General features: G+C 36.6%; 4 protein-coding genes across 8 annotated transcripts; 3 read left to right on the top strand and 1 right to left on the bottom strand.

Annotated features, from left to right (window-relative positions):
- Nucleotides 1-10,140: 10,140 nt before the first annotated feature.
- LOC111899786 (uncharacterized) lies at nt 10,141-12,849 on the top strand. 4 transcript variants are annotated; one of them, XM_042901126.2, is made up of 10 exons: nt 10,141-10,361; nt 10,719-10,811; nt 11,045-11,154; nt 11,249-11,317; nt 11,415-11,530; nt 11,806-11,860; nt 11,992-12,112; nt 12,291-12,338; nt 12,416-12,510; nt 12,612-12,849. In XM_042901126.2, exons 3-10 carry the CDS (start codon nt 11,053-11,055, stop codon nt 12,711-12,713), a joined length of 708 nt encoding a protein of 235 aa, XP_042757060.2. In that variant the 5' UTR covers nt 10,141-10,361; nt 10,719-10,811; nt 11,045-11,052; the 3' UTR covers nt 12,714-12,849. The 4 variants fall into 4 exon arrangements, with proteins under 4 accessions (XP_042757060.2, XP_023751405.2, XP_023751414.2 ...); XM_023895637.3 differs by having other exon boundaries at nt 10,143-10,361; nt 10,709-10,811; XM_052770402.1 differs by lacking the exon at nt 10,141-10,361 and adding an exon at nt 10,402-10,553 and having other exon boundaries at nt 10,709-10,811.
- Nucleotides 12,850-14,321: 1,472 nt separating this feature from the next.
- LOC111899799 (uncharacterized) lies at nt 14,322-17,168 on the top strand. The gene is made up of 6 exons (XM_023895657.3): nt 14,322-14,624; nt 14,733-14,865; nt 15,540-15,643; nt 15,725-15,896; nt 15,979-16,107; nt 16,315-17,168. The coding sequence occupies exons 1-6, from the start codon at nt 14,572-14,574 to the stop codon at nt 17,035-17,037; spliced, it is 1,314 nt and encodes a 437-aa protein (XP_023751425.1). The 5' UTR covers nt 14,322-14,571; the 3' UTR covers nt 17,038-17,168.
- Nucleotides 17,169-37,540: 20,372 nt separating this feature from the next.
- LOC111899807 (DExH-box ATP-dependent RNA helicase DExH11) lies at nt 37,541-46,909 on the top strand. Its single transcript, XM_023895669.3, has 23 exons — nt 37,541-37,940; nt 38,420-38,671; nt 38,887-39,144; nt 39,538-39,597; nt 39,903-39,981; nt 40,244-40,434; nt 40,520-40,627; nt 40,801-40,902; nt 41,148-41,348; nt 41,437-41,547; nt 42,104-42,171; nt 42,469-42,868; nt 43,142-43,297; nt 43,670-43,780; nt 44,090-44,143; nt 44,300-44,557; nt 44,635-44,744; nt 44,833-44,986; nt 45,096-45,561; nt 45,682-45,896; nt 46,007-46,245; nt 46,347-46,473; nt 46,572-46,909. Exons 1-23 carry the CDS (start codon nt 37,806-37,808, stop codon nt 46,782-46,784), a joined length of 4,068 nt encoding a protein of 1,355 aa, XP_023751437.1. The 5' UTR covers nt 37,541-37,805; the 3' UTR covers nt 46,785-46,909.
- Nucleotides 46,910-47,247: 338 nt separating this feature from the next.
- Nucleotides 47,248-51,129, bottom strand: LOC111899814 (cytosolic enolase 3). Of its 2 annotated transcripts, XM_023895682.3 has the most exons (13): nt 50,822-51,125; nt 50,498-50,652; nt 49,917-50,091; nt 49,345-49,416; nt 49,145-49,261; nt 48,939-49,019; nt 48,725-48,801; nt 48,540-48,643; nt 48,237-48,335; nt 48,054-48,139; nt 47,879-47,965; nt 47,575-47,772; nt 47,248-47,467 (listed from the first exon to the last, which is right to left on the bottom strand). In XM_023895682.3, the coding sequence occupies exons 1-13, from the start codon at nt 50,924-50,926 to the stop codon at nt 47,399-47,401; spliced, it is 1,425 nt and encodes a 474-aa protein (XP_023751450.1). In that variant the 5' UTR covers nt 50,927-51,125; the 3' UTR covers nt 47,248-47,398. The 2 variants fall into 2 exon arrangements, with proteins under 2 accessions (XP_023751450.1, XP_023751458.1); XM_023895690.3 differs by lacking the exon at nt 47,248-47,467 and having other exon boundaries at nt 47,643-47,777; nt 50,822-51,129.
- Between the last annotated feature and the right edge of the window lie 20,960 nt (nt 51,130-72,089).

Here is a 72,089-nt window from a genome sequence, read left to right as displayed (position 1 = left end):
AGTAGGATAAAAGCGATATATGTGGGCCCCTCAATGATTTAGTGATGACACCTAAGCGCTTGGCCAAGTCGGGACTAAGTTGATGTGTTCAATTGTAGTCTGTTGTCAGTCGTCAAAAATCGGAAGTCGGGAAACAATATAGAGAGGATGATTGCATGTCTTATGTCTATACGATATCTTGAGAATGGAGGAATATATGATCCCTTATCTAAAGGACATGTGTATCTGATAAGATCAGAGTTGACAGCGGCTTTTGAAAGCTACGATTGCTGATCAGGTTTTGAAGTTATGCAAAATAGTTATTAGACTTATCCAAGTGGGAGACTGTTGGATTAGTGTCTAAGTCCATAACTATTTTGGTATGTACTTGACCCGATTATGAGCATGGTCCTTTTGGGTTGCCTTCACCATAGCAATATGTAGGATGAATTAAGGAGAGAAAGGTTTAATTATGATTTATTAATATATTATAAGAATAATATATTAAAGGAGAAATCATATTGTTTAATTAATATTAGTCAAGAATTAATTAAGAATTAATTTAGAGACTAAAAGAGATTAATTAAATTAAGGGGACTGATATTGTAATTATAAGATAGTTGCAAAGTTGGGCTTAGGATCCATAAATGGACGAATTTTATATGGAGGACCACAAAAGAAATCGTCCAAGGGTCTTCTGGAATGGTCCATTGGACTGCTTAAGGCTTAAGCAATCAGATTAGGGTTTCCTGGTTGAAAACCCTAATAGCCTACATGTATATAAAGGACCCTTAAGCCCCAAAAACGTGGACAAGTCTTCCTTTAGGGTTTCCAGCCGTTTTTGGTGCCTCCCCTCTCTTCTCTTCTTCATCTTGTTGCTTAGTGGTGTTTGTGACTCCATTAGAGGTGCAACACTTGAGGCACTAAGCTTTCTAAAGCTAAGGATTGATTGTTATTGCTATATAACAATCAAAGGTCAGATCTAAACCCTATTTTATGTTAATATGATTAATTGTATGCTAGATCTAGGGTTTATAGCTTTAGATATTCAACTGCATGTTCATTAGACAAACTAGATCCAAAAGCTATTAGGATTTGCATGTACACCATAGGATTGATGTTTTGCTAGAAACTCATCAGTGGTATCAGAGCCTAGGTCGTTTTTCTATTGAATAGATGCATAATTGGACTGCCAAAGATCTGAAAATCAAAAATTTATGCTCACTGCCTGATGAACACGCCGAGTTGCTCTAAGAACTCGACGAGTTGCATGAACTCGACGAGTTCCAAAGAGGACTCGACGAGTTGGCTATTCTGTTGACGAGATTTTTGAATTTTTGGCCAGATTTTGATGGGGATAGTTACCAAAACTCGTTTTTATTGCCTAAAATCGATTTTTTATGTTTGGAATGTTTATCCTTATCAAAATTGATGGATTTGGTTAAATATGGATAATATAGGATTATTATTAGACAAATATTTGACCTAGTAAGTTTGAAAAGTTTCAATTTACACCCTGTAGGTTTAATAGTTTAAATTTGAACTTAAAAGGTTTTGTTTTTGAAATTTAAATAGTTAAACCTTAATGTTTTGAAAAGTTTCAAAAACTTGCCCTCAAGTTTTGGATTTTAAAGTTTAATTAAAAGTCTTAATTTGAAATTTTAAATTCTAAAACCCTAGTATTTTGAAAAGTTCAAATTACACCTTATGGTTTTGTTAATTAATTAAAGTGTATAATTAAACGTGAGTTAATAATTCCATAAACTTTTGGTTTACATTTAAATAAATTGAAAGTATAATTTATTGAATTAGACCACCTAGTATTTTAAAAGTGTAAAATACACCTTATACTATATATATATATATATATATATATATATATATATATATATATATATATATATATATATATATGTAACATTAAAAGTCTAATATTATATTTATATATATATATATATATATATATATATATATATATATATATATATATATATATGAGTAAACAGTCAGTCTTACCGTTAGTAGGCCTCATTCACGAAGCTGGTCTATAAGGGGTGTTTAAGGAAATTGCCTATAAAATGGCGATTGAATGGGTATCCACTCTTACCCACCGCACTCTTGACTAGTGGAGGGTCGTTAGCCGAACGGGTAGGATAGGACAGAAACCTTCCATTATAAGTATAATGAAGTACAAAGTAACTAAATGCTTCTACAAATTCCCAATTCATAGTTACTTTAGGCAAAATGTGAAACTGTATGCTAATCCATGGAATTACACTTCGTACCCTTGTCAAACATTAGTGGAGCGTGTGTGGTTAACCGGTACACTAATTTGGGGATGACATTGGTAGCGAAGGGTGATTCGATGTCTGTCATAAATCAATGGAGCGTGTGTGGTTAACTGACACATTGATTAGATGAGCAAGACGTTGAGTGCACCAAGTGATTCACATGGTTATTCACACCTTGTTTGTGATCCTCGGCATCCCAGTCGCAAACTTGAAGGGCATAATCGATATTTAAACATGCCATTGAAAAGTTCAATGAATCTCAAAAGATCTAGGAGTTTCAATTCATTTAAAACTTAAACTTCCTTTTCGTTTTTCATGGTGGAAATTGGTAAATCGTCATTTACCTACCTTCAAATATTTGGCGACTAGATTACGGCATCCCTCTTCTAGGTTGTAGAGTATTGTGTTGGATCCTAGCCTTGATGTTTCATTTGGGTGTTACATCAAGAATTCTAGTCAACTTAACTTGAATTTTCTCCCGTTTTGTAGACGTCTGGATCTAACAAGGTCTTCCCAAATCCTTTGGAACAAGCTTTCCATATGAAGATGACGTTCCGAGATACGATCAAGGAAATGAAGTCATGCTTCACTACCTCCACCTCCTCCAATTGTTCTCCCTAACCCACAAGTTCAAAGGCTTGAAAAATTCAAGCTCACTCAATCCATTTTGGCAGGTAAACACGAAGATGGGAAACCTGTGTGTGCACACATCTTAGAGATGAAGTCACACATTGATAGGTTAAGAGTGTTGGGTGTCGATATCTCAGAGATATTGGTTGTTGACTGGGTTCTTCAGTCACTTCCTAAATCATATAATGAGTTCTTTAGAGAGTACTATATGATGGATCACGACGTGACCCTCATTGATCTCACCTATTTGCTTATAGCTGCTAAGTCAGCAATGATTTGGCGTGCTGGTCAAGCAAATTTGTCTAGTGAATCAAACTCCCAAACTTCAATGGACGTTGGGAATATTGGAAGTCCATAAATGACTAAGCATGAGATTGTCCCATGTGCTGTGCCAAAAGAGTCCATTTGCTTTTATTGCCAAGAGAAGGGGTATTGGAGACGAAGCTGCCCTATTTACCTGAGAGATCTAAGTGATGGGAGAGTCAAGACGTATGGCTCTACTTCAAGTAAAATCCATTAACTAACTCTTTTAAGTTCCTATTCTAGATTCTTAATACATGATGTGATAAGATTACATTTTGATGTTTTGTACGATCAAAGAAAAGAGAGGAAGCTTAAGGGAAGAAGTGAGCTGAATCTAGTCATGAAGAAATGGATTTCGATCGCATTGCTTGAAGATTAGATTCTTGAGCTACTACTTGGAGTTAGAATAGATTGCTAAGAAATATGTAATAACATAGTTTTTCAATTGAATTGCATTGTAAGGACAAATTTTGTCTGCAATAAAATAAATCTTTTGATTTTATCTTATTTACTTATCCTTGCAATGGCGTGTATGAAAAATTGATGTTTGAAAGTTTCTATTGTTAGCAATAATGGATTTGATTCTTAATTATGTTATTTGTGGAAATGTGGAGAATTTACCAAATAGGGAGAGTTTCTCATCGCCCAAGTTTCAATTGGACAGAAACTTGGAATCATGAAACTTGGTTGCGTGATGAATGAAAAACTTTCATATTTGGAAATTAGACTAATTTTTTTGACAAAGTGTCAAGTGAAGGACTAGGAGATCGAGTACACTAGGTTGTGCGTTGATCAAGTCCACCACAAGATAGATAAGATATTCATCATGATTTACTAAAGTTTAGTAAATATGATTATACTTATAAGATTAAGTGTAACTTTGAGTTGATTGAGAATAAAGAAGGCTCAAGTAGGCAGAAAGATAAAAGTTTCTCTATTCTAAGAAGAAGGGAGAGTACCTTTATTGTGTTTTATGATAAAGTCTTCATGATTAACAACCATATCTCAATTGGTCCTCTAAGTAAGTCTTAGTACATTTGTATGTCTAAGAAGAGGAATCAGGAATTGTGGAAATGGTTAAATCAAGAAGTCAATCATACTTCATTCCAATATCGAATCTTAGAGTCATACTCCAAGATTGCGAGTTGAGTGACACGTCTTTAATAGGTTTATAACACTCAACAAATGTGGAATTTGGAAAAGTTTTCTTATTCTTGCACATTTGAAATTGGTAAGTTGTGTTGTCTTGGATAAGACAAAGACCAACTAGAACCGATGATGTGAAGTGTTTTGTCTTGATAAGAACTACACTAACTCTTGAATATTTGTTTTTTCTAGGAAAGGTTCCTGACAAGAGAATCATCTATGTCAAAAGGTCAGTGGGAGTTTTAATCATCTTGAAAAAGGTTTCGAGAACAAATCAAGAATAAACCTTATCAATCATCACTAGCACACGACTTGAGGTTTACAACCTATCGTGTTGACATTATTTTGTTTCTGTGCCATTCCAATTGAGCTAATTATGTATGTGAATTCTATGAGTTCTCATTTGAATGCATAAAGACAAAGCGCCTTGATCAATGGAAAGTACATTGATATGTAAGGATAAGTTGCTAAACTACTTGGAAGACATGGTGGGCACTCGTGTTACCATAAAGCAAGAAATCAAAATTAAGAAAGTTCGGTCCATATGAGTTTAGGTTTATTGCAAACTTTGGTTTTGGCAAATTCACATGGATAGGAACACATACACCATAAAATCTAAGTGTCATAAGATTCTCTTCTTCATGAAAATGACTGTGAGGAAATGCTTTCACTAAGAGAGATTTTAAGAAGATAGCAATTGTGAAAATTGTATTCTCAAATTCAATTATGGTTACGGCATCCCTTTCCATAGTTCAAATTGTGAGATTTGGCAATTAGTCTAAACATTTGGGACTTAGTAACATAAGTTCTGAATTTTTCTAGACACACATGTGAGCTTTCTAAGGCAAAGGTGTATAAAGTTAAGAAGCTTAGATAAAGGCTTATCGAAGCATCAGGTATTAGAAATATGAACTTCAGAAATTCAATAGGTATTGTTTTCTGGAAGTTCAGCTATTTTCTGAATACATGTCAAAGCTAGTGGGAGCATAAGTGTTATGCTTATATGATAATAATCATCATGATAGTGGGAGCATAAGTGTTATGCTTGTATGATTATTATGGCAAGTATTGCAAGTTAGCAATATTAATTATAGAAAAACAAAGATTCAATTTGCAAAGTTGCATGGGTTGAAAAGTTGTTTTTGCTATAATTAAGGGAGATAATATTATACTTCGTTTCAATATCTAAAGCTTAGATTGAGAAATTTTAATAAATTTAGTCAAAGGATACATAGTGTGTTCTTAAATTTCTATTATGATTACGACATCCCTCTTCATAGTTCGAATTGTGAGAATGTGACACATAAAATATTATGGCAGAAGATTGATAAAGTATCATATCTTTATGTAAGAACATTATGCATCGTGTCTCATATGCTTCGGGTATATGATAGATTGCAAATGCTATAATATTTGACCATTCCTAAATTTTCCAAATGCCTAGCGCGTTAAGAGGGAAAAAGGACTAGAATCGGTTTTGACTAAAATAATTAAACAACTATCAAATGACGATCCAAAGTTCGCTGAGGATTGGTCGCTTGTGAGTAGTTGGAAGTATGGTATTGGATGGACCACATCGACATTATTATGAATAGATAAGATTCTATTAAGAATGAGTTGTCATATGGCAAATATGGAAATGTTTCCATATTAGGAGTTGGATGTTGAGAGTCTATGTCTAGATTAGAAACTTTTATGCAAGAAGGATGTTCAAAGGAATGTACTTTGAATGTGAGACTTCGTGTCTATGGAATTGTCTTGTAACAATTTTTTATAAGAATACTTTGTAATTTCATTGGCCAAGTCTTGGTGACTTTTGTGCTATGACTTTGCGAAAGGATCGTTGCATAAAATGTTAGAATCTAGCATATTCTAGTAGTGGCAAGAACCTTGTGTTCTAACACTAATAATAAGGATTGGGAATTGTGAAATGAGCATCATTGGAAAATTTTTCAATTGATCTATTTCACAAAGTGGGAGACTATTGGATTAGTGTCTAAGTCCATAACTATTTTGGTATGTACTTGACCCGATTATGAGCATGGTTCTTTTGGGTTGCCTTCACCATAGCAATATGTCGGATGAATTAAGGAGAGAAAGGTTTAATTATGATTTATTAATATATTATAAGAATAATATATTAAAGGAGAAATCATATTGTTTAATTAATATTAGTCAAGAATTAATTAAGAATTAATTTAGTGACTAAAAGAGATTAATTAAATTAAGGGGACTGATATTGTAATTATAAGATAGTTGCAAAGTTGGGCTTAGGATCCATAAATGGACGAATTCTATATGGAGGACCATAAAGAAATCGTCCAAGGGCCTTCTGGAATGGTCTATTGGACTGCTTAAGGCTTAAGCAGTCAGATTAGGGTTTCCTGGTTGAAAACCCTAATAGCCTACATGTATATAAAGGACCCTTAAGCCCCAAAAACATGGACAAGTCTTCCTTTAGGGTTTCCAGCCGTTTTTGGTGCCTCCCCTCTCTTCTCTTCTTCATCTTGTTGCTTAGTGGTGTTTGTGACTCCATTAGAGGTGCAACACTTGAGGCACTAAGCTTTTTGAAGCTAAGGATTGATTGTTATTGCTATATAACAATCAAAGGTCAGATATAAACCCTATTCTATGTTAATATGATTAATTGTATGCTAGATCTAGGGTTTATAGCTTTGGATATTCAATCGCATGTTCATTAGACAAACTAGATCCAAAAGCTATTAGGGTTTGCATTTACACCATAGGATTGATGTTTTGCTATAAACCCATCAGTTACCTTCCAGTAAAAGTGGGTCGAAGGCACCAATGCGACCCACTAGTAGTTGATTATAGTAGAGATAATTGTCTAGTATGCCACTATCTGTTATGCTATAAGTGCTTCAAAAAGCCTTTTTCCTAGATCGCGGGTACACTTCCCACATGTGTATTTGGGAATGAGTGAAATTGGTTGGATTTCATCCCATCTCCCTCTCATCTTGGTATAATATGTTAAAACAAAAGCTTTGTCTTATCTTAGTCATATTAGAGTGTGTTTTAATTTATACTCTCATGGAGTGCTTTCTTTGTTGAATCTCTCTTCGAGATCGCCCCAAATCTCCTTTGTTGTGTTGGCGGGCTTTACAATGTTTTTGAAATCCTTTTCCATGGTTGTCATGCGCCACCTTTTAATGATTGCATCACTTTGTTGTCATGGCTTCAATTCCGATGAGTCAGGTTGAATAATGGATTTGTCGATAAATCTAACACAATTTTTGGCGAATAAGAAAGCCTTTATCTTTCTAGACCAGTAAGAATATTTGTTGTCGATGAGGCTTTCGTCAACACATATTTTTCTTGGATAATCATTGTGATGCATGTAATATGGTGAGTTTGGATCGGAAAATGGGTTGGCATTCGGAGTTTCGTTGCCGTCGAGATCAGTTACTACACTATCAACCATGAAAACTATTACAGATCAATTGACCCGCTCTGGTAGCATATAGAATTTGATGTTTAGGTTTAAACCGGAAGAATTATATTCTAGTAGTTAGAAAATAAAGTTCAACACCAACCTATAAAACCAAGACGAAGAGTCCAGTACCTTTTAGGTACATCTCTATCCCCCATCAAAGTTCATATTATTCATCTCAAAGCATGTAATAGCCTTTGAAAGAAAACCATAAGCAATAGAGGGGATCAAACCCCACCAATCGTCCATAAAAAGGCAGAAAAAGAAGAAGCAACTATTTAGGGTTTACGAGGGAGAAAGAGAGAGATGTCGCATATAGTTGCACGAGAGCGACTCCAGAGAAAGAAGAAGAAGCAAAGGAGTTGTGAAGAAAAAAACTGTTATAGAATATTATGACACTTCATGCTTAAAATTAGTGGTATTCACGTGTAATTAAATCAATGAAATGACCTCAAGCTTTTATGGTGGTGGTTGAGAATGTGTGTGTGTGTGTGTGTGTGAGAGAGAGAGAGAGAGACGACTAAAGAAAAGAAATGATTCAGATGTGAAGCTCTTTATCAACTCCAATTCAGAACATGTGGAGTAGTTGAATCTGGTCGCCATTCTCAAATGTATGCAACCATGTGAGTTAGAGTGAGATCGGAGAGACGTGGACAATTGAAGACGGAGGTATAGTCAACAGTGAAGTATCGATATAATTAGCCATTTTAAAGGGCTAAGATTTAAAGTATACAAGATACAAAGCTATGGTTTTCTTGACGGACTATGGTTAGTAATACTAATAAGAAAAAACATCATAAATGGTCCCTGTGGTTTCCCAAAATTTGAAGTTTAATCTCCGTGGTTTAAAAACATCATAGATGGTCCATATGCTTTCAAAACTTTTGACGATCGGTCCTTATTACTAACTCCGTTAAATTTTGTCCATTAACCGAAGGGCATTTTCGTCATTTCACTACCACAGGGACCATTTATGATGTTTTCTCTTATTCTATAAAAAAAATAAAAAAATATGCAAAGGGTCTCTCTCTCCTATTATATTCGTCACTCCCAACACAAACCTTTTCCCCCACCCACCTGCTCATTCTCTTTTCTCCCTCATCCATTACCATCGGCACCATGTCTCAGCAAGAACACCAACACCACCAATGTACAAAGGAAATCAGCAGACAAGAAGATGAAGACGAGAACCTGAAGTTATACTAAAGAAGAAGTGGATCCTATTCGTTCCAAGATGAGCTTCGATTCTTACGAGACCTTGAACCATCACCACCACCGGCACAAGGAGGAGGTTAGGGTTTCGTATCCCTCTAGAATGTGACGCCACAAATCCTTTGCGTTAACCTTCAGGATTCCACCGATAACCTAATCCAAGAGCAAATCGACAAAAAAGAGATTGATCCTTTACAAAGATTCCCAGGTAATAATCTCAAGATGTTCTTATTCGGGCACGATGTCGTGAAAGGTGCGTTAGGGAGGATTATTGATAACGTAAATGCTTGTGACGGGGTTGTAGTGTTTTTTATGTCGGATTTGCCTGTGGGATTTAGGATTGCTGGGGAGATCGACTCGGGATTGTAGGAAGATGGACCCTAATGGGCTTGTGGTTATTCGTCAGGCTGATACTGGTGGCTTTGGCTTGTTTTTTGAACCAGGAGGGTGACCCAGTGGTCGGCGACCTACTATATCCCCACTACCGCTGTTGGAGCCAGGAATGTGTTGCTTGTTGTCATTGTCGGAATCAGGATTGATTTCGAGGTGAAGGTCAGGGCGATGTTGCAGGTTTTGGAGGGAGAAAGGGGAATTAGAGCTCTAAGTCTAAATTGTTTGACATATTATAGATATAGATCAGAAGGAGGAAACAAAAAGGAGATAAAGAACAAGAAAGAGATGAAGAATAATAAAGTATGATGGTATTCGACGAAATTTATGTTTAAAAAACATAAAGATGGGGTATTTTGAGAGAGAGAGAGAGAGAGCCTTTGCATATTATTTTTTTTTTTTTATAGAATAAGAGAAAACATCATACATGGTCCCTCTGATAGTGAAATTACGAAAATGTCTTGCTGTTAACGGACAAATTTAACGGAGTTAGCAATGAGGACCGATTGTTACAAGGTTTTGAAAGCACAGGGACCATCTATGATGTTTTTAAACCACAGGGATTAAACTTCAGATTTTGAAAAACCACAGGACCATTTATAATGTTTTTTCTACTAATAGTTATAATTATAATTATAATTTATCCCAAAACTAACATACAAATATAAATAATAAATAAAAATAATCTTCATTTGTTACATAAAATTAAATTAAAATAAATTTTAGGAAAAAAAAAAGGCAGCGGAATTTAGCAAACACATGAAAACGCCAGGATGAGAAAACCTTTGCCTTGTAGCTGGTGAGGGTTGTTGGGGTCCCTTCGCCCAAACCCTTGAAGGCATAACTCCCCATCCCCTTCGATCCTCTGTTCCACCGCTTCCCTCTAGATGGCTCCGCCACCCGCACCTTCTCACGCCATCATCCTTCCCATGGAATCCCCGTTTCGTCTTCTTTAAGAGGTATTCGTATACCTGTATATGTTTTTATTCAATCAATCAATAATACATATCTATGTTTTCATTGATTCATATCTTATATGTGTATTGTTTCTATTTATGCCTCCTTAGTTTAATCTATTGTTGATATGGTTTTTGTTTGTTTTCTTGGATTACGATTTTGCATCTTCATGGACTGTATGGTTTATCATTTGGGTATTGTCTCATAATCTCATTATGTCTTTTCCCCTTTACTTCATCATTTCCTTTGTTCAAAAAAGGTCTAATTACCCTCTGATTGCTCTCTGGATCCCGCATTTGTAACTTTATTTCCTTTTTGATTAATATATTTGTTTCTAATTCCAAACCAGGTTGATGAAGATGACTACTATCATTGGAGACTCAAGAAAGGGAATATCTTGAAATTTTCGCATGATTCTATTGCCACAAAATCACAATTAGCTCAATGAATTAGTGAGTCAAAATTTTCTTATTGCTTTGTTGTAATTTAACGTTGAGTTAAATGCATATTTATGTAACAACATTAACCAAATGAGGACAAATTCCTGCATTAAGTGGAAACAAAAGTTTCCATCTTTTTAATATAACTGAGAGTCTGATACTAGATGATCAGACAAGGCGTAAAGGGTAATTTTGTCATATCAAAATTAAAGCTTTCTATTTTCTTTTCCATGTATTGAATTTAGCTGATGTCATGGTTGGATCACGAACTCTGATTGGAGGAATTTTTAGACGCTCAGGCCTCAAGCGCTTTGAAAGTAATAAATATTTGGATTACACTCTCACTCCTATACAGGTAATTCATAAAGTGTTGTTTGGATAAAATTATATTTGAGGACAAATTTGGAAAAAAGTTAGGAGATAACAAATTTTTATGCAACTTGTTTCAGAAGGAGCGTCTTCAAAAGCTTCAAGAAAGATTGAACATACCATTTGATGAAGAAAGCCTTGAACATCAAGTATATTTCAACACTGCTTTAGATTTTTGTTTATAATAATAAATAATCATTACTTTGGAAAATAGTTAACATAAATAATAATTTATGTTATCAACAGAAAGCTCTTATAGATTTGTGGTATTTAGCATATCCAGATGTTAAACTTCAAGGTTTGACCTCAGAGCAATGGAAGGATATGGGGTGGCAAGGAGTCAATCCTTCAACCGACTTTAGGTTCAATTGCACCTTTTTTTTTTAATTATTTGAATTTCTTGATAAATACAAATATCAATTTTGTTCATGATAACATATTAGTTATGAATGTATAAAAAAGATTTCAAATTGTTTGTTGGTATGATTACAAATAGACGGGTAAAAAGGTCATTTACTCAAACATTACATTCGGTCCAAAAAAAAGAAACAGACTATTCTAATTTTCATCACATCTTCTGTTTTTATACAAAATGTTTTTCTGATGGACTTATTTATTTATTTATTTATTTGCATAGGGGTTGCGGTTTTATTTCACTAGAGAATTTACTGTTTTTAGCTAAAAAATTTCCGGTAAAGTTTTCTTATATGCTGCAAATAATGATGTATCAGATTACTTTACTGTTTGTTGTATTTTTTAAGTTTTGTTTTATTTTCTATATATTGATCAATTACTAATTGATATACATATGTTCAAAATAAAGTCTGCTTTTCGTAGGTTATTATTTAAACAATCTGGTGAACGAGCAACATGGGAATACCCTTTTGCAGCTGCAGGCATCAATATATCGTATATGTTGATTCAAATGTTAGATTTATATTCAGGTTTTCAGTAATATTTATTTTATGAGATATTTATTATGTTATGTATTTAACATTAGCTAGGTTTACATCAGTAGTTTTTTTTTTTTTTTTTTTTTTTTTTTTTGGCTTAATCGCTACAGAAAATAGTTGAGTGATAAAGTAACTAATTAATTCATGGATAATAAATTTTGTTTGGCAGTTAAACCTAAATGCCTTCCTGGTGCTAATTTTCTAAGATTATTAGAAGGTAAAACTGCAACATATGAAGTTAAAAAGTAACCTACATTTTTACACATTATTTAACTTTTGATTGAAAATTAACAGATACTGAAGAAGCATTTGATATTTTATACTGTGTAACTTTTGCTTTGATGGATGCTCAATGGCTTGCAATGCGTGCATCATATATGGAATTCAAGGTAATCTCTTTCTTTATTATACAAATATGCACATTATGTATAGATTGAAAATGATTGATTTTTCTTATTTTTTATTTTGTACTAATGTAAATGGGTATCAGGAAATACTACAAATTACTCGAGCACAATTGGAGAGAGAACTATCATTGGAAGACATTTATCGAATACAAGATTTGCCAGCTTACAATATACTTGATAGTTAGGTCATCATCAGTTGCCTTTTCTAGAGATTGGGGAGTATAATACATGCTCTCTATTTTAGACCCTTTTCTCTTTTCTTTTTTTGTTGAGTTGTTTTTTTAGATAAATAAAAAATATATATATTCACAGCTTACAATATGAAGTCTATTAAGTAATTTTTTTTCGTTAAAAGACAATAACGAGCCTAGTCACCATAGTGGATGAATGTCTCATGGACAATGGACAATTTGACAAAACAACAAACAGTTGGTGTGCATTTTATCAACATCAAAAATTTTCACAAAATCATTCAAATTAAGCTCACACAAAACATCTTTTAACAAAAACTGGTATAAATTATCATAAACACCGGTTAAACATGGATAAAAGCACACGAAAAAAGACGATTAGGATGAAAAAAGAGAATCAACTATCTCACCTACTTTTATTTATCTTGGGATTCAGTATGCGATGATGTGGAAAATTACGTTCAGCATCATTACATTAGGGATGCGTGAGTGATTAGCTTTCTTCTTATTTCTTAATCTCATTGGCGTGCGTCAAATGGGAGTCGCAGTTTGGTCACCTGCTATTTCCATTTTTTTTCTCCTTGCGCATGATATTGGTGGCCTAAAACTAAAATTGTGACTTTCAATAACAAAGGAATTGATAAGAAAAAGTAGGTGTTTGTATGTGTGTCAGTGCGTGTGGTTTAAGGTTTGTGAAGCTTTTGTGTCGTCATTTTCAAGCACCAATAAGCACAAAGACACAATCATGCCTGAAAAGTATACGGGAAGTTATTTCAAGTCTTGTTTAGTATTTCAATATAAGTCAAGTTGTAATTTACGATTCATATTTGTTAAATTAATGTCTCCAAGTTGATTTTTTTTTTGTTTATTATCTTTTGTCACATCACCCGTTAAATAATTAAAAGATATGAATCCTAAAATAAACTATAAAAATATAATTTATAAACAAAAAATTACCTCAAAATATGACCTACCCGTCTTATCTGATTTAATCAAAAATATGGATTGTCTTGTTAAAAAATCATTTTTTTTAAATTATTGTCATTTGTCAAACATGCGCTTAAGGCTTAAGATACAAAACATAATATCTTATTATATTAATAAATATTAAATTAGGCATTACACATTTTTTGGTTCTTATATTATAAAGGGTAAATATTATAAGATTCATAGCGTCTATTTGTTACAATTTATCATAATTAGAGTTATTCAAAATCATATATACCAAAAAAAAAAAATGCAAAATGGATACCCAATATTTTGGCATAATATCATATACCAAAATTTATATATTATATTAACTTTTATATAATCCAAAATATTGGCAAGATATCATATTTAAATCAATTTTTCGCTTGTTTCCTAATCTCAATATAAATCAACTAATATTTAATTAAATCGGACATAAAATGGATTCGTGAAACATATTAACAAAAATAGATGGATATTTAATTTCTCAATGAAAAAAATATATATAATTCATTTAATACTATTGAGAAAATCTACTCATTAGTCAACAATATGTTTTTTTATATAAATTGTAAACCACATAAACATCACAATTTAATGCACGCTTTATACCCAGCTCTTATTACATTCTGGAAACTGATTTAGAATCTAACCCCCCTCTCCCTCCTCATACGACAATTGAATTTACGATATTACCCTTCGAACACCCCATAGTCCGAACACCACAACCATTGACCTCAATGTACGTCGTGCCCTTAGTGGGGCAGTTCAAAACCGCAGTTGATGAACCTCTCTCTCTATCGCTCTCGTCTGTTCATTCTCTCTCACACACATACACACAGTATTCCTTTCTCTCTCTAGACTTACGAAAGCAAGAGATGACATGAGCATAGATATGTTTGAGTTCATATTTGGATGGAGAAAGGCTTCCAAGTGGTAAATGTCGATGGCAATTTTATCAAAAAGATTTTGGTTTTTTGGTGTTTTATTATATGTATAATAATCTCTTATCTCTGGTTTTGATGGGATTTATCATGCATGTAGCAAGAAGCTGATCAGGAAGGTTCATTGTCGTTTGAGTCTGCTAAAGAACAAGAGATGTTGTATAGTCAGACAAATCAGAAACGACGTCGCAGAGCTCATTAAACATGGTCACTACCAATCTGCCTTCAATCGGGTATTCTTAGTCTTTCGGTATAAAATAACGACGTAATGCAAAAATATATATTTCGTAATTGTGTTGATTTTCTTTATTTTAGTATTTTTTTTTTCTTTTCATCCTATTACAATGTTTATATTTTATAAAATCTATCAACCAAGCAATGTAATCCAAGTACAAAGACATTGTTCTAATTAATATTGAGTGGCTTTTGGATTGGTGGAATTTCTAATAATTTGAAGGATTTCCTCATAATCCTTTGTTCTTGAAATTTGTATTTAATTTGTTTGAATGCCAACTATCGTCTTTTGCTCTTTTTTACTTCATTTAAATTTTGGGTTTGAAGGTTCATATCTTAATATACCATTGATAAAACAAAAAAATATTCATAAAAACTGAAATATGGAGAATATTGTCGCATAGACATAAATACATTCTAAAACGTGTACTAAGATTTTGAAAAGAATGAATTCGGATTGCATTCCAATTCCACAAACCAAAGCCATTACAAACTTAGATCTTTCTAAATCCAAATCCTATTTTATACAAATAAAGAAACTACATTGCCAATTCTTGTATTTAACCTAAAAATATAATCCACCACATGCGTGACATGCCCTCATGTACAAATAAATAAGTCGAAATTATCACATCTTTTTCTTCTATATAACCCATGTTCACCAACTTTTCAGGTGGATCAAATCTATAAAGACGAATGCATAGTCAATGTATACGACCTATTGACAAATTTTTGTGAATTTATTTCACTTCAACTTTCCTACATTCGTCGAAACAAGTACAATTTATACAATCTCACATATAATTATTACCCAAAATTTATATAATTCAAACATAATTTATGTTTTTTTTATTTTAGGGATTGCCCAAATGACATTAAAGAAGCAATATCAACCCTAATTTTTGCATCAGCAAGATGTGGGGACATCCCAGAGCTTCTACAGATACGAAAACTTTTCCGCAACCGTTATGGGGAGCGGTTCGAGGCAACCGCTCTTGAATTTGGTCCCGGAAATCTTGTCAATTCTGAGGTATTTATTTAAACTTTTTTTTTTTTTTTTTTTATGATTATGTTGTTTTGAATTATATATAATAAATAAATATTTTATATAGATTAGAGAGAAGTTGTCTATCACTAAGGTACCAAATGAAGTGAAGTACAAATTGATGGAAGAGATCACTACAAGTGTTCTACAAACAGGACCTTTGGCATTTGAGTTTACTTCTGAGCTGCATCGACAGGTTGTACCTTTTGCATAATAATTTGTAAGCTAATTGTCTCAAGGGTAGTTGTGTAATTTTTCCAAGGACATGAAGGTTATAGGGATTGTAGCTCTATTATATGTTTCAAGATTTGTACTTTCTATTATTGGCAAGTATCACTCTTCACTGTTGAAAAACAAAAAACAACCCTTTTAAGCATATCATTCTTCCTTTTTGCAACTGCAGGCAAGTAAAGGCAATACTAATCGAGATCATCAGGGCATCGGAAACAATCAGATCGCACACGTTGACTTTGACCATCTCGCCGGAGACAATGATCGATCGATAACTGATCGTTTTGATGCCGAATCCGCATCGGAAAATTCAACTACTGATATGCCGGAAGAAATTGTTTATCTTGACGATATTGAGGAGTTCCAATCTCCGTTGAACAATGGTACAAATGGAAAGGACCAAAGAGTTTTCGTGTTCAGATCATCTGTCGTCGTTCCCGTGGTAGAAAGTCGTAAAAATCATCGATTTATTGAATTCGACTTCGAGAAATCTGAAGGTTTGAGAATCGAGACAAAAGGGTCAAGAAAATCGAGGAAAAGATCGGTCTCATCAGATATCGAGTGCTCCGGCTACTACGGCAAAACGTCCCAACGCCGGAGAGCCAACAACGAGAACAGAAAAAGATCAGCTATGCATTCCCCCCGTATATCTTCGCCATTGTCAGGCCATGAAAACATTTTTGTTAAACATATTGGGGAAGTGGGTAAGTGTTCTAGAGCAATAACTATGCCTTCTATGCGTTTGACAAAATGTCTAGAAGAAAATGTAGTGAGGTCGAATTCGTTTCCGGTTCAACCGTCTTCGCCTCATGTCCACCCGAAGCTTCCGGACTACGATGAGTTAGCGGCTAAGTTCATGGCTCTCAAGAAAGAGAACCTGCAAAAGCAGAAGTAGGATTGGAGGTGATGTTTAGACTTTAGACACGAGAACATCGGATAGAGTTGTTTACTTTAATTTTGTGTTTTAATTTAGTTTTATGTTAGGTTTGTTGCATTTGTTTATATTATGAGAAAGAATTGTCAAGAGTTATTGAAGCAAAATTTGGATATTGAGATAAAAAAAACACAAATTAATCTATATACAAGGACTAAACTATCATTTCCTCATCTCCCCCAACATCCACTCTTCTCCCCTCCTCTCTCATCATTGTGCAAATAATAAACATGAAAAATTATTTATTTATTACATCTCTTAATCTATCTCTTGTATGTCTACTTAGTTAGGCTACATATTTCTTTGATCTTATTTATGACTTTTCTTTCATCTCGACCTGCCTGTCTTAAAAAATGACGCAACAACTTATACTCATATAAGGAAATAATTATTACATCTTTTTGGTCGTGGTTCATGGGGCTTCTTCTTTTCAACTATACCCTCTCCACGAGTTCATTTGGAACGATATAACTACTAAGTGAATCAATTTCATTCCAAGAAACATCAAAGCATTTCATGCGCTTTATTATTCTAGATTGTAGACAGTTGTAAAGGAAGATGAACTGCTAAAAAATGAAACTAATTTATGGTTAAAAAGAAGGTGACCATGTGTTTACGAAGGAATCGATTTAGAAGAAAATGAAGGGCGGTTGTAGGTTTTGTGATTTGTTTTCGAAGTATAACATGCTTTGCAAACGTGTGACATTTTTGTTCAAGTTGGAAATTGTGTTTGAGATTTTAATGACAGATCACTGTTTGATTTTTTTTTGAACGGAGCATATTGTTGTATATTTTACTGGTCCGCTATTTGATATCTATTTTGTTCAAAAATTATTTTTTAAAATTCTATAATTTTGTCATTAAATGGAACAATCTATATTATACATTTCACTGTTTATTATATTATTTTTTTTGTTGGAATAAATGTTTAATTTGATTGACAATATTATGATTTAATTAGAAAACAATAGACACATGGCAATCTAATTAATTGATGACAAATTTTATTAGTTTCATGGTAATGTTCATTATTTTATGTTATTGATATAAGGATAATATCGTAATTTTTATCGTTTTGTTCTGTTCCGTCGTATTTTTACCAAACGTTGTATATATAGTTTGTTATGTCCAATCCAGTTCCATCCAGTCAAGTTCACTCTTGTTCATCTACCAAACACTACCTAAAAGCATAATTATTTGAAATATGAAAGGGTTAATCAGTTCTCATCTCTTGGTTGGCATCTTAGTCATCATAGTTGGTCCATGTGGGCTTGCGATGTCATCTATCTTTTAAAATTATAATTTCAAAAAAAATCAAAAATCAAAATTAAACCAATATATATCTTATAACATTCGTCATCTTCAAAGAATGGTAAATCGAATAACAATATCAAATTCAAAGATCTGCATGTAGAAGAAGAAAGAAGAAGAAATTCAATTAAACATGTGTAGTCTTATAAGATCTTTTCCATTTTTTTATATCAAACCCCCAAAGCTTCATGACTTGCATGTCACGTTCGAAATGCTATACTCTTTTGGAGTACTCAAGAAAGTGCTAGAATCTACAAGAATTAGCCAAAGTACCCTGGAACGTCCTAGAATTCTCTAGGACATCGAAGAATGATCTAGCACACTTTCATGAAGTCTTGTAAATAAATGTAGCTTGGTAGAAAAATCTACAATACTCATTATTGTAAGATAAATGTAGTAATCTCTAGAAACTTCCCAAGAGGAAGTAAGAGCCTATAAATAGGGGAGGAGCTCATTTTCTCCGAACCAGCGAAAATTGCTTTGTATTCTCTTGAGTTCTAATAATACAAGTTCTTTTTCGTTTGAAGCAACTCTAAAGCCTTAGTATCTTGCTTTCTAAGTTGTTAGTACATCTCAAGGAAGTGTAGTAAGTCGAAGTAACACTAAGCGGCACACTTAAGTTGTTCTGTGACACGTGGTATTAAAGCCATGTTCGTGCAGCAAGAGATCGTAGCCATGGAAGGAGCAAGTGAAGTAGCCAACATGCCCCCTCTCATCGAGGAGAATGGGATGAAGTCCAAAAAGAGGGACCAGTCGGTAGATGCCTTGGCAAGCTTAAAAAACAAGCTTACAAGGGTGAAGATTAATGTCGGTGAGATCCTTGAGTGGAAGGATATCGTCGATCGGCTTGTGGGAGATATAAGTTACATCAGTGTCCTCAAGGAAGAAGTCCTCGTATTGATCAACACCTTGTCAAACAAGTTCTATGAGAAAACAAGTGCATTTGAAGCTAAAGTAAATATGTGGAAGGCAGCGATAGCTAGAGGAGCTACTACGAAGATGACATCACACACGGAGGCACCTAAACCCTTGGAGTATGGAGGTAAGCACGACCCTAAACTACTAGAAGATTTTTTTGGTCCCTATAATGTTATTTCAATTTTATCAGAGTAAAGGACGACAAATCTAAGATAGACACGGTTGTCATATATTTGTGTGAGAATGCCGCTCTATGGTGGAGGCGGAAGCTTGGCGACATAGAAAATGGCCTTTACACTATAGACACATGGGAAGAGTTCAAGAGGCATCTCTAGAAGCAATTATTCTCCCATAACGTCGAAGATGTATCCATGAAAAAACTTCGAGGATGGAAACACATTGGGTCGATTAAAGATTATGTAGTCGAATTTACTACTTTGATGCTTGAGTTGTCTGACTTATAGGAGAAGGACAAGCTATTTTACTTCCAATATGGACTACAATCTTGGGCTTACAATGAGCTCAAGAGAAGGAATCTCCAAGACATTGATGAAGCTATTTCCGTAGCAGAAGACCTTATGGGATTCCGGAGAGATGCTCCAATTAGAAATCCTAGTAGGGTAGATAGACACACACCATGGCTGCCACAAAGGGAAGATAGGTCTGTTGCTAAACCCTCAACTTTTAAGGGAAATGTGATTGAAGGAGGATCTCGAAGGGAGGTGAAGTGTTATTTATGTGATGGCCCCCATCTGATCATAGATTGTCCCAAGAAGAAAAGTTTTAACGTCATGGGATTTGAAGATGAAAAGGAGAAAAGGGATAAAGTACGACTAGGATCCATGCGACTCCTCAACTCGGTGGAAAAAGAAGAAACCCAAACAAATAAAGGAGGAGGTTTCATGTTTATGAAAGTCAAAGCCAACAACTAAGTCACTAAAGCCTTAGTTGACACATGTGCATCCCATAAATTCCTTGCTGAAATGAAGCTAAACGGATGAATATCGACTACACAAAAGAGGTAGGTTAGCTAAAAACTATTATCTCTCCTTCCGAACCAATCCTTAGAGTTGCACATGAAGTAGTTATCGAGATAAGAGGGTGGAAAACCCCATCGATATGATAATTATGATGATGGATGATTATCCTATGATATTAAGAATTGAATTCCTAGACTAGGTACATCATTTTCATTTGAAGAATAAACTTGGAATCACCAAAGGTTCCACAATACACATCATACCCTTGGAAAGAAGCAGAACAGAGTCTCGAACCCTATCAGTCATGCAACTAAGTAAGGGACTTAGGAAGGGTGAAATTATGTACTTGACAACATTGAAAGAAGAATTCATCCCTTCTAAGGTAGAAAAACATTTAAAGATTAAGGAATTAATGGATGAATTTAAGGACGTGATGTTCAAAGTTGCTAAAGAAACTACTAGCAAGACATGAAGTTGGTCATGAGATAAAACTAAAACCAAGAGGTAAACAACCAACAATGTGTCCTTATTAGATAGCTCCACCAAATTTGGAAGAACTAAGGAAAAAATTGAAGGAACAACTAGATGTTGGATTTATCCAACCCTTGAAGACCCTATTCGATTCCCCGATGTTGTTCCAAAAAAGCATGATGGGAGCCTAAGAATGTGTGTAGACTAACGGGTGTTACCAGGCAATAATAATGTAACAACCAAAAATTTCAACAAATTTAAACTTTTCAAAACAACTCACTTACTCTGATGACTGCCCACTCTTATTGTTTTCGAACCAAAAATATAAGATATCACAAGCCCTAACGAAGAATGAACCTCAACTTTTCCCTAAGCCAACGAGAATCCAGCCACTGTACTTGAAATTGAAAACCCTGAACAATTTCGGACTCCAAGACAGACAGAACCATTCAAAACTGCTCCCGTAAAGACTCAACTTCACAACCCGAACCGAACAAACCTATTCGGCCCGAACAAATTTACAGATACTCGAAAACATATACCCCCGACCATCTACCAGATCCCTAATAAAAGTCAACCCTAACATACAATGGCTTTCCAATAATCGAACCCATTCTAAGCAGAACTCACATACTGATGACGAACGAATACTTGCTCTTGCTGACGTTAATTGATAAAGGACAACCATCACCACTCATATCAAAACAAGGAATACAATACCTTATCTGAAAAGAACCCAAACACATCAATCATGAATTTTCCACTAATCCCAAATCCATAAGATGCACCAAAAGCCTTTAATTAACATGTGGCTCCTTGACACGCGATCCCAACCACTGCTCCTACGAGCAAAGATGAGAATTCCACATTTACCTCCAATCCTTAACAATTCAGGTGTACCCCCATCTAGCAAAACACCTGATACATTAACGAAGAACTTTTGCTTTGAGACTTCATAACCGGTTCCCAACCTTGATAATCAACCCCTCATCCAAACTAGCTGATACTTTCTGATATATGGCTGATACTTTCGACAACCTTTAAGTGTTCCCTTTATCTAAACTAGTTGATTTGTGTGCCTCGCGACTTCCATCAATGCACCAATACTGAAAGTACCATAATTAGAAGAAATCGACAATCATGATCACTGGGCCCGCAGCCTATGTTTGGAATACCTTTACAAGGTCCTCAATATAGGTATGTATTACCACCGAGCCCACATCAAGAGTCTAGAATGCCCTACCCGGCCCTCAGCCTATGTCTGGAATGCTCTCGATATCGCACCAATCTTGCCAACATTACATCATTCGCCCAACACTTTGGAGTCCTAAAGATACTCACCTCATTCCATCGCCTTGCAAGGACCTAATCAACGTCCCTCTCAACGCTAACCATTCACCATAATGACATAATCTTACCACATACAATTCCTTTCATAGAACAAGTTGTTATTAATGCAAACCTTTTGAAATCCTGGTCACACACGACCCACGAATATAATAAATGGTCGTACTCTTGATCCAATTCAATGTCTATAACCCTAAAGAACCATGCATATAATTCGAACCAAGTGATCCAATGCTATCTTGTCCAGTCGCAGACACCCCTCTCGGCAATACCTATAATGGATTACCCCAATGCACATCCATAGGGGTGTTCATCACCGGATATCCATCCAAATTTCGGATAGTCGAACATTTTAGATAGTGAATATTGGTATTTGTATCCGAAAATTCGGATATCCGAATTTTCGGATACGGATACGGATACCAATTCAGATATTCAGAAACACGTCCTTATTTGTTGTTATTGTAAAAATGTAAATCAATTGAAAAATAAAGTAAACCATTATAAGAAACTTATGTATTAATAATTGTCTAAATAAAGCTTCCTAAAGCATCCATTCCCATGAAATAAAAAATACAAGATTACAATACAAATCTAAAGTTTAAAGTTTAGACCACAAATTACAAATCTAAAGTTTAAATTTTAAACCACAAATTAACAATTCCTAAATCATCCACTGTTCCACACTTCCACCAAGGAAGCAAAAAGCAAAAAACACTTCAGCTAATAAAGCATCTTTCCAGAAACATTCTATTCACCTCCATTCTAGCATTCTTTGTCCAAAAAACAATCATGTATGTACAAGTAAACAATGCATTGTTTGGATTAATTGTGCACATTTTTGCACCCTTTTAACATTTAGAAAAACCAATAAAGTAAGTTGTTATTTCGGGCAGAAACATATATAATATGGACATATATAAATCAGAAAATTTGGACAATTACCTTTTTCAAACATGACAAAATAGTTACCTTCTTCAAATTATAAATCTGAAAATCCCCATTCATCTGATCATGGTAGAAAAGTAAAACCAAAAATTAGAAGTTAAACATAGGTACAAACATAATCTGGACAGAAACATAGTTAAAAAAATCTGAAAGGCGATAAACATTAATCAATTCATACCCAATCTTTCGGTTAGTTCATCAACTGTTTCATCAATTATGATGGTAGGTTTCTCCATGGTCAAATCTTTCAAACTTGTGAATCAAATTAAAAAGAAAGATACAAACAAATATATGAGTGGAATTTAAGACTAACCTTCTTCTTCCATTTTCTCTACTTCAAGTAATATGTCATCAATATTAATGGGCTCATGAGACTCTCGTACCCAATATTGTGTGCAAACTAATGTTTCCACCATTTTAGAAGTTAAACATGTTCGAAAAGCATAAAGCACTCGTCCTCCGGTGCTAAAAGCCGACTTGGAGGCAACCGTAGAAATCGGAATAGCAAGCATATCACGGGCCATCTTTGCAAGAATAGGATATCCACATTATTGAACCTTCGACCATGTCAATATGTCAAAATTAACATCCATATGTTCATGATCTTCACTTAGATATTTGTCTAAATATGCTTTTTTCAAAATGGTTTGAGAACTCCCCATTTCCATTTCAAACCTTTTGGTCATAATTTCCTTAATATCCATGACTACCTCATGCCCCCACATTGAACTAGGACTAACATTAGAAGTAGAAGATAACACCTCTTTATCCTTTTCTTTCTTAGACATGGAAGAATTGTAGAGACTGAACAAGGGACGCATATTGAAATCTAGTTTTGAAAGAAAAATCTCCGCTCTCTCTTTCCTGAAGTTTTTTTTCTATCAACCATACAATATATTGCTATTTGCATCGTGGGTCAAGAACTACTCCAATAAACAAAAACTGATTTAGTTTCTCTACATCCCCCCAATACTTTTTGTATTTTGTTTGCATTTTAAGTGTCATGCTCTTAATTGACTCATCGACATGCTTAATAACTCCATCAATCACATTACCAATTCCAAAAATCTCATGGATATAAGCATTTGAAGTCACATATTGAGAACCCAAAAACCTTTTTGTAGCATCATAAAATATCTTTCAAAAGGCAATAAACTACTTACATTAACCGAATCTTCATCATTAATCAAACCACCCTCACATTTTTAAGCTCTTTTGCACAATTATAATCTTTTATAAGTAAGTTTGAGAATGCTTTTCTAAATTTTATGGCACTCTTGAGCATCAAAAATGTTGAGGTCCACCGTGTCTCAACATCCATAGGCACAAGACACTTACTTTCTATTTTTTTCCTCTTGCACAGAAGCTTTTAATTTTTTAAGCCTTGCATGAGACGATCCCACATACTTTACAAGAGCACATATTTTTTTCACAGAAGAGTTCACTTCCATAAACCCATATCTAACTACCAAGTTTAAGACGTGAGCCGCACATCTCATATGTAAAAAAGCCCCTTTCAGGACACCACAATCCCAATGGTTTAGAAATTTTTTAAATGGTTGATAGTTACATCATTTGAGTTAGCATTATCCATTGTTACAGTCAATATATTTTTCAGCCCCCATTCAATTAATCATTTTTCAACATCCCTTCCAATTAGTACCCCAATATGACCAACTATCGGACAAAAATTATAATTCTTTATGTAAATGCCAATCATTGTCAATAAAGTGTGCAGTTAAGCACATATAGCCTAAATTTTGACCTGAAGTCCATGTATCAGTGATAATGCATACTCGAGAAGATAAATTTTGGAAGATATTTGATAACTTTTTCCTTTCATCAATAAAAAACTATAATAAACTCTAGTTGTTGTCGAACGTGAAGGAACAACAAAATGTGGATTAATAACCTTGCAAAATTTACGAAAACCCTCACGTTCCACAAAAGAGAAAGGCAATTCATCAATTACCAGCATATTTGGAAGAGCTTTCCTTATAACATCTTGATTAAACTCCCATAACCTAGGAATTGTTACAGTTTCAATCGAACCATCATCACTATGATGTGCTCTAGACTCAAGATCAAGGAGTTTTTGACTTTTATCAATGTTGTTGGGATTTTATTTGCAATTAGTGGCATGGTTTTTCAAAGGTGCGGTTCCATTTACAGTAGCACATCCTATGTGTCTATGACAATGAATGCACTCTACTACATCAGGAACTCCTGTGTCTTGAAAATGATCCCACCATGGAGATCTTTTTCTTTGTATGAATGGTAGGAGATTCTCTTATATTGGGTGCACGTGGTGGTTTAGAAGATTTTTTCTGATTTGGTGCTTTTTTATTCTGTTTTCTTTTTCCTTTGGCTGATGTTGTCACTTCATTTTCAGAAACGAACTCACAATCTAAATTGCTTTCATCATGAGTATCCATAGCAAAATCTGGAAATGGAAGTGAACTAAACATTAACATTGTAATATGTAAATGATTATAAGAAGAAATTGAAAAAAAAACAAGTGTAGTTATGTACTAAGAGACTAGTAGTAGTAGCTAACCAGTTAAAAGGGGAAGATTCAAACTCGAACTCAAAATCGATGTTCCTAGAAGAAGTATTGAAGTAGCTAACTGGTAAATTAGAACCCCTAGTGTCAAAATCGAAGGTGTTAATCGGGTGTGAATAAAAACTTGGTGAGAATCGCATCCCCTAGCTAATCAGATCGAGATAGTGCGATTGACGAACAAGGAACTTATGGAAATATTCGGAAGTATCAAAGATTTGAAGTGGCTAGGGTTAGGATGGAGAACTCGTAAATGTGAATTGGGAAGAAAAAAGATGTTGTATATGCCTCTGTGACTTTGAGTGTGATGTGTTAAAACTTAAAATGGACTAAGGTCGAATTTCTAAGTGTGAAGCCTATAATGTGTAATCCAAATTAAAAGGATAAAAGGCCCAAACTAAAAAAAATAGTAAAAGTGGGTTTTTTATTTTCGGATACCGGATATCCGAATTATCTGGAAAATCAGAAAACACTATCCAATCCCGTATCCGAAATATCGAATATCCAGAATTTCGGATGTTCGAAATTCCGGATATCCGATTTTTCGGATACTTCCGATTAGGAAGTTCGGAATTTCGGATCTGAACTTCGGATGCGGATATTTTTGAACACCCCTACACATCCATAGTGAACCCATAACCTCATCCAAAAGGGAGAGAAATACCAGAGTTCTATCAAACGAAAAACCTCAATCACTAACAGAAGATATCCCCATGAATGACCGGAACAAGACCCCATACCTTGGTTGAGATTGAACAGATTCCATCAATATGCAACCAGCTCATGAAGACTTCTAAGGTGATCCTGAATGCTAACAAAACCTTAGCCGGCTATGAACCAAAATTCCACACCACTATCATTGAAGGTAAAATACCCAGAGACCAAAGGAAGATAAAACACACTAAACTTGATGATAGGTTGACACGACCATTGAACTTAAACTGTCACAACTTGAAACTTTCAGAGAACCTTTGATGAATGACAAACGATGCGACCAGAAATCGAGCGCGCATTGAGATTAGATCAAATGATCTAAAACTCGCGTGGAGCTGATCGCACCCAATTCTGAAACTGATTCCCTGATCGACCTCTGAACAAGCTAGACTATAATTAGAAACCCATGCAACGAGCTGAAAAATTCCCTCCGCAACCAATACTCAATCCTGATTTGTTGATCGGGAAGATCTTGCATTATCGCTCGATCTCCTTCCACGGTGAGTTAAGCAGCTCCTGCTCCAACGTTTTTCAAGTGTTGGACCTCATTCGTTGTTGACGGCTCTACCGCTCCTTGTGATCGTCATTTCTTTTTATATACGAGAGCAGACGTTCAATGTACATTTACGAGAATATAAATAAGGAAGGTTTTATTGATGTATAATTCTCCTTATTACCCCGAGAAGTTATATGCCAGCTCTAATATTGTCTAGAAACCTAAGCCCATAAAATTTCCTAATTTTTGGTCGGCAACAAACCTTAAACCTAATAATATCAATTTAAATAGGTAACATAAGGCATCATATAGCATGTGTAAGTCATTTAGCACATAAAGCAAATTAGACATCTTATCCTAAAGTGAACTAGTGCTTCTGTCAGTTTAGATGTACTACCTAAATTATAACAGACACTCATCTCACGATCATCGCTTATCATTCTAAGTTTTAAGTCTAGAAATCCTCTAAATTCCTAGTTCACTTAAACTAATGCTCTAGTACCAACTGTGACATCCCTAATTTTTACGGCAATAAAAATACCGATATGTTTATGCTTATTAAACCAGCGTATTCTTTTAAAAAGATTAATTTTGCATAATTTTGTCCCAAAACATGATAATAATATTATTAAAGCATTTCCAAGAAATGTGTTTTATTTATAAAACTCAGTATGTCATCGTCAATAACAGAAACATAAACATAAACAAAATATTATAAACCTTACAGTATTTACACTAGAAGCCTACAAACTCCTTAAATCTCTTAGCATATACTTACATCATTATCCAAATAACTTCATACCGCTACCTGTGATACAAAGAAGCTGAGTGGGTCGGGTTGGGAAACCTGGTGAGTACATAGGGTTTTAAACCCACAATAATATAATTTAATTTATATATTTTACATTAACAAATTAACCCAAATTACTCATTTCTTGTTATTCTCACTCCTTGATCCTAACTGATGGTTCCTAGGGACTTATCCTAAAGGATCTCTAAGTAGATAATATTCCCTTGGGGATTCCTTGGCCATATGACTCAACTATATGGTGAACAGAGTATACTCATGTATAGTTTATTTATACCTACATGTTATATTCCTGTTCGTATGTGTTTTCCTAACATATAGAGGTCGGGGACTTGTCCATCTTTTAGTTTAGTACTACATACAGGTTGTAGACCTATCATGCATGATTCCTTAATGCCTATAGGCTGTAAACCTATCCGCATATGATTTGTTAATTCCCACAGTTCATTAACCTGTCCGCATAAGAATTATTAACATCTATAGGTTGTGAACCTGTCCGTGTATGGCTTATAAACATCTACAAGTTGCAAGTCTGGCCATGTTTCTCCAAATTGTCTACAATAGTCTATGGTCGACACATATACGCTACTAGATCTCTATTCCCTAGTGACATACCAATACCAAATTAGTTACGGCCTCTCATTATATTTTATTTCACCTAATTCTTTAGTACCCAATATGACTTATGATAATTTCTAATACTCATCATAATATAATCAAGTAAGCCACGATGAACACATGAATTGTAAAAACTTACAATATGCACACATAGAAACTAAGCAGTTAAATACGTCCTATATATGTGTAAGATGAAAGTAACTATTGTAACGACCCAAGAATCCAGGGTAAAAATTCCATTTTTATTATAGCCAAAAACGTTGATACCATTTATTTCAAACATTCCAACAAATCGTTAATTAAAACATTTATTAGAGCTCATCCCAAAATCATTTATTGCGGAAAACATAGGTGTGTGCATTGTGATCAATCCGAGCACTTCCTTTCCAAATCGATGATACCTGAAACAAAACTATAAACCGTAAGCAAGAAGCTTAGTGAGTTCCTTAGAGCATACCCCACAGAAACCACATAATCATATAACCCATATTAGCTATGAATACATAAACCATATAAGCCATGCATATAAACATATAGGGATGCCGTGGAAACCTTCCAAGGTCCTACACCAAGTTCTACGAAAACCCGCACGTGGTGTTTACTAGCCGCCACTGGAACCCCCACGTGGTCTTGGCTAATTGTCACGGGAACCTCCATACGGTCTACATTAATCATGGAAATATCATACAAGCTAAACAAGTAAACATACTAGGAAGCCAAGGAAACCCTCCAAGGACTTATACTGATTGTCGTAGGAACCTCCTAATGGTCTTAATATACTGCCACGGGAACCCCCTGGGGACTTCCATACAAGTGTCATAGTGACATGTCATATATTCAATTATCAATCCAAATAGCATGAAATAGGCCACGGGAACCCCCACATGGTCTTCGCATAAATACATAACATATTGACAACACATTCGCAAATATCCACTACATGCAAGAGTCACGAAGACAATCGGCATACTACATATAACTTAATTGCCATGGGAACCCCTACATGGCCTTCACATAAATACATAATGTATCAATAACATATATGCAATAATAATTACAACTAGGTAAATGGGTCAGCCTTGGTGCCTTCGACCCATTGGTATATTGAGGAGACTCACCTCGAATGTAGACGCTTCCCGAATGAAATCCTTAGCTGTTGTCTTGTCCACTTCCCAGAGCTACCAATATCAGTTAACACTCGATTAGCAATTAAGTTCTAATCCATACATATCACTTCATACCTGGGGTAAAAAGACCATTTTACCCCTCACCTATCCTAGTCCAATACTTTAGCACATACTATAATCTGAAAAGCCATGAGGCCAATTAATCAACCAATGACCTAATTTTCTAAATTGGGCCCAACCTCCATAATGGACCTTATCTTAAAGCCCAATAATTTCCTTAGTCCATAATCTTGTTCCTAATTGGCCCACAAAGGCCCACAACAACCTAGTCTAAGACATGGCCCAAACCGAGGCCCATAATGCGAAGTCCATTTCTGTATTGGGCCACAAGGCCCATTAGACCCAATTATCCCAATATTGGCCCAAAGGTACATTCAGTCCCAACTATCAACAAATCTTGTCCCAAAACCATTAGGGCCTAAAGGTTTGAAGTCCACTAAGGCCCAAGTACTCCTAAGAGCGTACGCCCAGCGTACCTCTTCTGTACGCTTAACGTATTGGGCAAAAGGGTTATAGGTGCATCTTACTACATTATACACCCAACGTACAAACATCTTATGTATAAAATCCATCAAGTGCTTAATGCTTGAAGACTTTACGTGCCTAACTCAAATCTAGGTCGTTTGATGAGTCCTAAGGCATAAAGTTGGCAACTTTATGCCTTTGCATGCTCTAAAAAGACCAAATAACATTCTACTTTCATGGAAATGACTCAAACTCCAACATAGATGGTCTTAAACTCTAAAGGTACCAACTTTATGGACCTTGAACCTCAGAAACACTAAGAGGGGCAACTCAAAGCTCCTGGAATGAAATCAAGACCACTAGATCTCATCCTTGGGACCAAAATGAACTAAAGCTCACAAATGGTAGATCTAAGAGATGAATGATCAAGTTCAAAGCTTTATACCTTCATCAAGATAAGAATGAGTCCCAAAAGCCAGATCCATAAGTTGCTCCTTGATTCCCATCTTTGCAACAAGCTCCATCTTCTTGAAAATGGGCCAAACATACCAAAAATGGACTCCATAAGCTCAAAATGTCACCATGAATGATACATGACGATTTCTAGGGTTTTAGAGGGTGTGGGCTGAATATATTAGGGTTAGTTTATGAGATAAGGAGCTTAAATAGGGTTCTGATCTGACCGACGTACGCCCAGTGTAATTATGGTACGCCCAACATACTCCGAAGAACATTCGCGACTGGTGGTTGTCGAGGCCAACAAAAATAATAACCATAAATATTACACACTAAAATAGTGTATAGTGGTAAAGGGATCGAATCCATGGAGATTGGTTTAATTTTATAACTCTATGAAGACTCTCTTTGTAAAAATACTTGTAAAATGACAATAAATGAAAAATGGGGGGTTTGGTCTTTTGAAGTACTTGAAATAAACAATTTTAATAAAAATAGAATCAAACTAAGATTTAAATAAACAATTTCAATAAAAATAAGAGTTTGATGTAAAATCAATAAGAGAAGGATGGTTGACTTAAGGTTTCCTCACTTTGACTTTTGATGAACATGTCATTAGAATCCAATGGTGCAACACTTGATTTAAATCCTTAATTTGGCTATAGTAATCCAAGAAGCTTGAGATTACCTAGACTTTTCTTAGTTGTTAAAATGGTTAGAGAAGCTCTTAACAATTTCCTTAGTCAAAGTTATAATTTCCATTAAGCATGTAATTAGTGAAAGTCAACTAGCATTAAGAACCAAAAAGTCACCAAATCCAAGATGAGTCAAATGCTTTCACTACCATGTTGGAGGAAATGTTTTTATGATTGTGTGAAGCATTAACAACACAAAAATCATTTGTTGCTTGCTAATTTGAGGATCCTTTACTTAATCAAGAAATTAACCAACTAATCACCACAAACACATTTAAACTCATGAATAAAAACATACAAGTAGTGATAATATGTTAAAACACAAAACATTTCCATAAAGATTTAAGAACAAGTTCATAGATTCTTCAACATTCAACAAAAGTTCAAAGGATTCAACAAAAGTCAACCAAGATTAGTTTAGCCAAGCATGGCTAAACTCAAGAAAACAAAGTTAGAGAAGATTGTACCAAATATTAAACAAGAATCAAGAGGTGAAAAGATGGTGTTCTTGAGGTGTTTTTGGCATTCAAAAATCTTCAAAACTCTAGAGAGAATGCTCAAAAGTCGGATGTCCAAGAGTGTGAAAAACTGGCACACCAACCTTCCCCATATAGCTCAAAACAAGAAATCCCATAAATGCCCATGCAGGGCCTTGCGCGACCCGCATGCTGCTGCGCGGGTGGGTTGCGTGGGTGGTGCCTGAAATGGGCTTCTTTGAGTTTTTGGGCCTCCCAAGCATATGTCACTGGCCTAGATCGAGTCCACTCAGCTTATAGACAATTTTTCTTCAAGTTTTCTTCAATTTAAGCCCAATTTAGCTTCTCCAAATGATCCAAACTTGCCCGGTTAATAATCTACGCACGCTTGAAAATACTCTCGCATTTTACGAATTTAAATTTTATTTCTCTCAAAGCCTTCAAATAATCATCAAGCTCGCTCCATGCATCAACTCCAACACCCTTCAAGCCTAACATCCTTGTTGTCCATCGATTACCATCGCTTTCCATACGTCCCGACACTCCCGCTCCACTAGTATCCATGAAATCTGTAATAAAGCTCACGAAACTAGAAAGTACCCGAAATAATCATAAAATAACAGAAAGGAAAATATGAATGGAAATTAACTAGATTATGGATGAAATAAACTAAAATAAACTATAAAAAGAAGTAAATAAAATAAACTACCAGCGACCATCCTGGTCAGTACGCCCAGCGTACTCCCAGGTACGCCCCACGTACTGCCTTCTTCACTAGTACGCCCACGTACTCTTTGTGTACGCCTCGTGTACTCGGCTAAGCCTGAAAACCACGAAACTTCTGAAGGCCATAACTTCTTCATTCTAAGCCCGATTTCTGCGATCCTTATATCCACGGAAAGGTAACGAGAAGCCCTACACTTATATTAACTCATACCTTTCTTAAGACCTTCCGAACAAAAATCCATTTTCCACAAAAGCCCGAATTGCCACTTTACCGAAATACCCTAGGCTCCAAAACACGAACCGAACACCCATATCACTTCTAATACATCACCCGCACCCAAATGGGCCTATATCTTACCTTCTCAAAAGCCATAATCCTTATCATGACCGACCTTCGGGCCACAACCTCATACTAGGAGTCAATTCGGAACAGGGCGTTACAACTATGTACTCACCTGACAAAGGTGACGATTTCGGTAGTGCTTTGCTTCGTACTTTGAAAAGAACTAGACGTATAAATTACTAAGTCTTAGTCTAGTTTCGTAATCTTGGTGACTATAATAATTATAGTCTAGATTCCTCACTAATCCCAATGTCTACTTTAAGATCTATCAAGTAAGGATTAGCCAGGCAGGACAATTAGGAGGCAAGATCATTTCGGTAAAATAACTTTTCTGAAATCCAACAATCGAGCCAACGTGACTATTCTAGACACCTCTATCGTAAGTAGATTAATCAATATAATGACTTGGAATTACTGATCAATCTTATTTATAGGGTCATAATAACGACTTATGACTATAAATATAAGTTACACTGAAAAATGAAGAGTGTAGCTTAACTTATAGAGGTTCTTGATGAAAACCAGAATCTAAGCGGGCAAAATACTGACCCGGGAACTCCTATTCGAAGGTTACAACTAGCTAAGTATTCATGGGTGTCGTAGGGCTTCGCCATAGGCCATAAACTCAAGGAAAAAGGGTCTATAGGAGGGATATTTAAGAGTGAGAGGCTCTAAGGGATGGATGTGAGAAACTTATATGGAATGAGCCACTGTAACATCCCAAAATCGAGACCCAAATTTTTTTGTTTTAAAGTATATTACTTGTAAAAATAGTTAACGGAAAACATCATTGAATCCTTTCAAACATAAAGTCACAAATCACAAGTCTCAAAACCATATTAATAAATAGTATAATATCATAGTACAATCCCAGGTTTCTCAAATGCGGAATATCATGTGTGAATGTGTGATGCACTGCTACCCCGCCGACTCCTTCCCCTTAGATGAATAGGTACATGAAACCAAAACTAAAAATCGTAAGCATAAAGCTTAGTGAGTTCCCCCATCATACCCATACTAAATAATGTATAATCTTCGGTATCTTTCAACCGGTAACTGTCGGGCATAGCCAAGAGTTGGGCTCCTCCTCGGTATCTTTCAACCGGTAACCGGGAACTAATTTCCCATTCGGTACCTTTCAACCGGTAACTGGGAGCTACCCTCCCCTTGGGTATCTTTCAACCGGTAACCGAGGACTAATTCACCCCTACTACCGCTAACACATATCAAGCACAATAATCATATCTCATATCAACACTAGATAATTATCACAAAGACAATCATCTATCCAATACTCTTACTTGTGGGTCGGCATTGTGGTCGTAGACCCACTCCTATTTGGAGAAAACTCACCTCAAAGTCATGTAGTGTCTGCACCGATCTCAATATGAAAACTAACTCTCCACGAATCCTCAATCCCTACACAACAACTTTTCTAACTTATCAATTCATACTCGTAACCCTTACAAGGGTCAACTCAAGTCCAAGACAAAGTCAAGGTCAATACCTTGGTCAATGGTCAATCATCTGGTTGACTCGACTCGCCGAGTTGGTCCACCAACTCACCGAGTCCCCATATCCACAAAATGCCATAATCCCGTCCCTACTCGTCGAGCCTAGCAAGAGCTCGACGAGTTCGTCTTCAACAACACATCAGACTATCTTCAACCGACTTGTCGAGTTCGTTCTTGAACTCGTCGAGGTTATCTTCATCCATATGAAGATGTTTAGTCTATGACTCGTCGAGTTCTCCTTGAACTCGTCGAGTCCATCTTCATGTGGTTGGGACATTGTCTAGAACTCACCGAGTCCTTTGATCTTCAAGTCCAACACAACCCCCCTAACAGTTTGAGTGTCCCCTCCACTCAACCAAAACCACTTCCAGAAGACATTGGGGGGAAAGAGAACCGACTCGCTAAGTCTCCCAAGAGACTTGTCGAGTACCTCTATGATCAAAACTATCCAGTCAATTATAACAGGTCTTAATGCATCAAAACCATAGATCTGACCTCCTAAGGTCCATTTCATACATAAGGTCCCAATCTTGACGTCCATGCATGGGGTTTTTGACTCAAAAGACCATAAAAGAAGTCTATAAGATGCATGGGGTGCTTATGGCAACAAAGTAGGCACCTTTATGCCCTATGGACCCCCAATAGTTCCAGATTTGAAGTGCAACACCAATCACACTTACAAAATCCGATTATGGCTTCACTATGCTCATAAAAAGGGTAGAAATAGCCCTAAATCAAAATCTAAGAGATAGATGGTCAAGGTTCCAGCTTTTTACCTTGAATGATATGAGAATGGAGTAAAACCTCTAGATCTTCTAGCTTCTACTTGAACTCCCAAGCTTCCTTCCTCCTTTCCACCTTAAAAAACACACAAAAGGTACCAACAAGCTCAAGAACACACAATAATGGCTAGGGTTTCGAGTTAGGGTTTTCTCTAGGTTGGGAGGGACAATGGAGGCTGATTTATGGTGTTATAAGTTGTTTTAATATGGTGCAAACCCAAATATTAGGGTTTCATCCAGACAGTCCTACTCGCCGAGTAGGTCTCTCGACTTGTCGAGTAGGTCACTTAACCCCCCGATCAAAGGTCGAGTCTACTCGATGAGTTGGGCCTCCAACCCACCGAGTCCCAGAGCAAAACATGGACTTACTTGAATTTAAATACGTACCAGGAATCGGGTGTTACAAAACCATATATATATATATATATATATATATATATATATATATATATATACTTTTGAAATGCGTGTTATGCATGGTATAGGGGTGTGCTGCGCTCAGGGGTTATGCTCGCTCCATGGGGCTTCTGCCACGTGTCGTGTTGTTGTTCACCCACCTCGCGTCCTTCTAAAATGCGACACCTGTCACATTCCTATGGAGCCACATGTCGGATTTTCCTTGGGTCACGTCGTCTTGTCTCGCGAGAGAGTCGGCCACCCGACATCACCATGTGTCGCCTCCGGAGAGTGTAACGTCTTCACGCGCACAATTTTCTAGATTTCCTAAATGTCATAATTTTTTCATACGAGCTCCGTTTTTTATGTTCTTTATATCCTCAGAAAGCTCTTGACAAGATCTACAACTTTCCTATAGACCTCAATAGCTAATTCTTATTCTATCAAAAAAAATTATATATATTTTATTTTTTTGTTTTATTTTTCAACAATTTGATAATTTTTTTTTACCTTTTCTATTTTTTATAATCTTAGGTATTTATAGTTTTTCTAATGTTTTTTTTTTAATTTTTTTAGATTCAAGTAAATATACTTAAATTCCATAAACTGTGTCAAAACCGTTTTTTATTTAATTTTCCTTATTTATGAATTGAATCGGTAACGATTTTTTTATTTTATTTATTTATTTAGTTACAATTAATGTTTTTTTTACTTGGATGCTTCACAAAATAATCAAAGGTGTTATTTTTATTAATTTAAAACAATAATTAGGTTAAAGTTTATATTGAATAATGTGTTTTAAATTTCTTTCATAGTTTTCATAGTTCGTAATTTTAAGTTTGTAGTTATCATTATCATTATTTAACCTTTTTTTTCCGTACTAAATCGGTTCCCATTTTTTTGGTTATCGCTCCAATTTGGTCCAAATTTGAATTTGACCTATTGAAAAATATAATTAAACTAATCACGTAGTCTAATTCTTATTATATCTTTATTCAATCATCTTACTCTTGTTATATCTTTATTCTTTATTTTAGTTCATTATCAAGTTGAAAAATATTATCTTAAATTTTGAACTACTAGTATTACTTCTTTTAGCCCCCTTCATCCTTTTACGCCCTCTTAGCCCCCTTCATCAAATTGTAAAAAAAAAAAAAATTAAACACAAAAATTATAATATACTCTAATATATTCCTACATTTTGTTCTTTTTGGAAAAAATAAAAACCAAGGCCTAGGGTTTTGTACCAACAACAAGGACATGTTGCACCGTTACTTGGTCGCATGGTGCCCTACGTGGGAAGTCAACGTCATGCCTCATCCAAAAATCCCAAACTGACAATCCGAAAATCGTTGTTAGAAACCGGTGAGCAAAACAATGAATATAATGTGTAAATTCTACTTCTTTCACAATTAAGGTCTTAAATCCATTAAATGCACATAATGTTACTAGTTATATCATAACATTGTCCCTATATCTTATGTGGACTCAATCCACATCGACAAAAATGAATAAATAATCATTTTAAGTGACAAATCATTTGGGTTTTTATTTATTTTCCTATTTTTCTCATTTTACATGTTATAATTTGTTACAGTTTAGAAATTAGACTTGTGTATGGTAATTAAATTTTTATTCATAAATCTAAGGATATCCATCCTTGAAATTTAAAAGGTGTTTGTTAGATTTTTTAACATATTCTTCAAGAAATGGGTGTCCATAGACATCCTTTCCATAATTCAACATGTGTTTTTAGGTAATGTTTAATTCATTTCAACATGTGCTTTCAGGTATATATTCGAATGATAAGGAAAAAAAGCATAACATAATACCAGGAAGCCTATAAAGATTGCTTACTTACTAAGTAATTCTCTTAAGGATACCCAACTTAGTCCATATTCAATGTTTTCTTTAAATGTATGTTGTACTTTATGAGGTTCCTTTAAGTATATCCCCTAAATATTATGAAAAGTACACTGCATGATTATAAATAACGCATAAGCATAGATGAAAACAACTAACACATAAGCTTAAATGAAAACACTAGGATGTTACATTACCTCTCATTTCACGTCTATTTGGTGTTTTGTTCGAAGTTAGTGTAAAGCTAAATGAAACTACTTGTGAGATAGTGCTTGGTCGTTTGATATGGAAATGCTAACAAGATAAATATAGGGTGATGACCTATTCTTGGTATTTGGCTCCATAAAAGTAGAAGGGTTTTAGTAGCATTACAACTAAATCATAAGTAGGTCATTTGTAATATGAAATTTCTGATTTGTCCACTTCATGCCTTCAACGTGTTAAATTGCTTCTTTTAGCCCCCTTCATCCTTATACGCCCTCTTAAACAAACTTTTACTCAAATCGACCAAACAAGAAGCAAACTAGGAAAACGCTTTTACCATTCGGGGGTTTTAACAATGGTTTAAGCAAACCCGCTTAAATTTGAACATTCGAATTGAAAATCCAGTCAATTTCACAGAAAGATTGAGAATTCTAAACGACATAGAAGCAGAATGGATCGGATCGAGACAGTGAAAGAGTTGCCTTTCCGGGTTGGATTCACGGGTCACAGCGGCCATATTCGAATCGAGCCGCTACCTCCTGTTAAAAAATCCAGCTCCATTGACTCGCTACCGGAGTTTATACTCGTTAGTTTTTTTATCTCGCTTATCCTATGTTACTTTTAATTTAGTTTTGTTTGTGGCTTTATTGATTTTCATGAATGAGAATGAACTTTCCTTTGTAGAATGCCGTATTGTTTCATACAAAAACTCTTGCTTGGTTATAGAACAAACAATTTTTCACAAAATTGGATCATAATTGTGGAAAAGAGAGAAGCAATTCACCAAAAAAATTATCTTTTATGGAATGGAGTTAGTCAGTTTCGGTTCTGAGTTCAAGTTTCTATTCTGATTTGAGAAAAACCTCATGGTTTTTAATTAGGGATGTGGTTAACTAGCAATCTATTGACAGGGTTTGAAACTCTTTAGTTTATGATTTTGAACATACATGAGTAAAACAAATTCAACAAATTGCGACTGATAGAGAGTGTTACCTATTTTGAATTTAACCTAAGATTCATTTATGATAAAATATTCCTGTATAACACCTATGTGTATATTTCCAGCCTCCTGCATTTGCTAGGGAAACACCAGAATCGATCAAAAAGTTTGTTGAGGATAAATATCTTCTGCCAAGATTGGATCCTGATGAATTTTCTGCAGAAAAAGCCGGAAGGCAGTGGGAGTTTGACTGGTTTGACCAAGCAAAAATTCACTTAGAGCCAACAATGCCTCGCTCTGTTGTAGTACCTGCATGGGAATTACCATTCAGACGCCCCAAGCCTGCATCAGAGAAATGGGAACCTGCATCCGTGCAGGTAATTTATGCTCATGTCTATGAGGGCAAATTTGTAAAAAGTTAGGATTTTATGTGGAAAGCATCTTTTCTTCCATGCCTTTTTTTCTATTAAGTCGTTCTTTGTGCATTAAGTAAAAACAATCACCAAGTCTTATTCCTATTAAGTCCATTAACTCAAAGACTTGGTGATTGCTTTTTACTGAGTTGAGTTGACTGATTTATGTTGAGTTTTAGGTTGATGTGTCTGAACTGATGGTGGAAGCAGAGAGTTCTATTGGAGTGCGTATTAGTGGACCTCCAAAGGATTTTGTGAAGGGAAGCATTAACAACCGTCCTTTTCGTCCAGGTGGATTGGATGATTCCCAATCATTGGGAAGGAACTTTCCAGAAGGTTCTTGTAATGGTGAATGGGTAAGGGAAGTCTTGGATGGTGCTCCTGCACAACTCATTCCTCCTAGTTGTAAAGAAGGAATGGATCTTGGACACCTCAAGGTTTGTTGTCTAAGATACCATATACACATAATTGTCTTTGGACTATCTTTGGGACAAACTTTACATTCTTTTGTCCCACCCAAGAAAAGACTCATTCTCTCCTATCATATGTGCAAAAGACGAAAATGCCCTTCTCATCAGGTTGTAGTGCGTTTGGCATGCATTGGACTGGGACTGGGATGGGTGTCGGTTGGACAAAAGATTGCAATTTTTTGTGTCACCCAATAAGTTGGGACAAGAACTTGCTCTTGATCTCTCAACTGTGCAAAAGACGTAAATGCCCTTCTGATCCCCATCATCGAAAAGATTGTCTAGTCTCATCCCGTTCGGCTCTATCTGGTATAACAAATGTAACATTTTTTTAAAAAAAAATTTGTTTGTTAACTTTTGAAGGGACATCCATGTTCTTGGATTATTCATGAAGATAAGAGTGTGCCCAAGACAACATCTGAGGTAAAGACCCCACGTTTAAATATCAAGTGTAATGAGTTACCTTTTTAATTAAAAATGCTTCGTTGTAGATTAAAAGAATCAAAGTACTGCAATGACATCATATTTTTAAACTTGTAACAAATAACGTCTTTTACAATTCTGAAAAGGGTTAAATGCAAGAAATAGCAATGTACTTTCATATATTTGTTTATTGTAGCATCTTACTTTATGTGAGAAGTGCATTGCTATTTCTTGCATTTTATGTGAGAAGTCTCAAAATCAAAATCAGACCCCATCTTTTCATTCTTATGTTGCTGTCTCTGCAGAGTACTTTATCTGTTCAGTTTGATGACTTATTTAAAAGAGCTTGGGAAGAGGATGTCATGGAAGTTCCCATTAATGATGGTATGTGTGATTCAACTCCTTTCCTCCGATTATTCTTCCCTTCTTTTCGGGATTCAGACCACTATTAAACTGGATGGAATCCAATTCCAGTGGTTTGAGTTTGACTATGGGAATGAGGGAATGATTGTTGGATTAATCCAGTATCTGAAATTTTGGATATCCGGTTTAGAACAAAAAAAACCCCTACTCATCTTTTTATTTCTTTGTATTATGACTATGAGTATCTTTTTGTGGGAGTTTGATAACATTGCTCATCATGTAGGGGATACACCTGAATTAGAAATCAACGTGATTGAATTGGGGTCTCCAAAATCTGTTCCATTAGAAGATGACAATAAACCGGATTCACTTGACACTGAATCATCTGTTATTGATCAAATTTTGTCAACGGGATCGACCAAAGGATTGGATGATTCCGATTCCGGAGATGGTGGACGACAGAAGGAGCCAAAAGTATCTTTTGATTAGGATTGAAATGCTTCAAACTTTTTTTTGCATGATTCTTTTTTGCTTATTAGTGGGTGTGTTTGTTTTGCAGGTTTGGGCTGTTACAGGGGGTAGTGATGGGATTGCAGATAATTTTAATGAACTTGTTCCTGATATGGCATTGGATTTCCCTTTTGAACTGGATGCATTCCAAAAGGAGGTAATATTAATTTGATATAAAACTAAATAGGGTTAAACTTGTGCCTGATATTGCATTCTCTAATTAGATGCATAGAAAGAGGCAAAGAGCATCTCAAGATGATAAAAATTCCTAAAATTGCATATTATATGTCATTTTAAACTCATATAAATCTTTTTGCTTTATGATTACAGGCTATATATTATCTTGAGAAGGGGGAATCAGTTTTTGTAGCAGCTCATACTTCGGCTGGAAAGACTGTTGTTGCAGAGTACGCCTTTGCACTTGCATCAAAAGTACAATATCTTACTCTCGATCTCTTGTCTATTCAAAAGACGTAAATGCCCTCCTAATCATAAATATCCCTAGAAAGCTTGTATAGTCCCATGTGGACGCCACATCATCATGGTAACCTGTCAAAATTAGATCATTGACCTGATTGTAACAACATTAAAAAGTTTAGTGAAGCTGAATGCAAAATTGGAATAGTTGGTTTCCATTTATGACATTAACCCTTTTTTATTTCCAAAATTTTATGCAGCATTGTACAAGAGCAGTATATACTGCTCCCATTAAAACAATCAGCAACCAAAAGTACAGGGACTTTTCTGGAAAGTTTGATGTGGGTCTTCTCACAGGGGATGTTAGCTTGAGGCCTGAAGCCTCTTGCCTCATCATGACAACTGAGATTTTAAGGTCAATGCTTTATAGGGGTGCTGATATTATACGCGACATTGAATGGGTAAACCTGCTATAATAAACAAACAAAAGATTTGTGAATGTGAATTGATATTTTTTTTATTGGTTGGATTTGTCTTCTTAATGAATAGGTTATATTTGATGAAGTGCATTATGTAAATGATGTTGAAAGAGGGGTTGTGTGGGAAGAGGTTATCATCATGCTTCCAAGGCATATCAATTTTGTTCTACTCTCTGCCACGGTAATTATACTTGCAGCATATATTGTAAGATTTTCTACACAGAATATTGAGTATTTGTTACGCCATTTTTTTTTTTATCGATTTTATTTCAACAAGAAATATAGAACTAGAAAAGTGGTAAACATTTAGGACCATAGTATGGGTTAAATGCATATTTATGCAAAGAACGTTTCACCTTTCCCCAATTTATGCAACAAATTGATTTTCTTTGACACATACGACCTCTCACTTTAGGACTAAAATATTCAATGTTTTACAACCTGTTGAAACATGGTTGTATAGTTAATGTCAGTTGCATAAATTGATAAAACAAGGTGAAACAGTGATGCATAAATTGGTATAGAAACGAAGCGTTGTTGCATATATTATTAAAACATGAAACATTGTTGCATAGATAAAGATTTAACAGGTGCCACATCATTAGGTAATTGGTCCTGCTGATTCTAAATTGAATCATGGTTGGATATTTTGTCTAAAAATCATTTATAGCATAAATTGGGGAAAAGGTGAAACACTGTTGCATAATTACACATTTAACCTTATATTGTATTTGCAGGTACCTAATACAATAGAGTTTGCTGATTGGATTGGCAGAACAAAACAAAAACAAATCCGTGTAACAGGGTAAGTTGTTCTCCAATTGCATCAGATATTGCACAATTGTTATGAAGATTTATGCCCTTATTCCTGTTTCTACCCTTACTCCTTTTATTTATTGGAAAATAGAAAAAAGATAAAATATAATTTTTTTTTCATTAATCATTTACAATATAAAAAAGGGTCCTCCCTGTTTTTTTTCTTTTACTCTCATCATGTTGTCTTTATAAACGAATCACAAAAATATCTAACAAAATGAAGGGACATTTGGGGAAAATATAAACAAGAGTTAATTGTAGACTGTAATGTAATATTTTGTGACAGGACTACAAAGAGGCCAGTCCCACTAGAGCACTGTCTATTTTATTCGGGAGAACTTTACAAAATCTGTGAACAGGAGAAGTTTATACCACAGGGACTAAAATCCGCAAAAGATGCCCATAGGAGAAAAACCATGGCTACAGCTGGCGGTGGTTCAGGGGCATATCCGTCACTTCCCACCACTCATGACAATTCCCGCTCTCAAAAACCAAACAGTTTTGCAAGGGGCAAACCGATTAAACAAACCGGGCCCCAGAATTTGGGAAACTTTGGTGGTGGTGGTGGTGGTGGGCGGGGCAACCAAGGATATGGTGGTGGCAATAACAATTGGGGGAATAGAGTATCAGAAAAATCTTTGTGGTTATCACTTATTAACAAGCTAGGAAAAACCTCCCTTTTACCAGTAAGTAAAACCCGTTCACATTTATATTGTGAAATACTATAACAACTTACTTTACTAATTTTTACCCATAATAGCAACGTATTTAGCATTTACATTTTGCTACCAATAAGGGCAATGTAATTTATATGCTAAAATATGTGGCTATTATGGGTAAAGAAATGTAAGTTGATTGCTATAATGGGTAAAAGATAAAGTGTGTTGTCCTATTGAAATCTATATTTCAGTTTTTTATTTTACAAGATGTTGATGTGTTATGACTTGTGATAATTATAGGTGGTGATATTTTGTTTCTCAAAGAATCGGTGCGACAAATCAGCTGATAATCTGCGTGAAACAGACCTCACAAGTCGTTCTGAGAAAAGTGAAATTCGTGTTTTTTGTGATAAAGCATTTTCTCGATTAAAAGGATCTGATAGGAACCTACCACAGGTGCCATACATTATACATATATACATGCATATGTATCTATTATCTGAATCTATCTTACACCAAGATATAGAAAAAACACAATCTAGTTTCACCAATTTTATATGTCAAATCATTATACTTTTTTGACTGTTTATAAACCAAAAAAGGTTAAAAAAAAACAGAAAACCACAACCTACTGTGAACAGGAAAAATGTTTTTTTTTGACTGTCGAAAAAGTATAATGATTTAATCACTATAGAAAACAGTAAAGTGGCTAAGTGGATAAAGATAAACTTGTTAAAAATAGAAGTTTGTTTGTTTGTTTTGTATTTTGCTCTTATATTTTTGTTAAATTGCTAAAATTAAATCTTATGATTTCTTTTTGCACAATAGATTGTGAGACTCCAAGGGCTTCTTCACAGGGGGATTGGTGTACATCATGCTGGTCTGCTTCCGATAGTCAAGGAAGTAGTTGAAATGCTTTTCTGCCGTGGTGTAATTAAGGCAAGTTATGCATACCGGAATCGGAATTCCATTCCAATCCCGGGTTTGGTTGCAAAGGAGTACTGAATTGAATTCAGCTGGAACTAAAAAAAATCTTTTCAACATCCAATCATCCCCTTAGATTCCACTTCCTTTGACACATTCCAATTCCTTCAAAAAAGTTCTACAAACCAAATGCCCTTACATTTATTTCTCTCTTTCTCAAAAAAAAAAAAAAAAGTTTATTTCTTTGACCCCTCCCTTATGTACATCTAGCATTCCTTTACTTATTGTCTATTCTATTGATAATATTTAATTTGCGTTATGTAGGTTTTGTTTTCAACCGAAACATTCGCAATGGGGGTTAATGCTCCTGCTAGAACGGTAAGTCATTATAATAATTATTTACTTTGAAAATTGTGCTCAATTATATTTATAGCAATGTGATTGAAATAGAAAGTATATTAGAATGTTGTAATAGGAAGGAATGAAAGTATAATTATGGAAGTACATCTATTTTAAAACTAGTGGTTGTGGCAGGTTGTTTTCGACACAGTAAGGAAGTTTGATGGGAAGGAATTTAGACAGTTACTGCCCGGAGAATACACGCAAATGGCCGGGCGGGCGGGCAGGCGAGGACTGGATAGTATCGGGACCGTTCTGGTGATGTGTCGTGATGAAGTCCCGGACGAGAGTGATTTAAAGCATGTGATTACGGGCAGTGCAACCAGGCTGGAATCCCAATTCCGCTTGACTTATATCATGATAATGCATCTCCTCCGTGTTGAAGAATTGAAGGTATTATTATTATTTATTATGCATATCATTGTTATTTGTGTTTGGCATTTATCTGATACTGGTGACTAATTTTAAAGGTGGAGGACATGCTGAAAAGAAGTTTTGCAGAATTTCATGCTCAGAAAAAACTGCCCGAGCAACAGCAACTGCTGATGCGAAAGCTTGCTCAGCCTACAAAATCTATCGAGTAAACAAACAAACTTTCTAAATTCATCATTATCATCTTTTAATATTAAGGAATATGGATGATAATGATGAATTATTTGTTATAAAAGGTGCATAAAGGGTGAGCCAGCAATTGAGGAATACTATAAGTGGCACTTTGAGGCTGAGATGTATAACACTCACATAAACGAAAAAGTCTTGCAATCTTCCGTTTCTCAGTCTTTTCTTCAACCTGGAAGACTCGTGGTTGTCAAATCACAATCCGTGAGTTTATTCCCCCTCAATTTCTCTGTTCAATCATTTTATTTTAATCATAATAATAACAACAAACCAAACTACATTGCCGTTTCTTGCATTTAATTTAATCCAACAGGTTGAGGACCACTTACTTGGAGTTATCTTAAAGGCACCTTCCTCCACCAACAAACAATACATCGTTCTGGTTCTCACACCCTCTTTACCAACAACATTACAAACCTCCACATCCATGGATGGCCCACAAAACAAGTCAACTTCCACTGCTGCTGGTCTTCAGATGCTAATGCCAAAATCCAAACGTGGGATGGATGATGATTATTACACTTCTGCCACTGCCCGAAAAGGTTCGGGCATTGTCAAAATCAAACTGCCCCACCGTGGTAATGCTGCTGGGGCAGCTTATGAGGTGCGGGAAGTTGATACCAAAGAGTTTTTGTCGATTTGTAATGTGAAGATAAAGATTGATCAAGTTGGGCTTTTGGAAGATGATAGTAGTGCAGCTTATTCTAAAACTGTACAGAGTCTTTTACAACAAAAGTCTCAAGAAAATAAGTATCCTCCAGCTCTTGATCCCATTAAAGGTATTATCTTCTTTTTGTTTTATTTGCCTAATAAAAAGATGATAATCAAAAACCGATTACTATGATAAATGCATATTCAAACATTTCCTTAATGTGTTTATTTGTTTTTATTTGTGTCAGATTTGAAGCTGAAAGAGGTGGAACTAGTGGAAGCTTACTACAATTGGAATAACTTATTGCAAAAAATGTCACAAAACAAGTGCCACAATTGTGTTAAATTAGGGGAGCACATCAAAGCAGCTCGAGAGTTAAAGAAGTACAAAGAGGAAGTCGATGCATTAAAATTTCAAATGTCAGATGAAGCACTTCAACAAATGCCCCATTTTCAGGGTCGTGTACGTACAAATATTAAATATTATTTTCAGTATGATTCTACAATGAACAAATAAATGAAAGTAGGTGATTATTATAATTTAACCACCCTTTTTTTACTTGTTTTTTGCAGATTGATGTGTTGAAGGAGATTGGGTGTATAGATGCAGACTTAGTGGTTCAAATAAAAGGGCGAGTAGCTTGTGAGATGAATTCAGGAGAGGAGTTGATATGCACAGAATGTTTATTTGAGAATCAATTAGATAGTCTGGAACCAGAAGAAGCAGTTGCATTAATGTCAGCTTTTGTCTTTCAACAGAGAAAAGCTTCCGAATCTTCTCTTACCCCTAGACTTTTCCATGCAAAAGAAAGGTCTCTCTCTCTCTCTCTCTCTCTCTCTCTCTGTGTAGTTTTGAAAGTAGGTTGGTATATTTAGTTGAGATGTGTTTTATTGTTATCTTATCTTCTGTAAGGTTGTACGATACGGCTATCAAACTTGGGGAGCTTCAATCACGATTCAAGATACAAATCGACCCTCAAGAATATGCTCAAGAGAATCTCAAGTTTGGACTTGTTGAGGTTGTTTATGAATGGGCAAAGGTTCTCTCTCTCTCTCTCTCTCTCTCTCTCTCTCTCTCTCTCTCACACACACACACACACAGTCACAGGTGCTGACGTGTACATTGTTTGGAATGTAGGGGACTCCGTTTGCAGATATATGTGAACTGACGGATGTTCCGGAAGGTCTCATAGTGCGGACAATTGTACGGTTGGATGAAACATGTCGGGAGTTCAGGAACGCAGCAGCAATCATGGGCAACTCTGCTTTATACAAGAAAATGGAAGCTGCATCAAATGCAATCAAACGGGATATTGTTTTTGCTGCTAGTTTGTACATTACTGGTTTGTAGCTTGGTCAAAGGATACATTCACAATGTTAACTTACTAATTCTTTTTTTTTTTTTTTACTTGATGGAATTAAAGAGAACATGATTTTACCCAGCAAGTTATATGTACACAAGAGTTTGTTTTCCAACTTAATGTAGAAATAACAACTTAATAAAGAAATCAAGGAAATGAGGTTTTCCACATTAAGTCCTATTTTTATAAATATATACACAAAAGCCAACCACAATTTGATCACATATCTTTATAAATAAAAATTAAATATTTTCCTAGCTTTTGTTCCTAAATATCTTTTTATCCATATAAAATAATGACATGTGGAATTCAATAACTCTTTTTCTTAATTCCTTATTTTGATTTTGACATGTGTCTTCATTAGGATATTTGATTTCTCCGTTAAAAAAAAATTGAATACAACAAACTACCATACGCGAAATGCCAAAAATTTAAATCATGTGACCCAACATCTCACCATAAAAATCAGGAGAATTTTCTCATAAAGGTTATCTATATAGAATTAAAATGGTACTGCCTTCTGTGGTGCAAAACAATAATAAAAAAAAGTTGGTATGGTATTTCTTTATCTTAAAGAAGAATAAAAGGAAGAAAAAAAAAATGATCATGACTGCTTCCAGTCATCACCAACATAACTCGATTGATCGCCAAGCTCTTCTTCGATTCTGATCAACTGCATAAACATCGTTGTTCAATACAAGTTTTCGCATTCCTATGAAATGTATGGAATCACAAAGGAATGTAATATATGATTCCATTCCACGTTTGATTAGTTTTTACCTGATTGTACTTGGCTAAGCGCTCTCCACGAGAAGGAGCACCTGCTTTGATTTGACCAGTGGCAAGACCAACCGCCAGGTCAGCAATGAAAGAATCATCTGTTTCCCCACTTCTCTGTGATATCACCACCCCCCATTCAGCATCCTTTGCCATCTTCACCACTTCAATCGCTTCTGTCACTGTCCCTATCTGGTTCACCTGCCCTTCCAAAAAACACCCCTCTCATCATCAAAATCCAAAATACTTTTCTTTCTTTCTTTTTTTAATATATATATTTTAGTTGTTTTCTGTTTATCATTTATACCTTGAGAAGAAGGGCATTGCAAGCACGTTCATGAACGGCTCTCTCAATACGTTTTGAGTTTGACATCAACAACCCATCTCCCACAACCTTCACACATCAAAATCAAATACTTTTACACAATATTAATTAATATTACAAATATCTGACTTCACAATCATTGGTCAACAAAGCCTACCTGGCAAATTCCAAGCCCAGTGAAATACTTGGCTTGCTCCCAGTCCTCCATGTCAAATGGATCTTCAATGGAGACAATAGGATACTCTAATAATACCCAACAAAAGTTTAATTAAAAATAATAATTTAGACATATGTACTTGCATGAAGTAATTAAGTCAAAAACTATCTTCAAAACATATACCTTTACATAGTTCTTTATACATCTCAACCATATCTTCTCCTGACTTGAAGTTTTGTCCTGATCTGTTAGGAGATTTATAATCCAAATCGTACTTTGTACCTAATACAAAATAAATAAATAAATCTAAATGTCAATTAATCAATGACATGAATAGCATACCTATAACTAGGTAGATTTTTCAAAGTTGTAATAGGAAAAAAAAAAAAACAAAAGTACAATGATATTGTAAATAAGTCGATGAAAGTAGTAGGTAGTTATTTCTTGCATGAAGCCCATGTTGAGAGGAATGATGAGCATTATTACCTATGCAGAAATCTGTAGCAGCAACATCAATAGCAATCTTAATTTTACCATTATACCCTGTTCTGTTAATTGCCTCCTTTACAAGATCTAATCCTTCTCTAAAGCTGCAAAATCAATCAAATCAAACCTTTAAAAAGATCACATCATAATTCATAATCATGGTGTATTGATAAAAAAAGACATGCCTGGAGACATTAGGAGAAAAACCACCATCTTCACCAACATTACATCCTTGTGCGCCATATTTCTCTGTAATAACAGCCTGCATATGAAATAACAGATAAATCAAGAAATGGTACACTTGGACTAACATAGTCATGGCTACACATATGTGAATGATAATGCATCCAATTAATAAATCACATTCACATGGATGAAGTTCATTGGATTAGGTTTTACCTTTAAGTGATGATATGTCTCAGAACCCATTTGCATTGCCTCTTCAAATCTTTTTGCTCCAATTGGAAGTATCATTATGTCCTGATTTTTGTTTTTTAAACAAATCAACACAAAAAGTTAATAACTTTGCCAACTTACTAGAAGAAATATGTCCAAAGAAACAAAAAAAAAATATACCAATTAAATAGAACTGAAAACCAGCTTACTCTTATAGCCAAATTGTTTGCAGCATGTTTTCCACCACTTATTAGGGTGAAGGCAGGAACAGGAAGGACATGGTTTCCTCTGCCTGAAAGATCAGCAATATGTTTGTAAAGTGGAACCTGAAAATAACATTTTATACTTTTATTTATGATTATTTTGAAGATCAAATAAATTAGACAACAAATATTTAGATTGTGCATGCCTCCTTCTCAGCAGCTCCAGCTTTGCAAGCAGCCATTGACACAGCTAATATTGCATTTCCTCCAAGTTCACCCTGGATAATAAGACATGAACTAAAAAAGATGTTACAGTTTAAAAAAAAAAAGGAACATTTCTTTATATCCAAATCCAATACAACATATGTCATAAGTGAAAAGGCCATCACTTCACAAAAGATTCATTTACCATACTACAAAGAGATATGACAGTGATGGACTGGACAGGTAAGAGACTGGATAGAACAGAAATGAACTGGACAAGCTTTCTAGGGTTATTTTTTAAGATAATGATGAGAAGGGCATTCATGTCTTTTGCACCCTGTCCCACCTTTTTCGGTGAGACAAAATGTAATTTTTGTTCCAATGACATCCCTTTAATGCCAAATTAAACAGTGGGTACTATTATATATTCAACTAAAAGAAATACAGATACAGATTCAGAACCAGTTGTTATAAATAACAAGAAACTAATGCACTAATGACTCTCCAGGAATGTCAGACATGAAAGCATTATGCAAATTATCATATAACTAAATCAAAAGGAAGAGAAAGCTACCTTCTTCTCAGTCTTGTCCAAGTCTATCATTGCCTGATCAATTTGGTTCTGAAGGGTTGGATCCATGCCAACAATAGCCTCAGATATCTTCTCATTTACATTTCTAACAGCTCTAGTGACACCATTTCCAAGATATGTGCCCTTGTCTCCATCACGTAACTCAATAGCTTCATATCTATGATATGCAAGAAATTACAGAAAGTCCGGTTCTTATATCACCAGTGGAACAAATAAACCCGAAGAAGAAGAGAGGGAAACTAGTTTGTAACTATTTCTATTGAAAATGGACACATAACCACAAGAAAATAAGACATGCATCATTATCCTACAATGTAGGTTGGGAACTAAATGTAATAACAATACTTAGTCCATGAACAATAATGAACTATTACTAATTTAACAATTCAGGGTCTCATTACGTTGATCATTTTATAAGACAGAAAACAAAGTCAAAGAAATCAGTTGGAACTAAACATCAGTTAACGATTTCATCAAACAGAATGAACAAGGTTGTATGCCTTCATCTGCTTTTCCATCTACAGGAACTTAGAAGAGATGAAAAAAATAATATAGAAACTTACAGTCCAGAGGGAGCACCGCTTGGAGCAGAAGCACGAAACATTCCTTTATTGGTGTATAAGTCAACTTCAACAGTTGGAATTCCTCTGCAATCAAGAATTTGCCTCGCTTTAACCTTTGTTATAACCGAAGGAACAGCCTTTCGCATATGATTAGACTGCACAAACAAGCAAATAGAAATTAATTACCCAAACTTGCCTCATTCTCATAACCTCCTCGCCGGAAATCGTTAGCTAACGTCTGATTTTAAGGTAGGAAAACACTTATTATGATCACAATTTCGTATGCTAAGAACAAAAAAATAGAAAGAGAAAAGAAGAACTCACGATGAAGAGAACGGGATCGGGAGTTTTGGCCCTAACAGCGGCATTGACAGCGTCTTCAATTTTCCGCGAGAGCATGTGTTTGTCTAGATACTCTTGCACCGACATTTTCACTTAGCTACTGCACCTCCGCCTCGATTTTATGTCCCTCACAGTTCGATTACACTTAGATTGATCGATCGGATATGGCGAAACTGGCAGAGATCGGAGTGAATTCGGCGGGGAAGAAATTTTCCGACAGGGTGAAACCTAAAACCGTTGCTAAGATTTCGAATCGTTCACGGACAGTTACACAAATTTTGTGTTTGTGAACTTATTTACCAAATGGTAGAATTAATAGTATTTTTTTGACACGTTCATTATTTTTACGTAGGTAGGAAAAATAATTAGGAAAAAAAATAAAATGATATTTAATTTCTCAAAATAAAAATACAATGGATCTATTTTTTATTACTAAAAACCATATCGTTTTTTATTTTATAAAATCTTAATTATAATATAGTTCAACAATAATTGAAACTTTTAAATTTAAAACCGACAAAATTGCAAGTTTGGTCCCTAGGGTATGTCAAAAATTGGATGTTTGGTTCAAAAATTTTTGAGGTTGCACTGATGGTCCAAAATGTTTGATTTGTTGTGGAATTGGTCAAAAGACTTAACAACCGTTTGTGCCCTCCGTTTGTGTGAGGGTATTTCTGTCCAAAATGATTGATCTTGTAAACTATTTGTCAAATAAAGGTAACTTTTGAATAAATTAAATTTAAGTTTGATTCCACTTTGACTTTTGACTGGTCAAAATAGGAACCCAATTAGAAAGGGGTCAAGTGATTTTTTTTGTTCGTCATTTGATCGATCGTCAAGGGGAACGCAAAGGAAACAAATACAGAACATGAAGGGAAGAACGAATGCATAATTGATTGGGCGGAAGAGGAGATTGGAAACGGGAATGAACCGAAGGCAGTCAAGAAGAAGGCACACAAAGTCAGCAAAGGTTCGATCGTTCTTCTGGCTGAAGGAAGGGGGTCCGATGCTTCTGATTTTTCATCGATTTATTCGCAATCAGTGATGGCCTCCGGGATTCGACTTAGGCCGAAGAAGAGGAAGGGAATGGAGGAGGCAGCAAGGGGTGTTAGGAGGTGGTAGTCGACGACTCATTCTTCTTCTACTCTAGTCGTGAGGTGCGATGGGGAAAAACGAACGACACAGTAGTAGAGACTGGTGCCAGTGGACGTTGTGTTTGGTGGTCAGGCACCACGAGGAGGGGAGGTGGAGGTGATCGGTCATTGGATGGGAGAAGCACCTCCGATGCTTCACCATTTCGCAGAGGAGAAGACGAAAACAACAATGGCGGCTTAAGGGCGCCTCTTCTGTCTTGATTGGAAGGTACATTAGTGAGGGATCAAAAGGGGGCTTGTCGCCTCCCGTGTTTGCTTCGAGGAACTAAAGGGGATTTGGCAGTAGGTATCACTTAATTAGGAGGATGGGGTTTAATTTAATAAGATATTAAAAGAACGGGTGTGAATTGACAGAAATACCCTCCCACAAACGGAGGGCACAAACGACTGTTAAGCCTTTGGACCAATTCCACAACAAATCAAACCTTTTTGGACCACCAGTGCAACCCCAAAACTTTTTGGACCAAACATCCAATTTTTGACATAACACTGGGACCAAACTTGCAATTTTGTCTTTAAAACCGAAATTACATCTCAATCAACCTGTTCATGTAACATCCCGGAATATCAAGAGTAAAGTTGAAGGGCTAAAAAAGTAAATTGGGAAGGGGAACTCGGCAAGTCCATGGGTGGACTCGGCGAGTAGGGTCGCGACTTTGGTCGCGTGTTAAGTGGCCGACTCGGCGAGTCAGCGGATGGACTCGACGAGTAGGCGCTGAGTGGAGAAAACCCTAAATTCGGAGGATGAGCCCTATATAAAGAACATAACATCATTTCCCCCAACCTCTCTACTCTCTCTTAAGTCCAGAAACCCTAGTTGTCATGTGTGAGAGGATCAAAGTGCATTTGGAGGCTTGAAGAAGTGATTGTTGAGGAAATCTTGAAGGTTAGGAGGCTTGGAGCAAGGGGCTTTGCTTAGATTCGGGTTTCATTGTTGTTGGGGCTTCCTTTTGAGGTATTATCTCGTTCTTGGGCTGTTATTCATATAGATGCATCATTTTGGGGTTTATGGGGAAACATATCTTGTGATGTATTGGAGTATAGAGGTTAGATCTGAGGTTGCTACCTCAGATCTGGAATGGAAAAGGGTTTGAATGCATAAAAGTCCATGTTTATGAGTGATTGAAGGAGCTATCTTGTCCCAAACCCAAACCCTAGAGTGAAAATGCCTAGATCTCCTTGGATTCACGTAAAGTTTGCCACTTTACGTGATGGATGGCCTTAGGAAGGGTAGATCTATTGTTTGGATCATCTGCATGGCTTGGAAAGCCTCGGTATGGATTCAGACCCGGTGGTACTCGGCGAGTCATATGGGTCGACTCGGCAAGTTGTTTGAAGATAAGTTGGAACTCGGCGAGTTGGATGAAGATGGCCTGGAACTCGATGAGTTGGAAGAACAACTCGGTGAGTAAGTTGAAGATAGCCTTAGACTCGACGAGTCTGTTCTTGGACTCGGCGAGTCTTGTCGAAGAGTCCCAATCTTTTCTGGTTGAGCCGAGAATCGGTGAGTCAAGGGATGACTCGGTGAGTTGTGTGTGAGTGGACTCAGAGTTGTTGGACTCGGCGAGTCTCGGGGTGACTCGGCGAGTTGAGTCGCGGATTGGGGAATTTCTGAGCATGGGGACTCGCCGAGTCATCGGGTTGACTTGGCGAGTAGAGTCAGTCAGGGGTTGACTTTAACTTTGACCAAGGGTTGACCAGTGATTTCCAGGGGCATTTTGGTAATTGTTGGATATTGTTTTGAGTTCAGTGCCTTGGTGGTTATCCAGTGGTGGAGATCGTATCAGTGATCGGAGCAGCTTGGATTATCTATTCAGTCGGCAGTTTCAAGGTGAGTTATCCTCACTATATCAACAGGGTCTAAGGCACCAAGGCCGGCCCTTTATCGGATTGAGATCCGGGTATCGTTGTATGTTATTGCTTTGATATGTTGCATCCTGGTAGCTAGGATGGTATATGTTAGAGACCTGGTTGAGATCAGTATCCTGAGATGTAGGGTGATGCTATGCTAGTGACCGGTTAGGTCGGTATCCTGTTTAGGATGATGATATGTTATGTGATCTGTTGTTCGGTTTGTTGACTGTGGATTGTTATATGATTGTATGTTTATGTGCACATGGTTGTTTGGACTGGAGTTGGGTTGAGGCGGGTCCTGCTTTGTGTTGTAGGCCAAGATACCCAGGGCGGACCGGTTGTCCCGAAGGCCCAGCAAGCGGTCCGGATAGGCTGTAGGCCCCAAGAGGGCGGACCAGACGTGCCGAGGCTCGGAGAGTGGACCAGGCCGACTGAAGGCCCGATGCGGGCGGACCAGTCATACTGTAGACTCAGAGAGTGGACCAGGTGGATTCAAGGCCCGGTGCGGACGGACCAATCACACTGCAGACTCGATGTATGTGGCTAGATTCGGAGAGTGGACCAGGTGGATTGAAGGCCCGGTGCGGGCGGACCAATCACACTGCAGACTCGAGGTATATGGCTAGACTCGGAGGGTGGACCAGGTGGACTGTTGGCCGGTGCGGTGGACCAGTCACACAGTAGACCCGAAGTGCATGGCTGTTCTGTGATCGGATATGATATGGCATGTTATGCGTGTATGGTATATGTGGTTGGTATTTTGGTGATATCTCACTAAGCTTTCGGGCTTACAGTTGTGGTTTAATGTTTTTCAGGTTCTTCAGGAGACCGTGGCAAGGCGAAGGCGTGATCGTACCGCTCCTCATGTTTTGTTGTGATGTGATTCTAGGAATACTTTAAATAAATCGTATTGAAAACCTTTTTGTAATAACTTTAACGGAATCGTGTTATTTTTGAAAAATTTAAATTGGTTGTAATTTTTCGGTCGTTACAGTTCACAAGTTATATAAGCTAGAAACATATTGATAAGATTAAAATTAAGACTAAACTTTGAACCTAACTATCTAATATAATATTACACAAGGTTTTAAATATCGTTAAACGTGACTTGGTGACAATGTCAAACCTCAAGTTTTTACGAGCGAGCCACATCGTTTGTAGTTTGTAAAGCGTGACTTAATACAACAATTTTATACATAATATATATATATATATATATATATATATATATATATTCTACTATTTTCCATTTTTATATACATATCTAACTTAATGCATCATTTTGTTGAATCATGACATTAAGTAAAGTCTTAGAGTCATGGTGCATCATGACAAACTTTTTAGAACATTGATATTACATTGTAACGTCCGAATTTCCAAACCAATTTTTTCATTTTTAAATTCATATAAAAACGTTGTTCGTAAAAACCATCTCAAGAAAATCGCAAATGTCAAATACAAACCATCATCAAAATATCAGAGTGTCCCAAATATCCAGAATTATAAAGTGCAGGTGAATGTGTACAATCAAACATTTGCCTTCCCGCGATCGTCACAAGTACCTGAAACACATTGAATCAACAATTGTAAGCATGAAACTTAGTGAGTTCCCCAAAGTACCACATACAACAAAACACAAAATAAACAACTCTGAGTTATCATCAACCCTGGAGACTACACAAAGTCTCAGTGGGCAACGAATACGTCCGGTGGGTTATCAACAACCCTGGAGACTACCCGCAGTCTCAACACACACAGTAACACATATCACAGTAACAACACATAGACACAGTTGGTCATCACAAATATAAATATATTCTACCACACAGGTAAGAATAGTGAGGAGACTCACCTTGCACAAATGACTGATAAAATTTACACTCGAACTGCCGGAACTAGACTCCGAATAATAATTTCACCAATTAACCATAATTAATAATTAAGGTAATTTTCCATTCTCCACTAGTCCCAAGCCAATTCTAATCCACATTTAGGGCAAAAGACCATTTTCCCCTTCCAAGACCAAAAAACCTCACTAGTTACCTTAAAGATGCAACTAGCCCAAAAGTCAAAGAAAGTCAACACTCAGACGTACGTGCGGCGTACATAGATCTACATTGGGCGTAGAGGGCAAGGCAGGAAAGAAATTGGGCTCGCAACTGGCTACGTTGGGCGTAGCCAGGGTTACGCTCGGCGTACTCGACTGAATCTCAAAACTCAACTTTTAATGTCTTAATCATTAAGACATTTACTCCAACCTCAGATCTGACCCTTAAAGGATGTCCTAGTCCATAAAGTTTCTAACTTTATGTCTTTGCATGGCTAAAGGGAACTTAATCCCAAAACCCTAACTTATAACATCACCAAAAACTCCATAACACATGCATGGAAGCAGGGAAAGGACCAAACTAACATTTTTATGACTCTAAGTACCCTAAAACGTATGAAAGGACAAATCATATGCTCTGGAGTATTCCATACTCATAAAGATCAAGGTTTTGGGACAAAAAGAACATGAAACCAAGCCTAAACAAGATCTAGCAAAACAAGCTCCAAGGTATGAACTTTATACCTTCAAAAGATGAACAAAGAGATGTAGATTCTAGATCCAAAGGCTTGAATGCACCACCAGTTTTTGAATGATCTTTCTTCACTACCAAGAACACTCAGATATCACTTTCAAGCTTCAAATCTCACTCACAAGGGCTAGGGTTTCGATTTTAGGGTTTAGAGGAATGGAGGCTGGTTATAGGGAGCTCTAAAGGGGATTAAGATGTTGAAATATGGGACAAAAACCTAAAAATTTAGGGTTTAAGGACTGCACAAGTACGCCCGACGTACTCACGTGTACACGCAACATACTCCACCTTTGACGCGTCTCACTTTTTGACTTATGTCTGACGTACCAGCCTAGTATGCCCAACGTACGAGCCTTAATTGCAACAAATTAAAATATTAAGGGTTGGAATGAAAATACCTGACAACGAGTGTTACAATTCTCTCCCACTAGAATCAGACTTTGTCCTCGAAGTCAACCTCTGCGAACATCTCTGGGTAACGCTCACGCATCCCAGCATTAGGCTCCCAAGTCCACTCAAAGCATTTTTTATGATGCCACTGAACTTTGACCAAGCTCACTACCTTGTACCTCAAGGTCTTCACTTTCCTATCTAGAATCGTCACCGACCTCTCGATATAATTCAGGCGACCATCAACCTGAATGTCCTCCAAAAGAACCACAACTGTCTTATCGGCTACACACTTCATCAACTAAGAAACATGGAAGGTGTTATGAATCTGGATCAACTCCTAAGGTAGCTCTAACCGGTATGCCACCTTGCGCACTCGGGCTATCACTCTGAAAGGGCCAATAAACTCGGGGACTAACTTGCCCCGCTTCCTGAATCGGACAACACCTTTCAAGGTGATACCTTCAGAAGCACCAAATCTTCAACCCGAAACTCCAACTCAGAGTGTCGTTGATCGCGTAACTCTTCTGGCAGCTTTGGGCCTTCATCAATCTCTATCTGACCTGTTGAATAAACTCTGTTGTCTTGAGCAGTATCACAGTTCTCCCCCATGACTCTCTGTTTAACCTCACCCCAGAAAATAGGAGTCCAAAACTTCCTCCCATATAGGAACTCAAAGGGAGGTATGACAATGCTGGCATGATGGTTGTTGTTGTAAGAAAACTCAGCCAAAGAAAGGTAGGAGTCCCAACTCCCACCAAAATCAATGATGCAGTCCCACAACATATCCTCAAGCGTCTGAATAGTCCACTCGCTCTGCCCTTCTGTCCGCGGATGATAGGCGGTATTGAAATGCAATCGGGTGCCCAACTCCTCGTGGAACCTCTTCCAAAATTTGGAAGTAAAATGAACATCCCGGTTTGACAAAATAGAATTCGGCACCCCATGACGTGCCACAACCTCTCAGACGTAGATCTCAGCCAATTTCTCGGCATAAGAGCTCTCACTTATGTCTAAGATGTGAGCACTTTTCGTCAAATGATCGACTATCCCCCAGATAACATCAAAACCCTTTGCAGTCTTTGGCAATTTTGTAATGAAATCCATCGTGATTTGCTCCCACTTCCAAAGTGGAACCTCCAAGGGCTGCAACTTGCCGTGAGGGCGCTGATGTTCGGCCTTGACCTTCCGACAGGTCAAACACCGCTCCACAAACCACACTGCATCCCTCTTCATACACGACCACCAGTAGCTATTTTTCAGGTCAAGATACATCTTTGTATCCCCCATATGAATGGAGAATCTCGAATTGTGGGCCTCATCCATCAACACCCGTCGAACCCCACCAACGTATGGTACCCAAACCCATCCATGAAGAGTCAATAACCCCTGATGTCAATATCAAAGGCTGAAACCTGGCCAACCACCCGCTCACTCTTCCGATTATCCTCCTTGATTCCGACTACGCATCTCTGATCATCTCCAAGATTGGAGTCACCACAGTCATCCTCAAAAACACATCCTGAATTGGGGCATTGACTGCCCTTCGGCTCAAGGCGTCAACCACCACATTGGCCTTGCCTGGGTGATATAAAATCTCGTAATCATAATCTTTTACTACATCAAGCCACCTCCTCTGCCTCATGTTCAAATTAGTCTGATCCATAAGATAACACATACTCTTATGGTCTGTGTAGATAGTACACCGAACCCCATAAAGATAATGGCACCAAATCTTGAGGGCGAAAACCACCGCCCCCAACTCCAGATCATGGGTGGGATACTTCGTCTCATGAGGCTTCAGCTGCCTTGAAATGTACACAATCACGTGCCCTCTTTGTATCAACACATCACCCAATCCTGAAATGGATGCATTGCAATAGACGACAAAATCCTCAACTACCTCAGGGAGGGCAAGTACCGACGCCTCACAAAGTCTTTGCCGAAGAGTTTAAATGACGCAAGCTGCTCAGGCCCCCATCTAAACACAACATCCTTCCTCATCAAATTAGTGAGAGGAACAAAACTTTTGGAGAAGTCTGGAATGAATCTTCGATAATATCCCCCCAAACCGAGGAAACTCTGAATTTTAGATGGAGATTTCGGAATCTCCACCGTATAACCGCCTCTATCTTGGATAGGTCAACCAAGATACCGTTCTGATTGATGATGTGTCCCATAAACTGAACCTCATGCAACCGGAACTCACACTTGGAGAACATGGTGTATAGCCTCTCCATCCTCAAAACCCCAAGAATCTCCCGCAAATGTTCCTCATGCTGCTCTCTGGTCTTCGAATAGACCAAGATGTCATCGATGAAGACAATTACTGACCGGTCTAACATAGGCCTACACACCTGGTTCATGAGATCCATGAATGTTGTCGGTGCATTGGTGAACCCAAAAGGCATCACCACGAACTTGTAATGTCCATAACGAGTTTGGAAGGTCGTCTTCTGAATATCCTCCTCTCGCACCCTCATCTGATGGTAACCAGGCCTCAGATCAATCTTGAAAAACCAAGACACCCCTGCAACTAATCGAAAAGATCATCAATCCTTCGCAATGGATAACAGTTCTTCACTATTAGCTTGTTCAATTCTCAATAGTCAATACACATCTAGTGCGAACCATCATTTTTCTTGACAGAAAGGATCGATGCTCCCTACGACGAACTACTCGGCCGAATAAACTCCTTTCCTAATAGCTCCTGAAGCTGATAGGATAACTCCTTCATCTCTGGTGGGGCAAGGTGATACGGTGCGTTAGTAATCAGTGTCGCACTAAGGATTAGATCGATCCGAAACTCCACATGCCTCTTGGGAGGCACACCTGCAACTCCTCCGGAAAAACGTCAGGGAAATCATGCATAATAGGAACATCATAAATGGAAATCAATCTCTTCTCGTCAACCCAAGTATCCACCATATATGCCAGATAACCCATGCAACCCATGCTATAAACACTGCCTTGCCCTAGCGGCATAACAGAAAGCCAATCCCGTCCTCGTACCCTTGTCGTAAACGGTAAGCACTCCCTTACTAGGATCTTGAACTGTCACCAATTGCCGCTTACAGCCGATCAAAGCCCCAAACTGGCTCAACCAATCCATACCCACGTTAACACAAACATCTTTCATCGTAACAGGGATAAGGTCTATCGAGGACCTAACACCGAAAATCTCCAATACATAGTCCCGATAGATGTCTGTAGCAGAGACTGCACGCTCATCAGCTATAGAAAACCTCAATGGCCTACTTAGGGCCTCACGTGCAATGCTAAAATCACGACAAAAGGACGATGACACAAAAGATTAGCTCGCACTAGAGTCAAACAACACTAGAGCAGGTACATAATTCACAAGGAAAGTACCTATACAGAAGCAATATCATAAGCAAACATAAAGAAAATCAACATAAAATAATAAAGAAACATATACCAGCCATGACATCCGGTGCCAATCGGGCCTCCTCTGTTGTTAGTTGAAATGCTCTTGTAACGTCCTAAAATATACTAAGTAAAAAATTCATTTTAAAAATCAATAGAAACATAATTCATTCATTTCAAAACCCATAAAACATAATAGTGTATAAAATAGTTATTAGAGTACAAATCATGTCATTAAATGCAGAATGATGGTGGATGCAGTGCGATCAAGCCGGACCTTTCCCTTTCGAACTGGAAGTACCTGAAACCATAAAAATAAAGCTGTAAGTACAAAGCTTAGTGAGTTTACCCAAAATACCCCATAACATACATACATAACCGTCAAAACATACTTGGGTCTATTTCACCCCCCTTCGGTCTCTTTCAACCGGTATTATGTCTATTTTACCCTCTTCCGTCTCTTTTAACCAGTATCAGGTCTATTTCACCCGTACAACTAAGCACACAATCATATCAGCAAGTGTCACAAAGATAATTATCATCCTACACATATAATCCAGTGGGCCGACATTGGTGCCTTCGACCCGCGAGTACAGTAAAGGAACTCAACTCAGTTTGAAGATAGACAAACCACACTCCCGGGCTGCTGCTACCACAAATCTTCACACTGAACATTCCAAATTAACCCTAATTAATAATCAGGGTAATAACCCATAAATGGTCCAGATTACCATCTAATGTGCTAATGGGTAAAAGTCCATTTTACACTTCCCTTAATGGGCCCCTCAACCCATGGCCCAAGCCCAAAAACCTAAGGACCAAGAGACCTCAGGCCCAAGAATGGCCCAAAACTAAAGTCCTAACAAGGACACAAAAACCTATGGCCCAACAACAGCCCAAAAGACCTATTGCCCAAAAAGGTTCCTGGTGGGTAACACCCATAAATTTCACGCCAAATTTAAACTTTTTCAAACATACCTAAAAAACAAATAACATTTGTTTACAAAAATGTTTTCAATCATTATCCATCAAAGTGTCCCAAAATCATATCATAAGGATGAGGAGTAGTACGGTCACGCCTTCGCCTTGCCATGATCTCCTGAAGTACCTGAAACAATAAACTGAAAACTATAAGCCCGAGGGCTTAGTGAGATACCCCCAAAATACCAATACCATACTGACAAAACCATATCAATAATAATCAATCAATCAACATGGGCCATCAGCCTGACTGGACCGCCCTACATGGCCTACAGTTTATCTGGATCTATCCCGAGCCTTCGGCATGACTGGTCCGCCACATGGGCCTATAGTCTCCCCGGACCACTCATAGGGTATGTTGGCCTTCAGCACAAAGCAGGACCACCTCAACCCAACCAACAAGCAACTAACCATGTGCGCATAACTAACATATACTAGCGTACTGTAACGCCCGTAGATCTGGGCTAGTCAATTAGAGGCAATAGGAGTCGAAAACGACTTTTCGACAAAAGATTATTTAGAATAAATAATCTTAACCAAGTTGTAGAATGTGTCACAAGGTTTCCGTACATATAAAGAACGCCGAAATCCGAGTTATAACGAAGAAGTTATGACCCGTCGAAGTTTCGCGTCGGAACCGGCACGACAGCGGGAAGCGTAAATAGTGAATTTACGATAGAGCGAGATTTAGCCTTAGCACTCTAAAAAAAAGTCGTAGAATATGTTAAACTAATAACATCGATAAAAAGAACGCCCAAATTTGACTTCGTATGAAGAAGTTATGATTTTTCGAAGTTTCGAGTTAACAGTGTACAACCCGAAATTCGAATATTAGATCGAGTGGTTTTTAGCAGACACGACCTAAACGAGAATCGAATATCTCATTAATATTAGCGTAACGAGAAAAAGATGGGTGAAAACGAACGTCGGATGAAGAAGTTATGAGGATTTAACGGACCAATCCTGTCCCGGTCTGTTAAAAATATAAAATTTAAAATCGAGTCAAAATTAGCCGACGAAGTCTAAACGAAAGTTGTAGAGTACGTTCCCACCTTCGCGTGGATATAAAGAACGTCAAAAACGGAGCTTGTATGCAAAAGTTACGATTTTTAGAAGTCGAGAGTGAAATTTGCAAAGTCTGTTGCTAAATCGATGACGTGGCATGATCTGGACTGTTGCTTGCTGATCACGCCTCGCATCCAATGATCGCCACGAAGTCTTGCTACACCCCGCGTCCGAAGCTGGGTACGCCCAGCGTACTTGATCTGGTCCGGGTCCGAGAATGGGTGCGAGCCAGCTGGTGCGAAGCTGGCATCCTTATCCGAGGAGTACGCGCCGCGTAGCCAAGGATTACGCCCAGCGTAGTCCGAGGCCTCGCAGCTATAAAAAGGGGGGCGAGGGTCTCCGGATTTTTCACACATTTTCACACCATTTCCTTTCTCTCTCTAAAATACTTTCTCTCTCTAAAATACTTTCTCTCTCTAGCTCCCCAACCACCCCTAAGCCCTAGATAAAATCCCTAGCTCCCGAGGGAAGCCACGAGGCTCCCGGAGTCCCGAGAAAAAGAGTCTTTCGGTTTCGAAACGCTGCTCCAATTAAGTTCCGGTTTTCGATAAAATTCGCTGTAAGTGTGCTACGCTTACGCAATTTTTAATATAGCTTTCAAATAATTATAGGAATGTTATTAGGTCCTTAAAATAATTATTTGGGCTATTATTATGAGTTATATTGAGTGTTATTAACGCTTATATAATAATAATAATAGTCAGACTAATTAATTTGTTGCGGTTATCGATAGACTAAACCCTAGTGGTATTGGCACTAGGTTTTATCGAAGGAAAATCGTTTTGAGAGTATCGAAGCGTTGTCCGAGTGCTGAGTCATCAACTTTCAAGTGAGTGCATGGTCCCCTTCAACTTACACATAGATATGAAGTATTTACTACGTGCTATGTGTGTATATTGTCTGTTTACTTGCTATCTACGCTCGGTGAACGATTTTATACATGTTTTAAATGATTTAAACTGTATATGTATTTTATATCTACGAAAATGTTGGGGTAAGACATGGGTAGATGTAATAGATGAAATATGAGTTGGATGATGAGTTGAGAGGTAAAATAGACCGTGAGGTGAGGGTGAGAGGTGGACGATGTGAGAAGCTTTTTTCCCAAATGATGGCCTCGTCATTCAGCAGAGTATGGATGACAACCACGGACTATTCTAGACAGTCCAGTGGAACACTAGCAGGCTCGCAACCTGTAGGTGTTGTGAACGACGTGTTCACTGGTGTACTCTAAAAACCCATTGATATGTATTGCGAGTGGACTCTCGAAAACGATACTGTCAATAAAACCCGGCAGAAGCGCCTAAAGGACTCTATCGGAAGGAGCGCCTAATAGAGAACCTCATAACCCCGACAGATGCGCCTAAAGGACTATTTCGGCAGGTGCGCCCCATAGAGAATGTCACAATTTTGGCAACTGCGCCCTAGTGACAGAATTAGTAGTTGTGTTTGACAGATGGGTCATTTACAACGATGGAATTCGTACCTATTCCTTAGGATACTCCTTAGGAATAAATGAACGAGAAATAGTTGATTCTTAGGGTAGACCCTAAGGATAAAGAAGATAATGGGGATGGGTAATTGGGTTGATTATTTGATTGTTTAAACATAATAATTATATTATTGTGGGTTGAAAACCCTATGTACTCACCAGGTTTCCCAACCCGACCCACTTAGTTTATTTATATCATAGGTGACGATATGAAGTGACATTACACTAAGAGATTTAAAGAGATGTAGATCACTAGTGTAAATAATTGTAAGTTCTGTTTATGCTTATGTTTCTGTATTAACGATGACATCCCAAACGTTTTAAGATGAATAAAATACGTTTCTTCGAAAATGTTTTAATAACGTATTTATCGTGTTTTTCTGGGAATAAATTCCGCAACATTTTTATTAAAAGAAGAACTCTGATTTTTATAAAGCATAAACAAAATCGGTCTTTTCTGGCCGTGAAAATGGGGATGTCACACGTACACAGACATCAAACATATCTATCTCACTAATCGTCAATCATAGAATTCTCTCGTAACTAGAGCACCGACCTAGCAGGTCACTAACATACCAATCCCTACGGATCATAAGAGCATAACATACTGTCTACCCTGGTTCCGATCTAACATATCATAACCACATGTATCATCCATAACAATAACAACTTGTAACAATTGGCAAAAATTGGTCCAAGTTTTGTCAATCAATCACCCTGAATATTATTATAATAAAAGCTATTCTGTATTAACCGATATTATTATAAATAATTTAAGTCATTATTCACCTATTTGCAATTAAATCATTTATATTCTAGTGAGACCAATATTTGATATTTAAGTTTCATAATATCTACGATAAACGAAATCAAACAAATGGGAATGATTAAATTTTATAATTAAAATATATAATTATTTATACCACAAATATGCATTAAAAGCCATATAATGTAACTATATACAAGCATGTATACATGTGTATACATGGGATAAAAAAATTATATATATTGCATGGAAAGCTCTAGCAAACTAGAAGGAACGTAACCAAGTTATCCATTTGCCTTCCATTCCATTACTTATCACACACACATTACAATCACAGGCAAATACTTGAAGTACTTCTAAATCTCAATTGGGATCTTAGGGCCCACATAACCTCACACAGAGTCTTCAAACACAATCTGGAAGAAATATCATCCAGGACTATTACGAAAATTCGTCTCCCCCTTTCCTCTCTATCTCTCTCACATGCATGCTCACAAATACCTCACATGCTTGATATCTTTGGAACTGTTTCAGATGTACTTCCACATCTTCATTCGATCATCAAACTGTACAAGAAATCTGATCAAATATGTCACCACTAAATTTATTTTTAGATAACACTCTTCACACTCCCCCTTCATCTTCTCAACTCCCTCTCTCTCGTGTTCCTCGTGTTCCACTAGATCACAGAAAAACCCAGCAACAACTGAAGTTGTTACCTTCTTCAACCCAACCTCTCGTCATTTTAATGGCAGACTGACCCGATAACCACCAAACCAACGCCATGGCTAGTTGAAGCAAGCCTTCGATCGCAAATAGGACCGTCGGCACTGCTCACCGGAGAAGAAGAACCGGCGACAACCACTATTTACCCTCCTGTCTTCATCTCTTTTCGACCCTCAAGCAGTTTCTCGTCGTTATTCCTTACTCCTCCATTGATCTCAGGTAACCATCTTTCTTTTCTGTTCAGAACACATTCAAAAATCTCGAAGAACATTCAACACCTGCCATGGTGGCCGATGGCATGAACAGCTCCAACGAGATAATCCTGATGATGGGTTCGGTCCTAAACAAACATATATAGTTTCTATTGGATATTATTCCTTTTATATATCAGCTCAGATACCGACTGTTGGAAATATAAAAATCTGATCACGACAACAAAAGGCTCGGTTACCAGTCACTGTGTGATAGATATATAAGTTTAAGATATAAGATGTAAATATATATAAAGAATAATAATTGCGGAATAAGTATAAATATGAAAGCTATAAATGACTGAAAGCTATAATAATATAAATGACTGTATTTAAATGACGTAAAGCTATAAATAATATAAATGATTGTATTTAAATGACATAAAGCTATAATAAAATATATAAGTATATAAATATATATCAAGTAGGTTCGTCAATAAATTGACTGAACTGGACTCGTGGAACGACTGGTCGATATTTGTTCTCTTGGAAGGACTGGTCGATATTGGGACTCTTGGAACGAATGGTCGATATTTGTTCTTGAAATGACTGGTCGATTTTGGGACTCTTGGAACGACTTGTCGATATTTATTCAAAGATCAATCCGGTATTTGATAAGTAGTAAAAAATTCATTTTCATGTAAAATGGATTGTTTACAAAACAGTGCAAAGTACACGAGTCATGTATTTGTATACGGGTATTGGGTGTTTTGAGGAGATTTGATGAGGTTGGAGTGGGTATTTGGAGGGTGGTAGGAAGTGTAATAATGTTGTAGTTTTGGTGGTGTAAGGTAGCAAAGATGGTGATGTTGAAAGAGCTTTGGGTGGTGATACATGTAGATTTTCGTAGTAAATCTCTCTGGATAGCCAATTCTCTCTCGCGTCTCTTTGAGGTTTCCCGTGGTCAAAATCGTCCACGAAAATTTCTAGATGTAGGTAAGGTTCTGAAGAATTAATGGTGAAAATCTCCCTAATATTATTTTGGCTGTGTTGTGCTCGGTTTTTTGTTTTATAACATGAAGATTATGAACTTGAAAACAGAAATCTCTCTGGATAGCCAATTCTCTCTCGCGTCTCTTTGGGGTTTCCCGTGGTCAAAATCGTCCACAAAAATTTCTAGATGTAGGTAAGGTCCTGAAGAATTGATGGTGAAAATCTCCCTAGTCTTTTTGTGCTTGTACGGAGCCCGGTTTTCTTCGTTTCTGACTTGAAGATTCTGATGTCGAAAAACAGCAAGGTGGTGATGGTTGTGGTTATTTGAAAGGGTTTTTGGAGGAGGTTTAAGGAGGGTTTTTGGAGGGTGTTTGGAGAGTATTTTAAGGTTGTTTGGAAGGTATTTGGAGGTTGTTTTAGTTGTTCTTGAAGGTTGAAGTTGCAAAAGTTGTTCTTAAAGGTTGAAGTTGCAAAAGTTGTTCTTAAAGGTGTGTGCTCTACGATCAAGCCGGGCCCTTCCTTTCCAAACCGATGATACCTGAAACCATAAACAAAACTGCAAGCACGAAGCTTAGTGAGTTCCCCAAAAATACAACACATGAAACCACATAAGTCATGCATACCAGCATATAAGGATGCCATGGAAACCCTCCACTGTCTTACTCGATGTCATGGGAACCCCCACATGGTCTTAACGAACTGCCATGGGAACCCCCACGTGGTCTTAGCCTGGAATGCCATGGGATCCCCCCATGGTCTGACATCTAATTGCCTTGGGCACCCCACCGGGTCTTCTATGCAAGTATCAAAGATTCTATTAGCATACCACATATCACAAAGACAATTAGCATACCACATAACACATAATGGGCCAACATTGGTACCTTCGATCCATGGATATGGTGAGGAGACTCACCTCGATCTGCTGCAAATCAAATAACACTCGGTTGCTGAACCGAAAATCTCACACTAACAACAAATAAATTCCAATTATATAATTATGCCATAATCCATTAATCGCGGTCTCAACTCATAAGTTTGAATCCTAGGGTAAAATACCATTTTACCCTTTCCTTAATGGGCCCAACCCAAACTTGGCCCAAGGCCCACTATTGACCCATCAACACAACATAAGGCCCACTCAAAGCCCTGAGGCCCAACCAGATCCCAACCAACTAATTCATAGCACAACAAAACAATCCAACCCAACCAAAGCCCATTTCAAGAGTCCAAGTCTAAAAGCCCACAAAAGCCCACTGATGAGACGAACGTGTCGCGTTCCCTGGTGGAGCGTTGGGCGTCGTCGCCCTGAGCGAGGATTGAGACTGCCTACCGAAACGTATTATGTTCCCGATATGAACGCGCGACGTTCCCGACCTTTGACCAAAAATTCACCCCAAGGTCTTAATACCTTAATCCATGACATCCAAGATTCATAATAACATAAAATCAGAGACTTAATCCATAAATTCAAAGGATTTAAGCCTTTACATAGCTTAATGAAGCCCAATCACCAAAGATGAACTCCAAAAGGTCAAAATTACTCCAAAAATGTCTTAAAACTTCTTAATACCGTGAGACTTCCATCTAAACTTCCAGATCTGATTTCTAGGGACTTCTTAAGTCATAAAGTTTCCAACTTTATGACTTATCATAACTCAATGGGACCTAAATCAAAACCCTAAGTCCCAAACTTCATCAAATGACTACCAAATCATGCATGGAAGGTTTATACCCATCAAGATCCTAACTTTATGACTCTATAACCTCAACAAGGACCAAATATGAAGTTCAAAGGTTCTAGAGTGACTTCTAGTCACAAGAACCACCTCAAAGGGACCAAAACCATATGAAAATACCACTTAGCTAGATCTACATGAAAAAGTTGTCAAGGTTGAGACTTTATACCTCCAGAAGATAGATCTTTGTGGACGTATCTTGGATCCAAAAGCTCCAAGCCAAGCAATGACTCTTCAAGAAGTTCCTTCTTCTTCCTCAAGCGGCAAAACACTCATAAATCACCATAAAACTCAAGCAGCACATAAATGGAGGCTAGGGTTTCGTTCTTAGGGTTAAAGAGGATGGAGACTGAAGAATGGAAGAGGTTTGGGTCTAAAATGATTCTTATAAAGGGACCAAACCCTAAAAATGAGCTTTTGAATCTGCCCAGCTTGTGTATATATATAACATGAAATTTTCAAACCTAAAGTTGGTGAAAAGGCTACAGTTTATCCGACATGTTAAAGGTGATGATGTTGAAAAAATACAAAAGTTGAAAATGAATATGGGAGGGTTTGGAAGGCAACTACATGAGGACTTTAAAGATGTTTTTTTTGTTGATGATGAAATGATGGATGAAGATGAAATGTTGGAGGGTCTCAAGCTAGATTATGGGGATGAGGAGGTAAGACTGATTTTTATAATAAAAAATACATTTTTATTCAAAATCATGGTAGTATATGTATAATTTTGAGTTCAAAATTCTTACATAAAACGTATAATTTATTTTGGTAGTGAACAATGTTATATTTAAACCAACTAATTGTATTCTAGTAGAAGTTTTGGAATATAAACTTTGTTTTACCATATTTTAGGATTATGTGGCTGTTGTAGAGCATAGTTATGGGAACATTTTCTCCAAAAAGAACACTATGGAAGTGGCTTTGAAATATGGATTTGAAAATTTTCCAAATAGTATACTATTGAAGGAGTGGTTCGAAAAAAAAGCATGAATTATTTAGTAAAGGTAACAAAGAAAGAAATGAAGGAATGTATGACAAAGAACATGTTTCTGATGTTGATGTAAACAAAGGAGTGGAAGATGGTGGTAATGAAGGAGGAAATTCTCCGATTAGAGATTTGGTAGTTTATGGGAATAAAATGCATGATGGTTGAGGTTTTAATACTCCTGCTGTAGAAAATATTGATAACACAAACCAGCTAACTTGTTCATAGTTTTTAGAGCATCCTAATGTGTTGTAAAAAGCCATACAAATGACAGATGAGGCTGTGTTTAAAATTATAACCGGGAAAAGAAAAAAAAAGGAAAATAAGTATTGGAAACAGTGGTAGGAGATAGTGCAGATAAAAAAATAAATGTATGCAAGGAGATTGTAAATTTTGTTGAAGATGATGAGAATGGACAAAGGGGGAAAAGAGGACCAAAAGTAGTTGTATATGTAAAGTCACCATTTGTTGAAAGAATTATTCGGATTAGTGATAAATTGAAGAAGGAGGAAATGACAATATATAATGCAATGTTTGCATCAAAAAGAGATTATGGGTATTTAAATAGAAATAGGGATTCCATTGCTTTATTTGTTATACAAGATATTTTTGAATTGATTTAATACAAAATGGTTGTACAAGGATGAGATTTGGAACATTGGAAGCGGTCACATAGTGCATCAAGGATATGCATGTCATTTTAAAAGCAAAACATATATCCATGCTATAATCATTGACTGTTAGACAACATTACTCAACAAAATGGAGGAATTAAGGGATACAGGATCAGTTGCTAGAGTTTTATTAGATACAAACTTTTTGGTATGAAGTAATTTTAATATTATTATGAAATATTAATTTGGGTTTAATTAAGAAAAATTGTTTGTTTCCTTTTTTACTGACATATGAGATGCTGGATTAGCAGTTGCGTACAATACAAAACAATCAATATTTGATTTGTTGTTGAGACTCCACATAAGGAGTCAACCAATTAAACCAAGTTCCAAAGATGTTGGTCTGGTAATAAAATTGAGAATTGTGTTATATGTTTTATTATTTTTTAGATACTTATAGTATATTTTATAAATTTTGCTGTATACCAGGTATTCTTTCAAGTAGTTGAGGGGGTAAAATATTATTTACTATGCTCCACCTACTACATTATAGATCATGTCAACCGAACATGCACTTTGGCGAATATATATGGAAGCAAACCAACTATGGTGGTAAGATTAAGAATTTAATACTGGTATTTGTAAATGGTTTTTTTGTATTAACAAATATGATGTATTCTAACCATGTATTGTATTGTATGACATAAAAAATTGTTTGGCAGGTACTTAAAATCACAACGTCACCAAAAAGCAAATGCTTTTAATAGAAGAAACCTCGTGTGATTGATATTCCTTGGAGAGTATCAAATGAAGGACCAGACTATGGAGTGTATCTTATGAGGCATATGGAATCGTATATGGGGGAAGGTGAATGACGTTGGAATTGTGGTCTTATAGGTAAAACACATAGTGATGTTATTGCTCTAAATAATTTAAGAGTTAAATACATGGAAAGACTTATGAAATCCGACTATACCAAGTATAAAAAAATGTTGGAGAGAGATGCATAAGCTTACGAAAGGCTTGATCCATTGGAGAAAATGGATCTGTTGAATGAAGTGAAGGAAGCTAGGGAGAAGCAGAGACATGGGAGGCATCGTTTATAAGATTCATAAGTTTTTTTTATTAGAAAAAGGATGGAAGAATGGTTTTGTGGGATACTTTAGTGATTGAAATATGGTAGCATGCTTTTTGGTATTTTTATATTTGTTTAGGGATCATTACAAAATGACTGATGTTAGAATGTTTTTTCTGGTTATGAAAAGTTATGAAATGAAGTGTAACACCTTGTTTCGAGTTGTTCCATAGTTCACGACCTTGACCCATAGATCAATTATCATAAGGCTTCGTACCTTGGGGAAAGAGAGGTTTAGACCCATTTGGATGTGGGTAATGTAGATTATGTGATCCAAGAGTTGGTTTGTGCTTTGGAACCCAAGGGTATAATGGGAAAAATGATGTTTCAGACTTCTTTTATGAATTAAGAATTTTAGTTCGAGGTGTTTAAAGTTAAAAGCAATTAGATAGGGTTGTAGATCTCCTCAATAACTTTCGTTGGATATAAAGATCGTCGAAATCGGAGTTGAAACAAAGAAGTTATGGTCGTTTGAAGTTAGAGCGGTTTTGGGTTAAACCGCATATGATAGGCATACGGGGGAAGTACGTTGGCCATACTAGGGTATCCCTAAGTACGTTGGGCGTACTCCTGGGACGTTGGGCGTGCATGATCAATGCCCACACCCTATTTTCATGGTTTAATCCTTATTTACGTTCCTTAACTTCCACAAACCCATTCCATTCTCAGCCTCCACCGCTCTAACACCCTCCCTTGAAACCTTAACCCTAGTTTGAGCCTTGTGAGCAAAAAGAAGGTGTTTTAAGTGCTTTGGAGTGTTATTGGTGCATCTTGGAGAAAAATGAACTCATTAGAGAAGTGTTGGTTGCATTGAAGTTTGTAGATCCAGACTTTGTTCACCTTGATCTTTCTTCTACAGGTATAAAGCTTGAATCTTGATGATGTATTTTTTAGATCTAGCTAGTTTTGGGTGTTATGAGCTTTTGGTCACTTTAGTGCATAAAGTTTAGATCATGAAAGTTTGTGACCTTATAATGGATAAAGTTGGAAACTTTATCCATCTAAACATCATATTGATTCAGATCTGAAGCTTGGAGAATTAGACTCAATGGATTAAGTTGAAAAGATGCACTTCCGATCCTTTGGATACTTAAAGACTAGATCTTGGTTGTTTGGACCATTCTAATGGATAAAGTTGGAAACTTTATCCATTATGAAGTTATTTGGAACCATAAAAATGTAATCTTGGACCTTAG

Source organism: Lactuca sativa, chromosome 4, assembly GCF_002870075.4.
Source record: "Lactuca sativa cultivar Salinas chromosome 4, Lsat_Salinas_v11, whole genome shotgun sequence".
NCBI lineage: Eukaryota > Viridiplantae > Streptophyta > Magnoliopsida > Asterales > Asteraceae > Lactuca > Lactuca sativa.
Note: the sequence above shows the minus strand (reverse complement) of the source record. Positions and strands in the feature narration are given on the sequence as shown.

Bases quoted from the DNA above. Each gene is read 5' to 3' on its own strand.
- LOC111899786 (XM_042901126.2), top strand. From the start codon at position 11,053: ATGGTTGGATCACGAACTCTGATTGGAGGAATTTTTAGACGCTCAGGC. The intron at 12,113-12,290 runs GTTTTCAGTAAT...TTTGTTTGGCAG, and splicing joins AATGTTAGATTTATATTCAG to TTAAACCTAAATGCCTTCCT. The intron at 12,339-12,415 runs GTAAAACTGCAA...GAAAATTAACAG, and splicing joins TTTTCTAAGATTATTAGAAG to ATACTGAAGAAGCATTTGAT.
- LOC111899799 (XM_023895657.3), top strand. From the start codon at position 14,572: ATGAGCATAGATATGTTTGAGTTCATATTTGGATGGAGAAAGGCTTCC. The intron at 15,644-15,724 runs GTACAATTTATA...TTTTTATTTTAG, and splicing joins TCCTACATTCGTCGAAACAA to GGATTGCCCAAATGACATTA. The intron at 15,897-15,978 runs GTATTTATTTAA...TATTTTATATAG, and splicing joins GAAATCTTGTCAATTCTGAG to ATTAGAGAGAAGTTGTCTAT.
- LOC111899807 (XM_023895669.3), top strand. From the start codon at position 37,806: ATGGATCGGATCGAGACAGTGAAAGAGTTGCCTTTCCGGGTTGGATTC. The intron at 43,781-44,089 runs GCAAGTTATGCA...TGCGTTATGTAG, and splicing joins TCTGCCGTGGTGTAATTAAG to GTTTTGTTTTCAACCGAAAC. The intron at 46,246-46,346 runs GTCTCTCTCTCT...ATCTTCTGTAAG, and splicing joins CTTTTCCATGCAAAAGAAAG to GTTGTACGATACGGCTATCA.
- LOC111899814 (XM_023895682.3), bottom strand. From the start codon at position 50,926: ATGTCGGTGCAAGAGTATCTAGACAAACACATGCTCTCGCGGAAAATT. The intron at 48,802-48,938 runs GTAAAACCTAAT...TTTCATATGCAG, and splicing joins AGACATATCATCACTTAAAG to GCTGTTATTACAGAGAAATA. The intron at 48,336-48,539 runs GTAATAATGCTC...ATTTTGTATTAG, and splicing joins TGCTACAGATTTCTGCATAG to GTACAAAGTACGATTTGGAT.